General features: G+C 49.2%; 2 protein-coding genes and 1 long non-coding RNA gene across 5 annotated transcripts; 2 read left to right on the top strand and 1 right to left on the bottom strand.

Annotated features, from left to right (window-relative positions):
* The first annotated feature begins 27,984 nt into the window (after positions 1-27,984).
* BCL6 (BCL6 transcription repressor) lies at positions 27,985-47,782 on the top strand. 3 transcript variants are annotated; one of them, XM_079315240.1, is made up of 10 exons: positions 27,985-29,808; positions 38,407-38,445; positions 39,437-39,604; positions 40,637-40,858; positions 40,998-41,981; positions 42,584-42,765; positions 43,809-43,976; positions 45,070-45,200; positions 45,627-45,764; positions 46,523-47,782. In XM_079315240.1, the coding sequence occupies exons 3-10, from the start codon at positions 39,444-39,446 to the stop codon at positions 46,664-46,666; spliced, it is 2,130 nt and encodes a 709-aa protein (XP_079171366.1). In that variant the 5' UTR covers positions 27,985-29,808; positions 38,407-38,445; positions 39,437-39,443; the 3' UTR covers positions 46,667-47,782. The 3 variants fall into 3 exon arrangements, with proteins under 3 accessions (XP_079171366.1, XP_079171367.1, XP_079171368.1); XM_079315241.1 differs by having other exon boundaries at positions 39,433-39,604; XM_079315242.1 differs by lacking the exon at positions 27,985-29,808 and adding an exon at positions 38,264-38,287.
* LOC306806455 lies at positions 45,666-46,412 on the bottom strand. The gene is made up of 2 exons (XR_013775474.1): positions 46,291-46,412; positions 45,666-46,220 (listed from the first exon to the last, which is right to left on the bottom strand). It is a non-coding gene; the product is annotated as an uncharacterized lncRNA (long non-coding RNA).
* Positions 47,783-56,237: 8,455 nt separating the features above from the next.
* SST (somatostatin) lies at positions 56,238-57,843 on the top strand. Its single transcript, XM_079315307.1, has 2 exons — positions 56,238-56,481; positions 57,340-57,843. The coding sequence occupies exons 1-2, from the start codon at positions 56,344-56,346 to the stop codon at positions 57,550-57,552; spliced, it is 351 nt and encodes a 116-aa protein (XP_079171433.1). The 5' UTR covers positions 56,238-56,343; the 3' UTR covers positions 57,553-57,843.
* Positions 57,844-70,004: the final 12,161 nt, after the last annotated feature.

The following is a 70,004-nucleotide window of genomic DNA, read 5'->3' as shown; positions in this document are numbered from 1 at the left end:
ATCATCACATCTGAGCCATGGCCTTGCAATAGGACACACAGCAAACACACCATGTCCAGGAGAAGGGTCCCAGATGGCAATGCCTCTTCTATGTCTCAGTGGAACCATCTCCTTTATTGAAAAGAAAATGTCCTTGGGTGGAAAGACTTTTGAGAGGAAGTCACAGCATTTTAGAAATCAGTACCTGCCTAGGAAGGAGAAAGGTTTCAATGTGCCATCCCAGAACAAGCCCCCTGGCTGGTAGGTGTAAGACACACTGATGCACTTTCACATGTCTGCATTCTTTAAAACACAGATCCAGAGCCAGGACACACTGGGCTTGGGAGACTGTGCAGACAAACAGCCTCACTTATTTCTGGGGAGAGAACACTGTGCCTAGAGGTATTAATCTGTGAGTGGGAGGGAAGGCAAAAGCTGGGAAACCCAGGCCTGTATCTTTATCCATGTTTCCACATATGCATATATAAAAATATGTATACACACAGAGGGAAAACAAACCAAAACAGAACAGTCCATTGCACACAGTCCTCCCCCGGGGAGAGAGTGAGAGAGCAAACAAGTGGCAGATGTGAACCGTGTCACCGCCCTGGCGCCTGGGAATGTCACCTCCTGGGACACGGGGGGTGAGCAGCCACCAGAGCAGCAGGCAACAGGAGACCCCAGGGCAGGAGAAAACCACGAGGCAGAGAGGTCCTGGAGGAGCAGGCACACTCTCCTCCCTCGGCATCACCCCAAGGAGAGGAGCTGCCTGGTGCCAAGGTGGGTGCTGAGCCCCTCCATGAGGGAGGGAGGGGACAGGAGGGCTGCAGGGTGACTTTGTCACAGCTGCAGCAAAGGCCAGAGCCAACCTGCAGCCTTGAGCTTTGTGCCAATCCCAATGCCAGGAAGTAGGAGCTCCTGCACTGCCTGCAAAGAGCAGAAATGAGAGAAAGGGAGACATCTTCTAGTCAGTTTAATCAAAGATAATGAAGAGATCTGTTTCTCAGTTAGAAATAACTATTTCTATTTTCCAAAAGAGCATAAAGGGCCTTGGAGAAGAAACTGGAACATGGGCCCTCTGTCCCTGGCTTACCCTTTAGTGGTGTTCTTTGTCTCCTCGTCCATCCTGGGGCAGTGGTGCTGAATGCTGATAAGGCCAGACTTGGACCAGCCTCAGTCAGACATTTGGTACAATTTGACTTTAGATAATACTTAATGATTTGTTTTTAGCATCGCGTTGGGGCGAGTTGGGGTATTTGTTGTTGTTGTTGTTGATTTTGTTGTTATTGCTTCTCCCCCTCCTTCTTTTCCAACCAATTAGGTTCAATTTGTTTTGGCAGAGGACATGATTAGTGGGGCTGGGCTCCAGATGGTTGGGCGCTCAGCCGCTCACCATAAATAACGCAGGATGAGCAGTGCTCCTGCATGCAAAGCTGGACACGAGGGGCCCAGGTCACCAGAGCAGAGCATCCCATGGCTGCCTTGGTGGGACTGTACCTGAGCCCTTTGGAAAAGGCACTGACTGACTTTTCCTTAGGTATCTCCAAAAACAGGTTTGTTTCCACTCCCAGGCAGTCACTGGCAGGGCACCCTCACCCAGCTGCTCCCTCTGCTCTGAATTAACCTCCCATCTCTGGATCAGCCAGAGCTGCAGCTGAGCCTGGGCAAGCAGGGAGGAAATATCTCTCCCATTTCCCCTTGCAGCACCTTTTGGTCTGTCTGAAGACTATCTGATCTTGCTCCTGGTATGGACCCACAAGTGATGGAGAGCATTCTGTGGGGCTGATGTGCCCAGCTGCTCACCAGTGTGGAGTGGCACTGAGCTGCCATGTGTCCCAGTGCTCTATTGGCACTGTGCAGCCAGACCTTTGGACATCCCTCAAAATTCCAATGGGGCTCTTTGGGAAGGGGACAGTAGTGTATTGGGTAGAGGCAACCTTGGTAAGGAAGCAGACCCAGCAAAGAAACGTGGAGAACTTGTTAATTTTTTTCAAAATCTGACACTCTTCAATGTTTTTTGAACAAATAATATTTTTATCAAAGCAACACCCAACTCCATCTTGTTGTGAAACCTTAACAATTACCTTCTATAATATGCTGTAAGATCCTCAATAAGAGAAGAAAATAAAGCCCACATATTATTGTTATTGTTCTAACAGTATTTAAGAAATACTCAGTGAATTGCAAACTGAATAGCTATTCAACATTTTACATTATCTTAGGCAAGCAAGCATTTGTTGAGAATGTCTTATGCTTCAGGACAAAGGTGGTTGTTGATTTAGCAAGTAACAAATAGAAGGTTCCATTCTGTACAATAAGTTTACCATGGATATAATGTGACTATTGTATTAAAGCTGAGGAGCAGACAGTGCAGCAAGGAGGAAGTAGCTGTGAAGTGTTAAAATGTCTTTGAACTGAGCATTTCAAGCCTTTGAACCGAGCTCTTTTCCTCCCACCTCTCAGTGCCACAAGCTGCCCTTCCCTGGTGCATGTCAGGTTGCCCAGGGAGTCTCAGTCACTCAGAGAAGCACAGCACAGCACAGCAGACACACCTGAAATTGGCATCTGCACACGGGGAAATAAGTCCCAGCTCAGTGCTCGTCCATAGTCCAGCTCTGCAAGCTCACACCTCTGTGTTGCAGGGTTTGCAAGGACAAAACCCAGATCCCTGTCCCCCACTGAGCACTGTCCCCAAAAGACTCATGAGATGTGCATGCCTTGACCATTGAGCAATCTCAGGCTCTGCTCTCTGGACTGTTTGCATTGTAAATCCTCATATGCAAGCTCCACTCGGGTCTGGAAGATTTATGCAGTTCTTTCAGAGCTTCAGTCTTTTTGGGGCTATGATGTAAGCCAAGCTCTTGCTCCTGGAGAGATAGATGAGTGTTATGGCTGTGTCTGCAGGTAGACAACCCACAACTAGCCCTTTGTAAGCTGAAGATGTCTCTCACATGGCCCAGCTGCAATTCTGGGCTGCAGCTAAGCTCATGCCAGCCTTGTGCAGAGGAAGCCTGGTGCACAGGCAGCTGGGCATAGCTTTGCTCATAACAAGGGAGCTCACTATTCCATCTCTGATCTTCCTGGATAGTTTTTTTATTGACCAGTACCAGGGGGGACCAATGTCAGAAGAGATTCATCTCAGGGAGCTCTGGACAAAGCTGCTTTGCATATGCTTGCTCCATGCACGAGGCAACTGCTTAGCAGTGTTGCACAGGTGTGGAGTGTTTGTACAAGTGAATGGAGCTGGCTTCATTGCCACATGCAGATGGCTGGAGCTGCAGTGAGGTGCTGGTGCAAGTGCTGTAAATGCCAATACAACCAGTCATATGTGGCTTGTCTTGCCTGGAGCACAGGTGTAGCTGTGCCACTCCAGTGATGTCTCATAGGCAACAAAGATAAGATTGTATTCCAGTCACTGTGTTGTATCCCACTGGAGATTTTCTGGAGGGATGTTGTAGAAACAAACTTTAGGTCAAACACAAGCACTGGGAGTGGGTTGTAAATCCCATGGCCATGGTAGGTGTCACATGCAAAGAGGTGGAACAGATGTTCATGACTGATAAGACTTGTTCTGGTCTAGCTTAAAACCTTGAAAATTGGAGATGTGGCAAGGTCTCTGCATATAACACTGACCAGAACCACAGTTCACAGAACTGTTTTCAAATAGGTTGACGTTGAGCTCTGTTTGTCTCTGAACCCGTTTCAAATCCATGTGTACAGTCACACGTATTTTGCAAAATGCCTCAGAGAACCATGACAGAATCTAAAGAAGTTAGAGATGGAAGTGATCTATCAGATCCATTTGCAATCTCTCATGAGCCAGGTAGAATTTTTCCCTAGGCTATATTCATTGCTTTGCCTCGTCTTGTTTTTAATCACTCAAGCAAAGAGACTAGAACAGCCAAGCAAAGTTATGTCATACTGCTGCAGCAGAGGCACTGGGGAACCTTTGTATCTCTGATCAGAACTGAGTCCCACAGTTGTACAATGTATACTTATCAAGCATGTTTGATGTGGTTTAAAAAAATCCTATGCAGAAATGCATTTAATTTCTGTATTTGTCTTCCAAGAATTTTTAAGACCTTGCAATAAACATAGCCAAAGCCATCATTCAACAAACTGAAATCACATTTGTATTAATGTGGTTGTTATATTCATATTCAATTTAACCCTCATGACTTTATCTTGTAATCCTGTAAAGTGTGCAGGTCAACAGAAGTTGTTATCAGAGAGCTGAGTGAGCATTTCTTTTCCATCATCTCAATCACCACTTCCTTGACTTAAGGTACTTCATCCAGAGATCTTTCACTTTGGCAATTCCTAACACATCCCTTCTGGTCTCCACTGGTAATCTCTTCCATATATTAAGTGAATTCAGTGTTGTTTTCTAAGGTCTTATGGGTCTGCCCTTTGTTAATGGTGACTGCTTTCAGAAGAGTGATGTTCCACTTCATGCAAATGAAGAGAAACAAACAATCAGAAAAAAATTTTATTGTAGAAGTAATTTTTTATCATCTAGGGTCCTAGTTTTCTTCCCTTGAAAGCATAAAAGAGGAAGGCCCCCTCCCAGCAGCCTAAAGAGGTTGCAGCAGAGACAAGTTGCAATGTGCATGCCATGCTCTTATAGCTAGGCTCACACAAAGTATAAGGAATCAGTTTTTACAGCCAGAGACACAGGTCTCTGAGAATAAATACCCAGTGTGTTTGCTAGCTCAGATGCATCTAATCAACAGACATGTTTTTTTGTTAAAGCAACCCTGGAGATTTCTAGGGTCAACAGAGCTAAACAAAACAACCAGCAAAAACACTGTGGTCTAGGAAAGGGCAAGATTTTTTCAAAGCTCAGCTGCCCTTGGTGGTACTGCTCCTGTGCAGGGGGGTGAAAGTGTTTAAGTCATCAGAAAGAGCAGGCAGTGACCTGCAGTAAAATACATGGCCTGGTGAGATGTGTCTCACCCTGCTAATGACCTCCAGAGCTGGGCCAGCAGATGCCACTGTGGGGGACACCATCATCTGCAAGGCAGCAGACACTGCTCTGCTGTCTCAGCATGCTGCCATCCCCTCTGCAGCCTGGGCACTCCAGCCCCACTCAGGAGGCTCAGGAAGGCCAATCCAAATTTTTGGAAATAATACCTAGCAGTGGGGATTCTTCACAAACTTTTCAAGAGAATAGTCTCACCAGAACTCCAGTCTTTCCTATGAGCTGCAAATCCCTAAAACCAACAACCTCTCTTGGCTGCAGTCACTCCCTGAAACCAGCAACCTCTCTGAAACACAGTGAAATTGTATGGACTCCTCAAACTTGCAAAAAAATATTTGGGGATTTTGCTTAGTCAAATACTTGAGCTAGAAATTTCACGCCAATTGTAAATTTTAAGCCAGCAAGCTCATTCTATATTTTTCAGGCAAAGCTGGTATTTTTCTGCCCTTAGCACAGGGCTCTGCCTAATAAGGATACAGAGCAGGACAGCCCAGAGCCAGCCTGATGCCTGGCCCAGGAATCATCTTCTGGCATGGAGAAAACTGGCTGAGGATTGATGGGTTGGAAGCATGGTGCCAGACACATCCTGCTGCTCCAACTCATCTCAGATCTATCTGGATACCCTTCCTCCCTGCCCAGCTGGCACATTGTGTGGACTGCAACAGAGCAAACTGGGGCACAGGGCAGAGTTTGCTCTTTTGTGCAATACAGGAGCTAATCTCATTGCTGCAGAGTGAAATTTGGTTTCATGAAGGCATTTGAGCTTAGGCCCATGTGTCCCAAGCAAAAGACTGTTTCCAAGTGGCCCAGAGCCTTCTCCAGATCCTGTAACACTGGAGTGTTGGAGGTGTGAGACCCACATTGTCGGGTATAGCCAGGTCCTCAGGTCCTCCCAGGCTGGGACTTGGCATTGCTGCCATGTGCAGAGAAGCACTCTAGGTATTTCTCCCCCATTAGCATGTCCCTGCAGCACAAGTCTCATTTCAGCACAACACGTATTGCTAAATCTGCACACCTTGTAATCCTCACCCTCTCTGGAAAGAGAGAAAACCTGATGCACAGCAGAGACGTGCACACACAGCTCTCCCCACCAGCAGTCATCTCAGCTAGCGTGGCTGGGTGCATTCAGCACTTAAAGGGACCCTTTTCTCCCCAAAATAACAAACTTTTAAACTCTGGGCCCTAGATGAGGGGGTGGGGGAAGGTTGGAAATGGCCCCGTTGCTTCACGCTGCACATCAGCAACCGAGTTCACTTCACAAACACAAGGTGCGCTGTCAGAATAGCCCGGGGCAAAGTTTGTACTTTGCTTGAATTCTAACTTTTGTTTACCAAGGTAATAAACCGGTCTTCTCTTCCAGGTGTAAATGCTATTATGAAAAGCATATTTGTGTTTCATCTCACCTCAAATGTACAGTATGTGCTCACATCCCACACTGTGTGTACAGCCCACATTGCTACAGAGCCAGCAGAAGGAAAGACAAGGGGTAAAAATAAATAGCCCCACTCTGTCCTCAAAAAAAAACACAACAGTGTGTTCTGGAGAATTTAGGGGTTTAATTGGACCTTTTTGCCTTCACACCCTGTGTGCAGCCTTTGCTTTACTCTGTGAAGACTAAGCCAGTCCTTTCCTGTATCCCTGTGGTTTTCCCCATTAGTGCAGCTGGGCAGAACCAGTGCAGGGAGCCGATGGGGGTGAACTGTTCATTTTGTGCAGACAAGCTGATCTCTAAACAGTGAAGTTTAATTTCCACCAAACTAGTTGGGTTGCCAGTTTGGCTCCCTCCCCCTAAAACTGCCTGCATGTCCACCATGCCACGTGCATTGAGATGTATTGCATTTGGTGTAATCCTGCTGAAACTGATGGGAGAGGAGAAGGAGGTGGGGGGTGAAAAATAGAAAGAAAAAAGCCTGGCATTGTTTTTTTCTCGCACTTCACCTCCTGTTCCTGGTGTTGTGCCCACTTGGCAAGATTTAGAGATAGCAGATGAGCTCTGGATAAAAATGACCTAAATGTTTCCTCATCCCTTCAAACCTGTTTGGTGGCCTTCTGTCTCCACACCACTGGTAGCCTGGCCTGGCCACTGTGGCTGCCACCTGAATGCTACTGAAAGCCAGTGCCACGAGACCTGCAGCTATTGAAACAATCACAGCCCAGTCCACAGCCAGCACAGCACAGCATGGCACAGCATGTCTTAGTGGACATGGGCAAGAGCAATGCCTGCCAAACCAGTGCACCCACCCCTGGCATCACTTCGCTCCTCTCACACTGAGCCTGTAAAATTTCATGAGATGACACCTGTAAAAACTAAGTGTGAAATGCCAGGCTTGGATGGGGCCTTCCCAGAAGCTGCCCAGCTGCAGGTCAGCAGTTATTTCCTCCCTCACCTGTTGTAGCCTTCTATGAGCAAATTTAAGAAGAGAATAACCACACAATAATTTTTTTTTGCACAATTTATTCTGTTAAAAGCCTGTGCCCACAACTGCACCTGCATTACAGAAGAGCTGTTTCAGAGAGGCAGAGAAAGGGTCTGAAGAAGCCTGCAGTGTGAGCAGTGGTGCCCAGCGTGGGCGCTTTCTCTGAACGCCTCTGCTGCTGCACTCGGCAGCCCCACGGAGGGAGCCTGGCTGCCAGGGCTGCACAGGTCTGAGCCTGCCCCGGCCCAGACGCCTTCCCCACCCCGCTGTTTACACCAGAATGCTCCTCCAGCACAGGCTGAAACTGAGCCCTGGCTGCTGCACCCAGCAGGGACCCAGCACACTCTGCTCCCCTTGGGCAGTGACAGGATCTGGACCCCTTCGGTGTTACTCAACCCTCCATGGACCTTGCACTGTCCTTCTGGTGCCAGTGCTGGACTCAAGTGACCACAAGGCAAAGAGCTGTGGTGCAGGTGGGAGAATGGAGGTCTCCAGCTGCATGTGCTCGTGATCCTCTTTGCTTCTGGAGCCACAGAAGCTGGTTTATGGTTAGGGTATTTTTAATGTCCACAGAACTCTTTGAAGGTTGTTAGCAGCTTTTGCACTTTCTCTTATTTTTCCACCTCCAATATTCCTTCCAGAGTAGGGCTAGAGGGAACATTGCTCACAGAAATGCAATCATCCATCAAACCCAAGCACGACCAGCAGCTCTGCTATCCCTTCCCACAAAATTTCACACAACCACATGAGCTGAGGGAGAACATCCTCAGCAGCAGCGACTTTGAGCAGCCTCCTTGCAGCAGTGGAATGAAGAGCCCACATCTGACCCATCATAACCCAGGAGTGGAGAGCTCCTTTCTGTTCAGGAGGGGAAACTGGCACTACCCAGGGAACTGGTGTGTACTCAATTCCTCATAAGGACTGATTGTAAGCGAGCTGCTGCTGGAGGATGGGAGCATCACGGGTTTCCCTACATGGTTAATTCCTGCCATGGTGCCCTCTTGGATTCACCCACCCTCTTGAGCTGGGTGGGGCAGAGGAGGACACGTCTGGGTCCACCCATGCTCTCCCAAAGAAGGAGCGACGTGTCACCCCAGTTTGGGAACAGGTGTGTTCAGTGGCCAGATCAAGGCGCGTTAGGAGACCTAGAACTAGTTTGACACAGGCTATTATTTCATGGCATCTCAAGTATATTCCACATGTCCTTTAAGTGCTCCAGCAAAGGAATGGCCCAGGCCAGCCTTTCCAATCGTGCTCTTCTAACACGTCAGTTTGGTTCTTCCAGAACAGGGAGGGGGTGGCTTTTTGCCAGGTTATGTAAGGAGCAGAGGGATTGCGTAAGTTCAGTTGGTCGCAGAGGTGTAAAATAGGCTTTATTGGTAATTACTGCACCTGGAAACTTCTCCAGAGGCATATGGGCATATTTTACAAGGAACTTGCCCTTATCTAGACTTAGGGTCTTCTGGAATCCTCTTTCTTCTGGATACTTCTGTTCCCAGAAGTGCTTGTGCAAAGGTGAATGTTTGCTTTCGTATGAGAAATGATAGGAGGAGGTTGCATGTCCCTTCACTGAAGCTGCATAAAGGGCTTGAGTTGCTCCACTGACCTGTGATTTGTGCAGTCTGAGGCAAGTGCTTGTTTTAAACCAGTTCCCCGGAGCAAACCTGGGACACTTGGTGGACCCATCCTGTCCTCCTCAGAGTGAGAACGAGACCATATGACTGCAACTAAGAGGAATTGGTCTACTTGAGATCTTTCTAGAGAATTAAATAGCAAGTAACACCTGTTAAAAGCATAAGTTATTTGACAAATTTCGCAAGTAGGAAAGATCATTGCATTCCACATGTCCATGTGGGATAGGGCCTTGTGTATTTTATGAAAAGCGAAAAGTGAAATAGAACTTAAAAGTGGTCAGGATGTGACCCACTGTAACCCCAGCAATGCAAAGAGAAATGGCAAGCTTCACTTTGTTCCTCTATCTTCTATACGTTCAGCATTGAGTGTATGGAAAAGGCTTTACAAAACTGAGGCCTGATCAGTAGCTAATGCATTCCCAGGTTCAATAACAAGTACACTTTGTACATCAGAGGAATGGCAGACTGCCCAGAGCTTTTGGGCAGATGCTATTTCTAAAGAAATTAAATGCATGAATAGATAATAACCAAAGAAATCCCTGCTGGAATAGAGAAAGGACAACCTCCTTCTGATAAAATCAAGTTCTTGCTCAATCATTCCCCACTTGAACACGAAGACCAAATTGAGTCAGTCATGAAGGTCCTGGAGTCTACAAATAAATGGTTGGGCTTCTTTTCTCTTCATCACACTGTAAATTGTCCTAAGAACTGGTAAAACACAGCAAGAATGACTTCTCTGTCCCTTCCAACAAGAACAGCATTGCAAGAAGTCAGCTGGGTCTGCTAGGCTGAAGGATTTTCCCAGTTCTTCTTCAACTGGTTACCTCCAATCCTCTAAGGGCAGAAGGGAAGGAGGAAAGTGTGTTTAACCTATATCCTAATCATGCAAACAGAGGATTCAAGTGAGGAAGACCTGCGGGACAGCAAGGGCAGCAGTGGTGAAAAGATGAACATGAGATTGGCAGGGAGTGGGTGAGCTCTGACAAGGGAAGGAATGAGCTGAGGGTCAGGGTCAGAGGAATGGAGGGAGCTAACCTCAAACCAAACCACCTGGGTATTTCAATCCTTGATTCCAGTCAACACACATTCCTCAGCTGGCCTCCCCCGCTCCCAAATCTGCTCCCTGTGCTGCTGTCAAACCCATCATTGCCTGGCCACTGTTGGCTGGTCTCACTGGAAGTCCTGTGGGAGTCTGAAAAATACTTGGCCGTGTTGCATCAACTCCCTGGCAGGGAGAGTTTATTCATACAGGCTCAGAGAGTGGGTGGGTAAATGGGGACATGGGGAAGCAAGAACCAACACCTGAGTGTTGGGATGAAGCTGTTGATGTCGATGTTGATGTGACCACTGCCAGCTGCTGGCACAGGGAGCTGGGCAGAGGCACCTGTTCTGTGCCCTGGGACCAGGCTGCTGATACCACACATGAAGGGTCTGGGAAGCTCAGAAATGTTTGACCAAATCTTCTCTGGGAGACAGTGTCCAAATCTTGCTTCTCTGCCCTCTTGTTTGCCAGGGTCCATGGGGATGGTATAACTTCACAAAATCTCTTCCAAGGCCACAGGCCCTGAATGCAAAGGGCAGCCACTGTTCTGCCCATGGTCTGGCTCAGGAAAGCAAGGGACAGAGCTTAAGATACAGCTCAGGAGTGGGAACCTGGCAGACATCCATAGCTGAGAGGCAGGTGGACATGCCCTGAGCAAAAGGTGGGACACCTTTGGATGTCAAAGAAGTGAGACAGTTGCTCAGTAAGCCCACAGGCTCATCCTTTCCTTCCTGGTGAGGAAGGCCAGGGGACTGGCTGTAGAGTGATTGCCAAGGCAAAACCATGGTATAGGTGACAGCACAAGGCCAGAACACTTCACATACAGGCTTGGCACTCCATCCAGTGTTGTTCTTGACCATTGGGACCACTGGGGACACTGAGATGCTTCTGGAATGCCCCACAGGGAGAGGGAAATTCAGTGCAAGCAGTCATCGAGGATAGCTGCAATATCTAGTGTTCCTGGATCTCACTCAGTCTCTGAAATACATTTATGGTGTACATGACAGGTGGTTTATTTTCAATACCTAGAGCATAGAAGGCATGTGAGATGATGTGCTGTCATCTAGAACACTTTGCTCTTGTTTAGTGCCAACTATGTTACAATATCATTTTGATGTCACCATTTCCTCCCGCAGAAATAAAAAAAAACAAAACCAAACAAATAACAAAAAACATTGCTAGACAGCCTTTCCCAGCAGGGAGACTTCTGGATTTGTTTCCCATTATACCTGCCTTTTATTACTTCATTGGCTTGTTCAGAAGAGCAGGAGAAAGAAACTAGAAGAAAAATTTCTATATTTTTTAATCCCTTTAGTTATAAAAGATCTGAACAATCCTTTAAAAAATACCTGTCTTCGAAGTGTCAACACATAGCTGATGTCATAAAGTATTCATGGGGGCTGGGATTAATAGTGACATGTTTTATACTGATTAAATTTGAGAACCTGATGACTAGAGTTGGATTTTCATTATTCCCCTAATAAGAGCAGAAAGTTTCAGAACTTGAGAGTTTCTAAGTACCCAGAACATCTCTTTGGAGCCCAAACAAATGGCCTAGGGAAAACAATAACAGGTGGTCCCAAACTGTGGGTTTTTTTGCTGCATCTCTCAAGCACAGTTACTCTCATGCAACACTTTGATCCTGATTTATTTCACAGATCTGCCATGCCAGGCTCTGCAAGCAGCCATCAGCTCCTTCACTCCTTGGAGTCTCTCAGGGAGCAGCTGCAGATGCCAAAGCCTTTGCCAGCTGTGGAGGAAGAAAATGGTGCCTGGCAGGGCCAGCCAAACCATTGCCAGCTCCCAGCTCTGTGGCTGTAGGAGACACACACATTTCTGAGCTCCCTCTCTAACTATTTGTGCTGCTACAGCACTGCACATGGCACTGGGTGCAGGCTCCTGCCTGCAGAGCACCATGGCACAGGTGTGGTAAACCAGAGCCTCCAACCTTTGGGACATGCTGCTGCACAGAAACTCTTCCTCTTAAAGGAAGTTTTTCCATACAAAATATTCCTGCAGGAGCCTGACAACCCAGCACCAGCTCCAGGACTCTCTCAGGAGATCTGTCCTCAGGAGGAGTTTTGCTCCCAGAAGAGAGAGCTCTGCAGAGGATTGCTCTGCACAATAACCTGTCGTGAGGGTTGGTAAATAAGCTCTGCAAGAACCCAGCTCTCCTGGGCAACACTTCAGAGTGCCTGGGCTGAAAAAGGCCTGAACTCTGCAGGGAGCCCTGGGGAGACAGGTCAGAGGTTGTGTTTGACTGCTGAGCAGCTCCAGCTCCAAAATTCACGGGCAAGAAGAAGGGATGGAGCAAGGGAGCCTGGGCCCATCTCGGATTATGTTGCTCAGGACCTTCCTCGCTCAGTCAAATGGCTCCAGCACAACCTGGCAAGACAAGACTCAAACTCCAAGGCAGCAGGTGTTGAGCTGGGCCTCACATGGCAGCAACACGAGAGAAACTCCCCCAGCCTCCCCCCTGCCCTGCCCTCCTGCTGCTCCCCTCCGGCCTGCAGCCCACCCCTGCAATGGCGGCAGCAGCAGCGCCCTGGCTGAGGCCGGCAGGCCCCGCTGTGTCTGGCAGGGCCCGCGCACCGTCCGAACCCACCGCGCCTTCCCCGCCGCCTCTGCGCAGCCGGAGCCTGTTTGCTGCTGCAGCTCCATCGCCCTGCCCTGATAGGGCAGTTTTCCAGGCAGGGCAAAAACATTTCAACATCATCTCCTTCATGTTTCTTTTTCTTTCTCATTTCCCTTTTTTCCACCCCCATGTTTTTTTCCTTCGGTGTTGCCTAACCTCCACCTGGGTGCAGGCGGAGGGGTGAGCTCACTGTGCTGAGCACTGCCAGCCCCAGGGCCGTGCAGAGCCAGCCTCCTCCACCCTGCGGGCACTCTGGTGGGAGCCGTGGGGTCTGAGAGATCACACTGAGCCCCTCCACCCTCGCACAGCCCTCTGCTGCCTGCTGCACGTCCCATTGGGTGGAGGGAGCTTGGCTGCTCCCGTCAGCATCCCTGATGGGAAAGACATAGCTCACCAGAGAGCAGAGAAAAACATCAGCCCCACCACTCTGCTCCACTTGAGTGTGGGAAAGCAAACCTTGCACTTTCCTGGGGGTGTGGGAGGCACACGGGGCGAGTGCTGCCTTCTTGCACCTTCTCAGCCCAAACCTCCCAAGAGACACGGTGGGAGCTCTGGTGGCAGAGCTCACCAGGAAATGGTGCTTTCTGCAGGAAAAGCTTTTTTTTTTTCATTATTTTCTGTTTCTGCTCTTATTTTTTTTTTTTTTTTTTGAGGGGGGGAGGGGAATTGAGCTGGGGGATTTCTCTAAAAGTATATATTACAGGGGAAGAAATATCCATTTTCTGTCTAATCGCGAGAATTTTCTTGATGCAGACAAATATCACTTCCCAGAGGGGTGAATTGCTTCTGCTTCCAGTTGCTGAGAACTACACTTTGTTAGATGGGAGTTTGATGAAAACCTTAAGTGGTGGCAAAAATGGAAATTTTGCAGAGGTAGCTGCTGGAACCCTCTGAAAGGTCATGCTTTGGTGATGAAAAAGAGTTTAAAAACCTTTCTTTGCACCAGATCTTTCAGCAGGATGGCGTTGCAAGAGGAGAAACAGGTTAGGATACAGGATGACACTACTTTCTTAGGGACAGACAGAATGAGGAAAGGTGGGAAAGGGATGAAGGTGGCCCTGTGCTAAACATAGGCAGGATAGTGGGACTATCCACCTGGTACTGGTGGCTAAGAGCTTGGCTGGGGTTTTGCTTGGGGACTTTTAGTCTTCTAATTCTAGATTCAGTACCAGTAAGTTGCATTTTTCCCAAAAAATATTGGTAGAGTAATTCAGAGTGCTACAAAGGTGTTATGCAAATTTCTGGTGGGAAATACAGCTGTCTCAAAACATTGATAGCCTGTGGTTTCATTTATGTGGTGGATGTTAATGTGTCTAATGATTCTGAGGAGAGATGTCTGAAAAAATGAATTTGGAGTTGTTTTGTTTCATGAGCAGTTCTGAAAAGTCAGGAAGGAGAGAATTAGTTCAGATTGCAACTAGGACTATTAATTTAAATTACAGAAAATGTGAAAGGTAAGGAGAAAATGCTGTGCTTTGATTTGAAGCTATTTACAAGTAAAATGGAGGGGAATTTTAAACTGAAATAAACATTGCAAATGTATTTTCTTGGAATTTTTTTCTCAGGACAAACAATTTAGTACAACCAGCACTAATGCTCAAAACTATTTGTCACCAAATTTGCATTTTTCACACAAGGGAAGTTTCAGGTGAAATAATTGCACCCATCCCCAGCTCTGAGCCTGGGAATTGAGGATATCTCCCAGCCCTTTGCATTGTGTGAACTAACTCAACTGGACATTTGTACCAAACCTCTCACTGCTGAGTATGCATCTCCAGACCAGGCTTGCCATATTGTCTTTGGGCAGCTCTGTCCTTTTAACGTTTTGGCAAGGTTTCTCCCCAATATGGTGTCACACAGGAAGAGCTCAAGGGGCAGGTGAGATCTTCCAGATCTTGGCTGAGTTCATGGGGGTCACTCTCCCTCCCCCAATGGCAGAAGGCACGAGGCAAATCCCTAGGGAAGTTCAGGGAACCCCCCCAAGTCATGTTCCCACACTGGGACAACTTGTTCCAACCCCACAGCAGCCAGGTGATGGGTCCAGAGACAAAAATGTCACTCCCAAACACTCAACATGAGGTCCCCATCTCACATGCATGGCTGAAGAAAAACAACTCTTCAGGCTCTGCACCCAGGTGAAATTCCTTTTCCTGGTGGGGACACAGAGGCCACTTCCCTGCACCAGCACCCAGGGCTGGAGGGGATGAGCACCCTCCCAGGGGATGAAGGATGTGGTCACATATCCCAGCCTGGCTGCACCTTGGCCAATCCTTCTTTCTGAGATCCCAATGAAAATGGCAGTGGTCAATAAAAGAAGGTAGCCAAGGTTAAGAACAACATTTTTATAGGAGGTAAGTTAAATAATAAGAAACGGTTTTTCATCCAAAATGGACTGAAAATCTGGTTTGTAGCCATGAACACTAACTCTAGTGGCAGAAAGGTTTGGACACTCCTCTAATGATTTTTACAAACCCTTCAGAAGGGAGCAAGGCAGTTTGGGAAATGGTTCCTATTTTCTGAAATGTCTCAAAAACCATGTGAAGGTGCCTGGAATTTACTATATTCCAGAAGTTAGGCAAATGAACTTTAATATACCAGGCATTTTTAAATCCAACCTGCCATTTTTTTCCCATCACTTTAATCATGCCCTGTGACCTGTTGCCCAAACAATGAAGCAGTGTGCTGGGACCTGAGAATCATTCAATAATGTTTACAAGACACTGAGATAATAGGGGGAGAGAGGCATAGAGATAACATGTATGAATAAATGGTAGTAGCAATATGTTCAGTTTCTGAGATTACTCATGCTCTAAAATCTGAGCAAGTGCTTAAGTTTTTACAGGTTTGGGCCTTGGCTTGGTCCAAAAATACTTTTAGGTCAGGCTGTTAGCTCCATGAATGAAGCACTCCCTGGATCCACTTGGCTGCTGTGGGTACGAAGAGGAAAGCTGTTAGATATCAGGAATTTGGCAATATCACCATGCTACTTAAGTCATGCTAGTTAACTGGAGGAAGGTCATTCACTAAAATACTGGGTTGATAAACACCACAGAAGTGTGGAGCTGGGGAGGTCCAGAGGAACAAACATTGTTTAGGTTTTACAGTGCAAATTGCTCTAGGAACAGAAAATTGTCTTTCCATTTTTCCAGATCCCAGACATTCCTTGGAGCATAGGCCATGGCTGCTTTATTTTTAAAATCAACAAGTTCTTCTGAAGAAAAAGCATTTCTTGGTCTCGTGACTGCCACAGCAGCAAGCTCTGTCCCCTCGCAGTCAGGCGATGTGCTTCCTGCCAGCTGGACTCACTCACTGCCTAAACCCTGCCCCAGCAAGGCACAGGCTGCCTCTTATCTGCCAGCCTGGGATTGAGACATTTCAAGATATCATCTGGGAAAGCAAGATGAATCCAGGTGAGTTGATTTGTCAGTCTCTGTGAAGCACACAGCGCGTGGTCCCTGCAGCTCCGGCTGTGCTGAGCCCACCCAGCCCTGTGCAGCCCCCCCTGGGCACGAGGGGCTGCCCTGAAGGGTCAGGGGAGCCTTCAGCCTCACCAAGTCTCATCCTGCACACACACCACTGTGCCCAGGAAGCACCAAGGACACCCCACCTAACAGCATCATCACTGCATCCTATAAGCAATCCCAAGGGTCTTAAACCAACTGGATGTACCGTATCAAAGCAAGATTGTGCAAGAAAAGCAATTTATTTCCCCTCATCGTGAAGTTGGTTACAATGTGAAGAAAATACCAGCACTACACATTTTACAAGGGAAAGTGTTTCACTCCAGAAAAATGCAAAACTGATAATACTCTTTCCATTCTCTGGCTGAGTTCTTGCTGTCCCTTATCTCCATAACACATCAGAGCACGCTGTGCCTGGAGGCTGTGCCCCATCACCAGGCTGCACCACCACCTCGTAGTTTCAACTTTCTCAGTGTTTTCAGTCTAATTCTGTACTGGCTACTTTGTACCAGTTGAAACACCTTATCTCCTTTGCTGGATCAAGGTCTCCTCTGTGTGTGTGTTGCAGTTTAGCAGTCTGGCACGTAGAAAAGGCAAGTGTCAGCTATCACCAGCTGCTCTGTGTCTCTGCCCAAGACACACCGTGCTTCCCTCCAACAGGATTTCTTTACAGACTGGCTTAAACCTCACCTACCTGCAGCAGGGTATAAGCCCTTGCTTCCTGCTAAGGATGTGTTCAAGACGTTCAAGCCTTTGTCTTCCTGAATAAGCAACAAGTGGGGAAATTCAGCCTGAGACATAGGGCAGACAGACGAGATGCTCTGAAAGCCCAAAGAGGCAGGAATAGCCAGAAGAGCCCCAAGCAGGGGTTGTGCATGAACACCTGCAAGGCAGGTGCTCACACCTGAGATGGTGTGTAAATCCACATCTGGATGGTCTGTAAAGGTTCTTGCAGGGCACAAGCAGCCTGCCACGGACTGCTCCTTTACTTGCAGGGCTTCTTTGGAGCATCTCTTTTTCTGCACCTGTTACAAAAGCAGCAGAGCCATCCAGCCCCTGTGAAAATGCATGGTGTACCTGCCCAGGTGCACCAGGTTCACACTGCAGCCCAGTGGCAGGTCCAGAGGAGAAGCACCCCACACCATCCACCTGCCCCCCTCTTTGCAGCCACTCGTCCCCTCACCAACTCTCAGACAGGAGAAGCTTTCCAAGTCTCCAGACTGAAATTCTCAGTACTATCATTACTGTCACAGCTTCTAAAGAGGACCCAGACAAGCACAAAGGACTTGTTTTGCTGGATCCTACACATCTCATGTGTGTTTGAAGGAAGTTTTTCTGCCTGCGAACACACTCACCAAGTTCCTGGTCTTGCAAACTCTTACAGGCATTACCATAAAACCTCTGAGAAATTATGTGGAAAGGAAAATGACCAGCCCCTGCAGAAACTGCCTTTTCCTGTCCTCAAGTTTAATTAATCTGTCCATTGGCTTAAACTGCTCTGAAACACCTCGTGGAAGATGAAGGCAGGACAGGAAGAGTTCAGAAGGTGTCAGTGACCCATGGAGAGCACTAGTTAGCTGGCACAGGAGCTCTGCTTGATGCAGTCTTGTGGAGCACATGCTGCCCTGGCAGGCTGTCTTCACACTAGGTTTGTGTTTTCTGTGTATTTGATGGCTCTCAGTCAATGAACAAATCTGAATGTCTCTGCTAAGAGACTCCCTATCAAGGCTGGAGTTTCCTTGTTTTGCATTTCTGCTCATTTCACAAACGTATTTACTACTCTTGAGCATTGTTTTCCATGGAACTACACGCCTGTGTGCAACAGCTGCAGTGCTGCCCCCTCCAAAGCCACATCTGCAGCGGGGCTGGGGAGCCGGAGCTCTGCCTGCCTCCGGCAGCGCTGGGCTCTGCAGTGCCCTGTGAGTCACCACGGCAGCGGGGCTGTGCCAGCGCCTCCCTGCTCTGAGCATTCCCCAGCCAGCTCTCTCACTCTCTGAGCTAGACCTGATCTGTGCAACAGACCTGCTCCCTCCCGAGGGAAAGCTCTGCACTGTCTTTTTGCCTTACCCAGACAGACAGATCCATGCACCCCTGAGATACCGGGAATGCCGGCTACTAGCAAGGTTGGCCAGTGCCTGGGATGTCTGGGGGCTTCAGGCATCTTAGCTGAGCTCTTCCTGCTCAAGAGAAGGCTAATTAATCAGCTCTGCTGTTCTGGCATCACCCAAAAGTGAAAATACTTTCTGGCAGGGCAGCAGGCACAAAATTAGCTGCTGCATTAAACTGCCAAATCTCCTTTACTCCTTTATTAGTTGCATTTGGTGATGATGAGGAGTGAGGCATTAACCGGTCCCTGATGGATAAAGAAACTATTACTCTGCTTTCTCTTTGCAGCTGGGAAGAGGAAATAGGTTTTATTACCGAGATTTCCTTGAAGACATTCACTTGACTTTGTGGCATCAGAGATGGAAGAGAAATGAAGAACACAGGAATCTTGGCACAGCAGGAGAGATTGTGCACGGATAATAACAGAGAGAAGCACCAGGTCAATTGGGAGCTGAAATATACTTAGGTGATTGAATCCTTGTGTTGGGTTAAAGCTTTGATGATCTGCTGGGCTCAACTAATTTCAACATTGCAGCCAGAATCTCTGTGCTGGCACTGAGGGCCTAAACCAGGGAATTTGCTGGGAAGACACATTCATGATGGATTATAATAGAATAGAAGAAAAAAAATAGAATAGAAATGATAGATTATTAATTTTCTGTTGCTTGGTTTTGCTTTGTTTTTTTACCCAAGGTTAGATTTAGAACTTACCCACCCTTGTTTTGGCCTAGATCCTGGCTAACATGACATGACCCTATTAGAGAGAGGTACAGACTGGAAGAACCCATGTCAATCGCAATCAATGCCTTGAAATTTCAGAGGGTTCATTTTGGAAAGAGATAATGGGTTTCCTAAGTGATAATTCCAAATTCTTGAGTTTGGTTCCCATTTGTTATCAAGACAAACACAGCCTGGACACAGATGACTGAGAGATCTAGAGCAGACAGGAGCAAAAGGGCAGAGATGGTACAGAGCTGACCTGAGCATGGTGGGGGACCAATGATTTGTAGACCAGTATTGGGAGGAAACTGGAAGAAACACCCTAACCCAGTGGGGAAAGAGGTCTTGTGACAGGCAGGCAGATGCAAAAAGCCAACCTGGCCAAAGAGGATGTGGTAACCCAGGCCTGTGGAGAGCAGGCAACAAAGCCCAGCAGGTCCCTCCTGTTCTTGGTGACTGAGGGACTCTTCTCATCCCATGGGCACATGGAGCCTGGTCAGGAGGAGGGCTGGGAAGAGGAACCACGTGAAACCATCTTGTCCCTTCTGGCAATAAGGGGAGATGACATGGGCAGGTGGGGCAGGTGGCCAAGGGAGATCCTCCTGGACAGGGTGTATTTGAACCTCCTAAGAAGAAAAGTTCAAGCTACTGGCTCAGGAGCTGGCCCAAATATCAGCATGGCATGGTGAGATGAGCTTGTCTCTCAGGACAGGTAAACCAAGAGGCTGCCAGGGGCCTGAGCTTTATTTTTGCCAGCTCTTGCTGCCTGCAGCTCAGGGCACCGCCCCCAGCTCTGCTGTACCTCCAATCCTCTTGCCTCCCTCCACCTCACTTTCCACATCTACAAAGTGGAGCTAAAGTTAATTACAGCCCCTAGAATGGAGCTGCATCACTTGGCTTTACCAGTGTTTCAAAAGCACCCAGACATGAAAGGTGCTTGAGAAAGCAGAGTATTGTTATTACTAATAATTACAAAAATTAACCAAATATTTGTCTAGCAGCATCCATCCCCACTGCTGCTTCTTACATAAAACACACACATGCTCTGACTGCCAAGCCAAAGCCCCAGAATCACTACATCAGCCCTACGGTATCCAGAAGGGGGGCAAAGTGCCTTGGGTCTGAAAAGGGTTGTCTGTTCCAGCAATTAATTTAATCGTCCTAAATATAACCCAGGTATAGTACAGATCCAGATTGCTGGCTGACAACGAACCCAAACAGGGCCCAGAGGCTGCGAGGCTGCAGGTTAAACGCTGCCTCTGAAGCTGCTGGGCTGATCCTGGCACACGAGTGTATTTTCTCTTGGTATTCGCCGCCGCTTGCTGCTGAGGAGTTGAATTCTCGTAAAATGTTTATCAATGCCTGGGCATCTTCCAAACCAAGAAAGGGTGCGTGAGAAGTGTCCCCTTGCAGTCAGCAGAGATTGGATTTCATCACTTGTTTTAATTCCCGTCTTCATCATTTTATTGCTTTTTTTTTTTTCCTCCTGTTTTCTAATAAGCTCTTCTAACACCTAATGAAATCAGTCCTTTTTCCCTTCTACTTACCTCCCCCTGCTGCCATCGCGATTACCTAGACTAGAAAAATACAGAGCACGGGGTCCTGCAGGCTGAGGTTTTAGTGACTGATTTCAACTGACGTGAGCAGAATCAGCAATGAACTTCAATGTCATGGTATTTTGATTCCTCCCTCTTCCGTATTGCATGAAATATCTGAAGGGGACAAATGCCAAGGAGTTAGAAGAATTCTTTTGGGTCGTACAACCAAAAATGAAACTAAGAAAGGAGCCATTTCTAGAGGGGGAGATGCAGTCAGCTGTGCAATCGTTATCTGTAATAGATGGCATCTCTCACTGACGTGATTTCTATTATCCTCCTATCTCAGCATCTCACAGGCTTTAATGGATTCTTCCCTCTAGCATTTCTCCAAGACTGTGCCATTGTCCTACACACATTTTACTAACTGGGACCAGAAGCACCAAGAGGCCAAGACCCACCTTCCCTAAGCTATGCTGGCACTCAAGTTGCAGTTGGTCCCTGTCTAAAAAGCCATCTGTAATCCGGGCACTTTGTTATTTAACAGGAAATGTATTTAAGAAGGTAAAAAAAGTGCTCTGTGGCCACAGAGAGGCAAACAAATCTCATAAAATCCAAGTTTGTTATTTCCTGCTCTGCTTTCAAAACAAAACACAATAATTTTAGCAGACAATTAAACTCTCTGATTTCCAAGGGAGGCAGGCACACAAATACTTTTGAGGATCTGAGCCCACATGATTATGTAAGGAATTAGTAGGAGGGAATTAACCCAATCGCTGGAGCATCCTTGTGGAGAGGATGTTATCCACACTCGGGGTTGCCATTTGGGAACATTTCAGAGCAAAATGTAAAACTCAGAAACACTCAGAATCTAAATCTGCAAAGTGACAAAAAGTGTCACAGCAATGCTCCATGTCAGGGCAATATCCAGCACGACCCCTTTCTACCTCCTGCCTCCCCACCGTGCTGTCTGTACTCCAAAAAGCCAGGAGAAAAAAGCCCAGCATTGCACACACTCCTTCCAAGCACACGGGACCTCCATGCGGGACGGCTGCCCGTGGACTGGTTGTCTGTGCATTACCCTCTGTGCACAGGCTCTGTGTCAGGGCAAACAGCCCTGGGCACCCATGAGACAATTGGCAGGAGGACATGGGGTGCCCCACGCCGAGCAGATGCAGGGATGTGGGGACAAGGCAGCAGCAGGGAAAGATTTCCACCACCCGGCAAGGATCTCGCGTTTCTCCCTTCACCCTGGGGCTGCTCATTAAATATACTGTGATATCAAAACAAAGCTACTTTGAAAACATAAATATAAGTAGGAGTGAGCAGGATTTGGGGAAACAATGGGGAAGGCTGTGGGCCTGATCCTGCTGTTCCTCAGGACGTGGTAACGAGGAGCATTGGGTGAAGCAGCTCCGAAGCAGGCTCCTTGATTCCAGCCTGAATGGGACCTAAGGGAGATCTGGCTCCTTTCCCACATTTTAATGCTGTCACAGTAGAATTTATCATGCTGACACCGGTGGAGTTGTTTCAGGAGTGAGGACTGGGGCAGCAGCAGAGCTGGGAATGCAGGATGCGGACAGTGGGAGCCAAAGCTCCGTGCCTGGGATGGACGCAGCTCCCAGCACGGCTCTGACGATAAAAGCAAATCGTCCCGGGCAGGCGAGGGCTGCCTCGACTGTCACTTTAATTGAAACCTTCTGCAGCCTATACTTCACCTTAAGTTTAATGATTCACCTCTTAAGCAGCCCACTTGTACCTTTGTAATCTTTCTGAAGGTTAACTTGTTGATCCTCGAAACTTGTCTGGAGGGAGAGAAGCAGTTCGCAGGGAGGCTCGGATGGAAAAAAGTATCAAGCTTTCTGATGAAAAGTGTTTTTATTGAGGGAGAAGGACTGAGAAATAAACTGCAAAATTCAGAAGAGCCGATGAGAGTTGGGAAAGAGAAAAGAAAACAAGAAGAAAAAAAAAAAAGAAAAAAAATGTCAATAAAAAATAGGAGGGGTGGGGGGGAGCAGTTGGGTTTGGTTCCCAGCTCCTGGGAGATGGTTTATTTCTGCTTTATAGGAATCAAAAATATATTTGTCATTTACCAAATTAAATTTAAAAAATCCTAGCATTAAATTATTTTTAGGACATTAAGAGTTACGTTCTTATGGGTAATAATCTATTTGTAACACTGTAATGGAGTAATTGGCAATTTCATACAGCTTCAGGATCGATTTTTTCCTATTTGCCATGTACCTATGCAAATAAATATCCCATTTGATTCATGTCCATATCGTAGGATCTGCCTGCTTCTTTCTTACTCCTTTAATATTTAATTATTTAAAACAAGGAGAAATCTCATGGGAATTTTTGTCTCAAAAAATAGCTGACTTTTTCTTGTCATTCGAGAATAAGAGAAAAAAGATGTGAAAATCTAATTCTTTTTAAGTCCTAAAACTGAAACTCAAATAAGGACGAGGAGAAAAAAAATCTTAAACCCCAGAAACCAAACTTCCTCCCCTCCCTTTTTACATGAATATTCTCAGTTTTTACTGTAGCTATTCATAGTCATACCTAAATGTAGTCTATAAATCTACTAATATATTATTTAACACTCTAACTACTGGTATAAAAAATTATAAAATATTCTGTTGGCAATACATTTAATTGAATTCTTTTCAGAGACAGCTTGTTACTGCCAGACATGCTTTTAGAGATAGTACGGAGAAATAAAAGAATTCCAGAAGGCAGTAAAACAAATAATTACCATTTTCACCATTACTTGCAGATACCCTCCTATCCAGTCACTAAATCCTTTAAGTCTAAATCAAAGAGTTTCCGTGAACAAAATTGCACAGATCATTTCAAAGAATATAAAAATTACTTCGATGTTTTATTTGAAGAGAGAAATTGAAATTCACACAGCACTCTACTGGCTGAGACGTCCGGGGAGTTATTAGAGAAAAAACAGAAATAAAGCAGGCTAGTTTAGCCTGAACTTTAGAGGCCTGTTTCAAAACGATCAGGGTCAATGTAAATCCCTCTTTTAAATACAATATGCTTGTGCCTGTAAAAGTTTGAGACATTGTCCTGCTTCTTAGGCTCTCTGCTGATTTTTTATATCAGGTATCTGCAAGATTCTCTGAGGCGTAGCAGTAATAAATAATACCATAAACCATCCAAAGCAAGCACTGCCTTTTATTCTTTTTATTACTTTTTTCCCCAACAAAGCAACTTACACATTGGATTTGAACTACCTAAGCACAGCTCCTAATCAGAGAAGTATCTGCAGGGGTTAGTGAGGTTTTTGTGGTTGTAACATCTGAACGCTGACAGATTTGAAAATAAAAGAGGTCAGTAGTGCTGCTCAGCCACGGGACCAGCTGCCACTGGTCACACACTGCAGTTTGGTGGGTCTTTGGATGACAAGATTTGGGGACCAGCAAGGGATTGGGCTGGGGATGCTGGTCAGGTGAAGGGTCCCCCACCTTGTCCCCTGCCAGGAGGCTTCTTGCCCGGCACAGCCCCACTGAGGCACGGACAGGCTTTGGTCCATAACTGGTTCAAAATTTACTGGGTCCGGGGGGGTGGGAGGTAATTATCTGCAGCTTGAAAACTTTTGGATGAAGTTTCCTTTTTAAATCAAAGATGGGGCAGAACTGACAGTGGGTCTGTGAGTGCTCAGTGGAACAGGGACAGTCCTTACTCACTTTCCGAGAGCTGCTGTTTACGTTCAGCCAGTTTGGGAGATCAGGCAGAAGACAGGCTGATATGTTGCCCCTATGTGGCAAGAAAGTAATTTTTGACAGGCAAGTCTACATTGTCTCCTGGCAGCAAGCACCAAGCAGATATGCCAGTTATTTGGGCAATTTTGCCAGAATATTGTCCTGGAGGTGACGTGCAGACAGCATGGATGCACAGCCCTCCATCATCAGAGCAGCTCTTCTTGCAGAGTACTCATCCAAGTGCGGTTCATTACCCCAAACGGGACGTCAGGACGTGGCACAGGGGTTAAAATGCATTCTCAGGCCGTGTGGGGAGCCATGGCATGGCATGGAGGCACTGCAGCCAGCCAGCCACACACCCCTGCACAGCCCCTGGCTGTCCCTCCCTCCATCCATCTCCTCGTGCCGCTGGTTCTGTCCTCCGGGGCACCCTGCTTCCCTTCCAACACCCATCCAGATGCTGGCAGAGGCCAAGTGGTATCTGCAGCCCCCTAAAGGCTCTGCAGGAGATGTGAAAGGAGTGACACAGATTGGGCCAGGGGCTTGTGGCTGGTGGGCTCAGTGGGAGCCAGGCTGGGCAAGGGTGAGACACTGTCAGGTGTGCCCAGGGTGTGCTGGGACAGCCAGGTTTTACCACGACATTCAAGTTTTTCCACTTCCAGCCCTTTTCCTTGCAGTAAAGGCCGAGTTAGAACACAAACACTCTGATTTAAAACAAGAAAAAGTAAAAAGAAAGCAAGAGAAAGGAGCCCCGATGAGCATTGCAGCACCCCACTCCCTGTCATTCCTATATGCCCAGCTGCTGCTCCCTCTTCTCCTCCCAGCTGGAGCCCATGCCTCTTCTGATACCCAGGAAAACATTTTGTTCTGCGTTAAAGGCTAAAGCTAACACATGACCAGCGAGAGGCAGCAGTTTGTTTAGCTCTTGGAGTTTATTTTAATTGCGGCCTTGTTTTGTAATGAGGACGGCTGCGGCAGGGGGAGCCTGCTGGGATCCGGGGGGCTGTTCCAGAGGAGTTTCCTTATCAATAAAAAGAAGTCTCAACTGTTCAAATTAACAACTGCATGGCATGCATGCTCAGCTGCTTTGTTTTCTGGGAAGTTAAACTGTACACATTTGCTTATTAAGGATTTCAGTGGCTGGCTGGGATCACAAGTCCCCTCCAAGTGCCACCTTTGACATCTCCAACCTCCACCAAGGAGGAATGAAGATGAGAGAAACGGGCCCTGTGCTCATGCTGACAGACACAAAACAGCTTGGTAAACCCTAGCAGTTTGTTATGACGATGCATGAAAAAAAAAGAAGGAAAAAAAGTAAAATCATGTGATTTTTATGCAAATCAGAAAAATTGGACGGTTTAAGAAACCTTAAATGTCAGGTAGATAAGATCACATACACCTAGAGCAGTGTCATGATGTTCTCTGTACATTACATTCATACTGGAAACCAAAACGTGTTACAGAAATCAGACACCCACAAAAAGCTCTGAGATTGCACTGAGAACAGGTCCCTGCAAAGCACCAGTCTCTGACAAAAAAAAAAAAAAAAAAAGAAAAAAAACAGGCAAAAGAAAAAAAGTAGGTTAGATTAGAAAACAAGATAGTTGAATTCAGGCAGGGACTCGGCTGTCCCCGCACAGCCTGGCCTCGCTGCATTCACATTAATATGCACAAAACTCCTTTTAAGTAACGTTCATGCCACGGCACCCAGCTCTGAAATGGGCAGGCTGTTCCTGAAACCCATCCTCCAGGGCCACGGGGAACACAGAGATTCACAGGCTCTCTTCTGTCAGGCTAAACTTTTCTCTCTCAGAAACATTTTATTCCCCTTTAAAAGTCCTGGCAGTTATTTTTGTGTGAGGACGGGGAAGTCTTATGGCCTGAAGGAGTTAATTTCAAAAGAAAAAAATTATAGTGGGGTACTGTTTATTTAAGCAGTGTTTTGTAAAAGACACGGCACTTCTTTCCAGGGGTGTGGTTCACCTGGGAAAAATACGCACTGGCCTCGATATACCATAAAAACCTGCTCTGTGTCCCCTGGAGGGAAACGACCCAAGCCCAGGGACTCCCCTCACTGCCAGGCAGCACCTCCAGCTCTGAGGCCCTTCAACATCCAACCACAGCTCCCAGGGATGGCTGGATAATTTCACACTGCTCCTTGCCCTGTGTGCCAGCACACAGGCAGAGGGGTTGCTTTTCATCCCAGTTTTGCCAGGGCACGGCATGAAGAAGCTGGAGAGGGACAGTCCATAGGAGGGTGCGAGACCTGCGGTGATGCCCAGCACTGCTCCTGCTGCTTGAAGCTGCTCCAGCATGAGCAGAAATATCCCAGCCAACTCCAAGGGGGACCATTACCAGCAGCATCACCCCCATTCCAGCGCTGCCACCACTGTGAGGGGTGGCACTTGAGGGTTCAAACCCTTGACTGGGTGAGGAGCTCTCTGCAGCGTACAGGGTGTTTTTGAGAGAAGGATGTGTGGGGCTGACCCTCCCAGTGAGGCTGCCACAGCCTCCCACAGGCAGGGCCGAGCTGCTGCTCCTCCACGTGCCACACAGGCACCTCGTGGGTGTGCAGGAGCCACGCCGAGCCCGGGGCCACTGAGAAACATCCCACGGCTGACACGGGTGGGCTGGTGGCTCTGCACACTCCCACCAGCGGCTCTCCCCAACACGGGGACACTGTTATCCCCCAAAGAGAAGACACTCACTGTCGGCTTGAAGAGGCAGGAGAAGCTGTCCCACCGGGACACTGCTGCCCTGGCAGCCACCACCACTGCCAGCGCCTGCCGTGCTGGTCCCCAGAGCTGGGACAGGCAAAGGAAAAGGGTGGCAAGGCCTCACTCAGCAAGGATCCCTCTGGCCGATGGTAGGAGAGGAGTCCCAGAGAAATGACTCCATCCCCAGCCAGGCACCACAGGGACCACTGCAGCCTTGGGGGCAGCAGGAAGCATTGGAGAGTAGAGGCGGGTGGCAAGAGCCCGTGGGCAGCTGCAGCCGGGCCCTGAGTGAACGCGAGGGAGTAGGAGAAGGTATAAAACCAGAGCAGAAAGGCCAAAAAACCAGCAAAGGCGCCCAGGCCGCTCAGCTCCCACTCCGAAAGGGATGCTGCTGGCTGCTCCCTGTGTCCCCGCAACGAGGCGGGTTCCGATGGAAACTCTGATGCGCGCCCGGCTTGGCTGTGGCCAGGCAGAGTGAGAAATCTCCCCCGTAAGAGTGCTACTTGAACGGAAGCCGTGCTCGACCTCGGGTCTCCACCAAAAATCCCCCAAGCGGCCGCCCTCTCGGTGCTGCTCCCGAGCGTCCCGCGGGCGCTGGGCTCGCTGGGCTCCGGCTAAAGCGAAAGCGTCACACACTGCAGAGAAATGACAAACACAACAGACCTGTCGCCCCCCAACAACCCCCTTCCTTTGGGTTTCATTGCTGGGGGAAAAGGAAAAAATAAAGCAAATCAAAATCCCGGAACAGAGTTGCTACTCTCGGGTCCGTGCCTCTTGGGTCACTCGCAGAGCCGGGAGCCCGCTCCCTGCCCGGGATCGGAGTCGCACAAGTCACGCAGCTCCAGCTGCACTCACTCCCCGGGAATTCCATACTGCATTTTAACTACAGGGAATCCGTCTCTCCAGCTTATTTGTACCACCTCAAGTGTCTCGGGAGTACCATCCCTTCTTACCACCAGGCTATTTTTAATGACGAGTCTTATTAGCAGAAGGGCTTTCTTCCTAATTTATTACACCACCCCCCCCCCCCCCCCCCCCCCCACCCCCCAACCTCCTTGCTTTAAAATGTTTCGGTTCAGGAGCTCAAGTGAGAAATCAAACTAAAAGCAGCACCCGGGGACTTTGCGGCGAGGTGGCCGCTCCGTGGGCTCGCCAGTGCTGGAATCAGTAGCTCCGAGCAACTGCACCAGCGGACCGAGGGCACGGTGACCTGCGGTGGTTATTCTCGTAAACAAATTTCTATTAATCACCAGGGCCCGGGAATACCTTCAGAGCCCAGAGCGTGCCTTCCCCCGCTCCCCACCACCCCGACCGGCAGCTCGCAGCCCAAAATCCCGACCGGGAAAGCAAAAGGAGCGATCCGAACCACCCCCAAACCCAAGCCTTGCTGCAGGCCCCCAACAAATAACCACGCGAGGCTGGGGGACAAACACAAGAAATCTGCACATCCAGGGAGCTACATTTCCACTGAGGAGCGGGGAAGGTTGGGGTGACAGGTCCCCTCCTCTGCACCCCCCGTGAAACCCACCCGAGACACTGATTGCCAAGGCTTTGCGTTATTCCCCCCTCCCACCTCCCAGCAAAGGCCTCTGCTCAGCAAGAGGCAAAAAGTGCAGAAATAAAATCCCCTTCCAGAAAAGCCAAAGCGATTTTTCATCCCCAGCACAGTACAACAATTCCATACAAGCAGAATATTTATAGACTTACAGGTTATTTTGCAACAATAACAAAACAGCTACACAGAATTAACCCACCACTTGAATGTCCTGGAAAGGAAAAGAGAACACAGATTGGGAAAAAAAAAAAAAATCATCAAAATATTTTTTTGAGGTCTGGAGAATTCTGGCAAAGAAATAAAAAACAAGAAAAAATTAAAAATAAAACCCATATGGGGAGTTCATGGGGAACTGTCTTTAAGGAAGAAGCTTCTTTCCCCAAGAGTAAATCCCATTGGAGGCCCTGAGCCGAGCGTGGCTGTTTGCAAAAAAAAAAAATTATTTAAAAAAAAAAATCTGAATTAGTAAAAAAATAATTAAAGGAAAAAAGTGAAAATCCAGAACAATGCAGCTGGCTCCTGGCTTTGCTCGCTGGCTTGTTTGGTTGGTTTGGGGTATTTTTTAGGGGGGGAGGGTGTTTAAGAAACGCGAAAGTGACCCCGCGCCCCACAATAAATAAATAAAAAATTAAGATAAATTATAATTAAAAATGCATACATATATATATATATATAAATATATTAAAAATAAATAAAAGGCGCATTTTTTTTCCAAGATCTCTTCGCTCGTTCTCGGAGAGGTTTGGGAGAAAGAAAAAAAAAAGAAAAAAAAAAGAAAAAACAAAAAAAAACCCAGAAGCGAAGGCTGGTGGTGGTAGGGGGTGTGATGTGTGTTTGCACCGCCCGGAGCCGTGCCCGGGACCCCCCGGTTTCCTCTCCCTCTCCCGCCGCCGCCGCCGCCGCTGCTCGGTCCGCGCCGCGCGCGCTGCTCCGCGCCCGCGCGCCCCCACGTCACCGACAGCACCCGCCGCCACGTGACCCGCCGCCCGGGCGCGACCACTGCCGGAGGGGGGGAACGGGGAGGGGGATGAACGGGGGGCGACACGGTGCGACCCCCGCCGCCGCCGCAGCCCCACCGGGATACGCGCCCCCCCTCGCCGACCCCGTTGGCGGCCTCTCCGCGGGGGCGCGCACACCGGGAGGGGCGCGGCGCCGGGGAAGGCGCGGAGGGGGGAGGTCCGTGGCCCTCCCCATGCCGGGCGCGGTGGTAGAGTCCGCAGCTCAAATTCCGAGAATTGGGCTCTGTTGATTCTTAGAACTGGGGTTCTTAGAAGTGGTGATGCAAGGAGTTTCTAGGAAAGCCCGGAGACCAGGTGATTGCTGCTTCTATTGCCGCGGCCGATTTTACCCTTTAATTCTCTCGCTCGCTTTTTTTTTTTTTTTTTTTTTTCTCTCCATTTTTTTTCCCTCCTCTTTCCCTCCCTGCCCCGCTCCGACGCTTGGCGCGGAGCCGCCTCTATATATTTCTACCCATTTTTTTTCTCTCCCTCCTCTTTCCTCCCCCCCTTTCCCGCTGCAGGTGCCCTTTATTTTTTTTTTAATTACTATTATTGTTATCATCTCAATTTTATTTTTTTCCTTGCCTTATTTATTTATTTATTTATTTCACATACACCCCCCCCCCCCCCTCTTTTCCCTTGCCCGCTGTCAGGCGAGAAAAAATTAGGGAAATTGGGGTGCCTGCATGTCTTTAACGCTGGGAGCGTGTATAAGGGGAGGGGAGCGGGGTGGGTGGGAGTGTCTCCCCTCGCCGTCCTCTCCCGGGGATTATCGGTTATCTGGGATTATTGGCTTTCCCGCACGCGTGACGGCCGGGTGGGGACGGGGGGGACGGCGGCGGCTCCTCTCTGCACCTGCAGCCGCTCCGCGGGCGCAGGACGGCGGCGAGCGCCGGCGGCCGCCGGGCTTGTGGCGTGACTCGGGGTCCGCTCTCAATGGCTGGATCCTTTGGTCGGGGTGTGTTATTTTTCTTTGCCTTTTTTTTTTTCGCCTTTTTTATTTTTGAATTTTTTTTCTTTTTCTTTTTTTTTTTTTTTTCTTTTTTTTTTTTTTTTTTTTTTTTTTTTTTTGTTATTTTGGTGTGTGCGTGTTGTGTCGCTGTTGTCGTTTCGCCGCCGCACGACGCCGCCGCGGAGCGGGGCTGGCGGCAGCGCGGGGGCTCGGCGGCACCGGGCACCGGCCTTTCCGCGCCAGCCCCCATTTCCCTCCGTTTCTGTTATTAAAGCATTATTATTGTTATTCAGTCCCCGGCGCAACCGCGAAAGGGCTGGTGCGTTTTGCAACCTGTGGCGGGGCTGCGCCGTGATCTGTCAAGCCCCGGGCTAAGAGCGGGCGGTGATGGAGAAGACTTGCGGCATTTCCCTGCCCGGGGAAGGGGGGAGCCCGCGGGGAGGCTCGGCCGCTGCCGGCCCCGGAGCACCGCGGAGCGCCGGCCCGGGGCGGCGGGGACCGCGCTGGCCTCGACGGTGCGTGCGGGGCGGCCGCCGGCTGGGAACGCAACCGCGGTGCAAAACTCGGGAAGGGGCAAAAGTGTGTGAAGCGACTCTGCATATCACACGTAGGGCTGAAAATAACAATAATAATAATAATAACAACACCAGCACCACCACCCGCGGGGCGGAGCGGGCGTCCCCCGCCGGGGGGAAGGCGGCGGGCGGGGGAAGCGGAGCGCAGCCGTGCGAGGGATGCGAGGGACGGGGTCCGGGGCGCGCTGCGTGCGGAGCCCCCCGCTGCCCCCAGCGCAGCCCTTGCCCTGTGTTTACTACCGCGGCGGACTTGGCGCGGGGACAGGCGCTCGTAAATCTGCCGGCGGCAGCCGCGGGGCTGGCCCCTGGCCACACGCTATTCCTGGAGCGAGCGGAGCGGCCGCGGGGAGCCGCGCAAGCCCCGCAACGCTGCGCCCCGAAACCGCCGGGAGCGGACGGGGAACAGAGAGCGCTGTTTGTTTTGGCTTCTTGGCTTTTTAAAATCGTTTTATTAGGTGCGTGTTCTTGTGTGCGCATATGTTTTTTCCTTTTTTATTTTTTAAGGTCTCCCCCTCCCCCACTTTAAAAATAAAAGGCAAAACAAAACCGAAAAAGCCCAACTTTGTTATGAAAACTTTCGTGGTCGGACGGCAGCGACCTCTCCCGGCCGCCCCCCCCTCCCCGCCGTCCTCCCCCCGCCTGTAGTTTGCAAAGTCACAGCATGAAATGTTATGAAATCGCCTCTTGGGAAGGAGGGAAACAGAAAGCAAGGCGTTTGTTTAGAAAAATCCGCGGCAGCCTCTCAGATGTGCCTAAAAAGCTGCCTTTGACCCCCCTGTTGCATTTCCAGGGAAGAGGCAAATCTGGGCTTAAAATCATGAGTCAAAATCAACAAAAACAAACCCCTCCCCGGTTAGTTTTTTCCACTGACTTCAGTAGGCGCAGGATCAGTGTGATGGGAAGCTGGGGACAGACGGATGACATTCAGTGTGAAGCTACTACATTGGTCTGACATCTCTGTCTTGGGCCAAATTCCTGCTTGTGCCAGTGGAAGTGTCAGCAGGGCTGGGTTTGGGATCAGGCCCTTATTCGATCTGGGAATCTTATTGACTCCTCTCCCGAGCTTTTAAATGCTTTAAAAATGATTATTTGCCATGCTGTTTCAAGGATTTAAAGGATAAGAGCTTTAGGAGCAAATGCAGGCTCCTTCCTCCAGTCCTTGAGGGGGTTACAGTTCAAAAATAGCTCTAAAAATATTTTGGGGGAATCCTCTCTTTATATATGCATGGAGAGGCAAACCGGAGATTCTGTTATTTTCTCTTAAGGATAAGATTGCAGGTTTAAAAACCTGCATTATAAATTGCGAATATTTTGCCCTATGAAACATATCACCAAACCATTAAAATATTCAAAGGGTGTCTAGAAATTTTCCAGAAGAATGGATTATTACATTGTTTCAGTAAGAAAAGAGTTCATCTCTTGGTGTTCAGTTTTGATTGGCAAAACAGATCAAAGATCTCTCAAGATGCATTTCAATTTCCAATCCCCCTCAGTTCTGACTGTCTGAGTCAATATTGGGAGAGGAAGTGGAGGTTAACTGGTTAGTTGTTATTGTGAAGGAAGAAGTTGGAATGAGAAGTGATTCTTACAAATCCCACCCCAAAACCAAAACAATAAAAAAAAAAAATCCTGTCAGAAGTCTTTGTGACACTTTTTAGACATCCCTGTTTGCAGTGCGGGGAGGATTCAGCCGGCTGTTGGATGCTACAAAAATAAACCTAGCAGAAACATTAAGTTTTTCAAAACAAGGCTGGAAAAGCTCATAAAAATAATGTTGCTCAGACGCGTTTTAAGAGAAACAGAATTGCATCGACAAAATTATATGTTTTCCAGGTTTGGTTGGGGTGTTTTATTTTCCAAGGGGAAAAATCGCTCCCGCAGCAAAGCGAACTGGTGCCATCTAGTGTCACCTCCCGCCGCTCCGCGCGGGGCCGGCAGCCTCGGCAGAGTGGGAACATGTTTATTAACTGCTCGTTAAAAAAAGAAAAAAAAATGCTTGCCAGCTTGGAGGAAGGTGGCAGAGGAAACTCTGGATGCCACTGAACTTACTTAAGGAGCCTAATTGGAAACAACCGAGTGCTTATTAAAGTCACTGACATTTCCATATGGAGTTCTCTCTGGGTCTGGTCATGAAATCACATGTGAAAATCTTTCCGAGTTGTGGTGTTAATCTGCCCTTGAATTTTTGCCTAATTTAGGATGTATTGTAAAGCTATGCTTTTTTTTTTTTTTTTTTTCTTCCCCCCTAGAGTGGGAAAACTTTCAGCCACCAGCTGCAGCAGCCCATTATGAATTTGTAGGAATAGTATTTAGGTTTTGAGCACTTTTTTTTTTCCTTAGTAAACAGTAATTCTCAAAACCCCATACAAATACAGGTGGTAAAACTTTGTGGTAGGACTGTCCTCTCATTTAATTTGGATTTTCCATGAAGAAGAACACCTTTTTGCAAAGCCTATAGATAAATAAAATGAAGCTCTAATCAGTAAATGCATTTCTCAGTGTGCAACTTATGTACCTTCATATATTTATGGTGTAAAGGTTGAAGAACTTTCATGCCTGTTTGAGTCTGTATGCTGTAATACCAGGGCTGAGAACTTCACTCAAAAAGCTTTTACTGGTTCAGCTGGAGCCTGAAATGTTGTTTTCACTTTTCTGAGAACTTGGTAAAATCTAAATTTGGTGGAAAGTTGCTTGTGTGCTCATAACCTCTTGCTCCATTTTATAGTAGCAAGGGAGTCTATAAACGGGAGCCTTGTATGCCGAGTGCCTGTATTCTTCTCTAGATCTATTTTTAAACCATTCTTCTGTTTGGCAAAAAGTGACACTTGGTTTCCATGTTTACAGCAGGCATTGGCAAACCTCAGGAGTTCACAGTTTGCAGTTTGGTTAGATCACTATCCAAAAGTCAGCATCTGACCAGTAAGCTCCTTCAGACTGCAAATTTAGACTGCAAATGTAGTCCTCCTTTATTCTTTTTTTTTTCTTTTTTTTTTTCTTTTTAAAATCCAAGCTAGATCTTATGTGTCAGCTTCGCTGCAGGACACTGGCAGCCAAAAGACACACACCCCTAAAATGGAGCAAGTGTGCAGTCTTCAGGACCGCTTTAATAATCTCAGTGGAGCTTCCTATTTAAACCAGAGAAAGAACTAGGGGCACTTGGGAGAGGGGTAGGAAATTTTTTTGATCTATATTGCTTTCCTTCCCCTCTTTCTCCTGGTCGGTTGCTGCCTTTGGGCTGTGTGCTGGGTACCCGTAGGGATTGTGAGAGCCTGGGACAGGCACACTGCAGGACAGGGAATTCTGAATGGCTCCTGCAGAAGGTGTCCTGTAGGACTAGATACCCTTTGCAAATGCATCTCCTTAAATCTGTTTGGCTAAATATAGGGGCAAGGGGGTGTCTCTGCTGTAGCCAAGGCACCCCAAGCTGTGCATGTGTCTCATCCCATCCAGGAGGGATGCCAGAGCAGTTCCTTACTGCCAGAAGGAGCTGTGCCACCCTCAGCCCCAGGAGTACAGAGTCAGGGAGGGTCAGGTGCCAGCTGGTAATTTTCTGTCCCAGTGCAGGGTAGGGATGATCAGACACTGCCTTGGAGCCCAGAGGGGACAGGGACCCAGCTCAGCTGCTGGGGACACCCGGGTCCGGCTGCACCCTGCTCTCGGGCCGGCATCTCAGTGCAGGGCTCAGTGTTGGCAGGGCACGGAGCCTCTCTTCTGTTCTCTGGAGCAGCTCCCTAGATTTCAGCCAGGACACATGGTTCCTGCCTTCTCTTGAAAAATTAATGTGCCAGATTGCTTGGGGTCGTTTGAAATGCTAAGGAAGGCTCGACTCCTTGCTTCCCAAGGGCACGGGCTGCCTCTGCCTCACAGCCAGAGCTTGGCTCCGTAGAGGGCAGGGGAGTCCTCTTTAGTAGGAAAACATTGGAGGCAGTTTTAGCGTGCTTACCCCCTCCCTCCTCTGCATTTTCTTCTGCAAAGACCAAAACAATGTGGAGACTTGAGCTGGGCCAGCTTTCAAGGGCAATCCTTTAAACCCTCTTTTGAAGTATGAACTATAAAGTTCCCTGCGGCGCTCGAGAAAATATGCAGTTTTCCTGGTTCCAAATGCTGATAATAAACCCATCCAGATAATGTATTGCATTTCCTAGAAACATTTGTTTGCTGGCAGGAAATTGGATCAGATTGAGACCGCTCGATAGAGTGAGTGCAATCCGCTCACGGAAGGGTTCGGTGGAAAATACGACAGGGCTTGCACTGGTGATGCTGCTTTTGATCTGTGCTGACACTGTGGACTTCTCTCAGTCTCTTCCTGGGTTATTATTAACCCAGACACGTTTTGGCTTAGACACTAACCAGAAGCTACTAAACTAATAAAACTCTGCAGTGACAACTAAAGGACACTAATACTATGCAATCCAGGGGCACTCAGAAAGCTGAGCTGGGCACTCGCGCACCCACAGCCAAAAAAAAAGCTTCTTCACCGTGACATGTAGCACCCATGGCTGTGCTGGGGAGCTTCCCAGACCCCACCTCATTTTCTTGGTTGCCCCCTGATCCCTGTTCAGGAGAAACCAGGCATTCCTTGGCAGGGTGGAGAGGCAGCTGGCAGCACGCCCTGGCAGGCAGCAGGGATGTTCCCATGGGGCTGGGACCCTGTAGGGTGCAGGGACTGGGGAGGAGGAGGGCAGGATGGAGCTTCCTCTGGGCGGGCAGTTTCGGAGCCCTGTGTGGGATGAGGCTGTGGGGAAGGAAGACTTCGCCCAGCCACCCCTGTAAGGTGATGTGAGTCGGCGCTGCAGGCTCTGGAGGGGTAGGAGATTGGGGCCCAGGGAAGGGGGGTGTTTGATGCCCTCCTCCCTGCCTGTGATTGGGGGTGGGAGAAGGGTTGAGACCACAGGGTATCCCCTATACAAAGAAAGGTAGGGGAGCAAGGAGTTCCCCCTGTGCACAGAGTGGGAGGAGGATGAATAAAAAGGGATTCCCTCTAACTGGGAGAGTAGATCAATGGAGAGGCATGGCAGAAAAATGTATTGAAAGTCCCTGGTTCTCCCCTCTACCCCAGAGGAAGTGAGCAGGGAGGGTCTCCCCTTTGCTGGGGTTGAGCTTGAAAGAGGTTCCCCTACATGAAGGTGCACCCTTCCTGTGCTCAGGGAGATGCAGGGGAGGCAGAGCCAGCTCTGGGCTCCTTTCCAGGAATGGGTTTTCTCGGGGAGGTGCCGGCAGGGAAGGGCTGTTCCCTGAACCGCTGGGGCAGACCCATTGCCTTCCTGGAAGGCAGCAGCAGTGACTGTCCTGTGTGGCCACCCAAAATATGGGCCCTGTGCCTATTCCAGACCTTCCTCTATGGGCACAGCCAGCCCTGGCACACAGCCTCGAGCACTGCCGGAGAGCCCACACCTGCAAGGTACTGCACAGGGAAACTGGAATGGGGCTGTGGGATGATGCTCTGCCCCAGCTCAGCCTGGAGGAACCTCATGGGATTGGAGGGGGGCTTAGATGGCAAAGATTATATTCAGCTGCAGTGTTTTTTTTGCTCCCCATCACTGCTCTCTGGTCCTTGTTGCCGTGCCATTCTCTCTGGTCTGGGTATCCTCCTATGCTGGGTACAGAGCTAGTGCTGTATGGGGACTGGAAGGGGCAGGGTTAACCCAACTCAGCACAGTGAGGGGAAGGAAAGTCCCTTTCCCTTTTCATGCCCACATCCTGCAGCCAGGAGCTGCTTGGGATGCCCCTGCCCAGCTCTTGGGGCACAGCTTTTGGGGCTGTGGATGCTGTAGCAGCACTGTGCCGGGAGGGATAATTTGGAAGGGTGGGGAGGGGGCTGTGCTGGAGTCCAGCTCTGGGGAAGAAGCTGTGTGTCCTCCCTGGAAGTGCTGTGCCCTCATAGGGGATGAGAGGATTTGGTGACAGCAGCTTCTCACATGATGCTCACAGGTACAGAGTTTGTCTGGCTGTTTGTAACTTTGTTAGTTTACAAGTGGGTCACCTCCTCACCTCTGTGACACTGAGGTGACTCCCCAGAGCCTGGCAGGGTACATCTGCCACTGTGGCTGAGGTTGGGGTCCAGCCAGCTGCCCCAAGCCCAAGCTCGTGTGGGCACAGGGGTGTGCACTGGGCTCCTTGCAGAAGCCTGTGAGTCCCTTGGCTTGCAATTGATGGTAGTGAGTGGCTGGCAGGGAGCACGTACAGAAAGGTCAGAGCCCGCAGTATTTGGGAAATGAGTCACTTTTTGTATGTGCATAAAGTTTTAAACTGGCCAGGCTCAGAGCAGCTCTGAAGATTTGTGTTTGATGGCTGGAATAAAGCTGTAAGACAAAAGGGTTTTGCTTGTGATACTTTGCCTTAGATCTCATCTCTTCATCCCAGTGGCTCTGAGAATGGGAGAGGAGCCTGGGCTCCAGACCCACACATCTCCCACAAGGGAGAGGAAAGGCAGAACTTGACAATCCCTTGTCTCGCAGGGATTATTTGGCTTCCTGCAATTGCCTGGCAGTCTTCAAGTCTAGGGGTTGGTCCTCAAAATAGTGTGATGAAGGTCTTGTTGGCTCATTTATTTATTGTGCTTCTACCTGCTGAAGCAACTGCCTGAGGACTTTCTTCCTGCATTGGTGCCAAGTCAATTTGGTTTGATTTTAAGTACATTTTGGAGGATTAGTATGAGTTCTGGAAGGCAATTAATTCCTGGGTTTCCTTGCTGTTCTGTCCCAGCTACATTGCCGGGTGAAGGCAGTGCCTGGAGACACAGCTTGTGGTTTAAGGGAAGGCTTTGGCAGCAGCAAGGGGGGAAGGGACATTTGTTCCACATCCTCACTGTCTCCACCATTGGCTTCCTATGCAGTCCTGGCCAAGTCACTTTGGTACTTGATGCCTATATCCTCCCAAATCTGTTCAGCAATCCATCCCAGGGTGTTTTCACTAGTGGCTGGAGCATGTGGGTTTCTGAGCAGAGTGGCAGCAGATGTTTGTCATACCTGTTAACAAGGTGCTGGGAGAATGGCATGGGTCTTGAATGTGGCACCGGACAGGAATTCAGTCTTGGCAGGGGAAGAGTTATCTCTGAAAGAAGTGGTGAGAAAATTCTCGCTTGACTTCCCTTCCCCACCTGCCTTTAAGTTCCTGAGTCATGGAAATGAAAATCTCCTTGGCATACGCCCATGGTTTGGGCTAGAGGGTGTGGAAGAAGCTATGATTGGATTCTCAAAGCCTGTGATTGTGATAAGAACTTACTGTACCGGAAGAAACAAATGTTAAGCTTACTGGAGAGTAGAAGGTTTGTTATCTCTAGCTTTTATCCAACTGATACTTGAGCGAAATAGCAACCTTGTGACCTGCCACGGCCAATTCAGAGTTACCAGCTAATGAGGTTTTTCTCTTGTGATTTATTTGTAGGTTTGAAAGAAACTTTTGGACTGTGAATTGAGGCATTGGGTATGTAAATTTAAATTTTGTACTTTCCCTCTTAATCTCTCCCCCCCTTTCCTCAATGCACTGTTTCATTAGATCCAGCTGGAATTTGTTTTCAGGAGAGCAGCTGCTCTGTAGAAACTAGTGTAGATTCATATGCCACTGGGGAAGGAGGAGTCGGGATTATGGGAGAGGGTTAATAGTGGAAGAATTTGATGCTAAAGATGCACATTCCAGCCCAAACCCTGGGGAGACCTGGGTGCTGCTTGGGAGGACATCTCTGAGAAGGGTTTGCAGGTGTTGTGTTGGGGGAAGGCTTCATGTTCCTCGACTAACCCAAACCTTGCTCATGGGGAGGGGCTGGGCCACGGAGTGGCAGCCCTGCCGGTTAGATGAGTTCTACTCCCTCAGTTAATTGGGAAACTGTGGACAGGTCTTCTCCAGAGTGACCACCACTTGGGAGTAGGAAAGTAGTTTCCTGGGTGAGGGCTGGTATTCCACCGTGGGCTGGAGTTTGCAGATGTTGAAATCATTCAACTTCAGTTGGGACCTTAAGGCTTGTTTTGGTTGCTGTGGCTGGATTTACAGCCAGACATCACACAGGTGAGGAGGATGGCTCCTGAGGGAGGTTGGAAGGCTAGAAGCTATGTTGGAAGCATTGTGGAGACAAACCTGAGTGGGCGGAGTGGACTGGGGTGGGGCTGCCATGGGCGAGGCAGGGAGAGAGAGGAGATGGTTGGCTAATCCTCAGGAGGGTCTGATTGCCTTCACCCACCAGCTTGATGGGTGGGATGAGACGTGCCAGGTCTCGCTATCGGCCCAGGGAGCTCACCAGGCAGCCTGGCAAGAGCTGGTGTGGTGCAGGGCTGTTTGCCTGGGGAGCAAGGAGCTGCCCCTACCAGGAGCAATTGGCCGTGTGAGCATGTCCCAGAGCAGTAGCCGTCCCTTCCCTGGGTTAGGGTGCTTGCCTGGCTGTTCCCCATTCTCACCTTGCTCTGATGCGTGTCTCAGCCAGACTCGAGATGGCCTCTCCGGCAGACAGCTGCATCCAGTTCACCCGCCACGCCAGCGACGTGCTCCTCAACCTGAACCGCCTCCGCAGCCGCGATATCCTGACCGATGTCGTCATCATCGTCAACCGGGAGCAGTTCAGAGCCCACAAAACAGTCCTGATGGCCTGCAGGTGAGAGCAGGGGCCTTCCCTGGCTCCCTCCTTGCTCCCTGGGGCTTTGGCCTCCAGCAGCACTGCTGCAGTCCTGCAGGGCTTGTGGGATTCACGGGGAAACGGGCAGAGAAGCAGAGCTGAAAGGGGCTGCCAAGAAATTTGTACCTGTAATGGGATTAGAGCTGAGACTGCTTCCCTCCAGTGTGCTGCCCTCAGCTCTCTGCCTGTGTACCATGTCTGCCCACGCACTGCCCGTGGGGACCAACTCACCTGAGGGCAGAGCACAAATGTGCCACAGGGACAGGATAGGAGAGGGAGGGCTGGATAGGGTTGGGTGAGTCTTCTGTGACCGAGGTGTCCCCTGCCACTGCTATTTTTAGAGCTATTCCTCTCTGGCTCCCAGACTGCTGGCTGCACCCACCTAAGTTGATTAATTTTTTTTTCTCTTTTTTTTCCAAGCCTGATGTGGTCTGAAATCCCTTTCCAGCTCCTAAGATTGCTGGAATTGCTTCCCAATGAATGCTAATTAATATCTCACCATTGCCCAGCTGAATTACAGCAAATGCCTTCCAGATTCTCTTGCTGACATGGTGTAAAAATTTCAAAAAACTAAGCTTTGACTATTAAAACATCTGAAAAATGTTTTGCCAACATTTCTCCTTTTTTTATTTTTCTGGTTTAAGACTGTGTGGATGCCCTGAGAGGCTTCTGAAAGAAATGAGTCATAGTGGGAAGGGAATGGTGGTAAGAATAACAATGGAAAAACCCAAAAAAGCTGGGGAATTACTAAATGGAGGCATTGGGGAGTTGTTGAGCAGGTGAGATCTAAAAGCAGGCTGTTCCAATTGGGAAAAGTGCAGTGTAGAAGACGCTTACTAAGCTGAGAAACCAAGCTTGATAATAAGGGGGAAGCTCAGGGAATTCTGTAATTGCCTCTTTCTCCTCCCTTCCCATTCATGAACCCCTCTGTACTCAGGGATTTCATACAAATTCTCCTTTTGCCTTCGAATTGTCATAACATTTATCCTCTCTACTGTCTCCCCTCTGCAGTGGCCTCTTCTACAGCATCTTCACTGACCAGCTCAAGTGCAACTTGAATGTCATCAACCTGGATCCTGAAATTAACCCTGAGGGGTTTTGCATCCTCTTGGACTTCATGTACACCTCCCGCCTGAACTTGAGGGAGAACAATATCATGGCTGTGATGGCCACAGCACTCTACCTGCAGATGGAGCACGTGGTTGACACCTGCCGAAGGTTCGTCAAGTCCAGGTGAGTGCAGTTGGTGAACTTTGAAGAGCCGGGGACTGTGTGTGTGGGTGGGCAGGGGAAGAGCTGACAAAGTATCTGCAAATGTATCTTTATGGGCTGAAAATTACTTGATTGTCTCTCCTGTTTTCCCCGATTGCAGCGAAGCAGAGATGGTGTCTGCTGTGAAGACCCCAAGGGAAGAGTTTTTGGCGGGACGGATGCTGGGCCACCCAGAGGTGATGGCTTATCGGAGCAGGGATGTCTCAGAGGGTGGCATGCCCCTTCAAAACGGGTCCCTCTGCAACGGGAGGGCCTTTGCACCTGGCTTGATCAACAGTTTGTCTGGATCCCCTATTTCCTACCACGGATACAGCCCTCTCCCTCTAAACAGCTTCCTAGTGGATGATGAGCTGCGGGAGATGAGGATGCCTCTCTCTGAACTCTCAAGGGCAGGTGCCTTCCCCAAGGAGAGGATCCTGCCATGCGACAGCTCCAGGACAATCCCCACCGAGTACGTGAGAACCATTACCGACATCTCTGCCAACATGTGCCACGCCACCATCTATGCTCCTAAAGAAGGTGCTGCTGAGGAAGCCAGGAGTGACATGCACTACAGCGTGGCCTCCGGGCCCAAACCTGTCATCCCTTCAGTCCGGAACAACCCCTACTTCCCTTGCGATAAAGTGGCCAAAGAGGAGGAGCGGACCTCTTCAGAGGACGAGATCAGCCAGCACTTTGAGCCCACCACCACCCCCCTGGACCGCAAGGGACTCATCAGCCCCCAGAGCCCGCAGAAGTCAGACTGCCAGCCCAACTCACCAACCGAGTCCAGCAGCAGCAAGAATGCCCGTATCGGTCAGAACTCCAGCTCCCTCTTCACCAAGAGCCCCACAGACCCCAAAGCCTGCAACTGGAAGAAGTACAAGTTCATTGTCCTCAACTCTCTCAACCAGAACACCAAGCAAGACAGCGCTGACCAGAACGAGATGGGAACCCTCTCTCCCCGCACCTACGTGCCCATGTCCACTTGCCAGCAGTCCATGGAGCCAGAGCATCTCAATGTGCAATCCCCCACCAAGATAAGCGTGAATGGTGAAGACTCTACTATCCCACAGGCGAGCAGACTCAACAATATTGTTAACAGGTGAGAAGACTTCTACCCCCGTGCCTCTCCCCCCAAGAAGCAGCACTTTCTGAGGTGTTGCTGAGGGTTTGGAAGTGTGGAATATCTGTAGCACTAGGCAGGAAGTCCAGTCATGAGGAGATGGAAGCCCCTGCATTTGGTGGAGGGCTGCCAGTGACACTGAGTGCCCACTCTCCCACTGTAGCAGTGCCAGAGTGGACTGGCAAAGGAGCTGGGAATGCTGGGTTGTGGATCCCTGGGTAACTCTGGCAGTATGATTTCTGGAGCCTGGATTTGCCTAGCCTGTGTTTCCACCAAACTCCCTATGCCTCAATCTTTCTGTTGGCTGTAAGCATTGGAATGGCCAAAGTATCAGAGAACAATGTGCTATTCTCTGGACCTGTATGTTCCTAAAGACATTCAAGGTCATTTGGTGATGCACATCTGAAGGTTTGAGGCTTAAGGACCTGTTATTGGTCAGGGCTATGCTGTGCAGCTCACCACAAAGACATCCCCATAAAATGTATGTGTCCCTTGTGTCAGGAGGGGTGCAAACAAGGGTCTGGTACCTCGAGCACAGCAGGAGCCTTCTCACAGCTGTGTCCATTGCTCTCCTTCCACAGGTCCCGGGATGGGTCCCCTCGGAGCAGTGAAGGGCAGTCCCCACTGTACATGCATTCATCCAAGTGCAGCTCCTGTGGCTGCCAGTCCCCACAACATACTGAGATGTGCCTTCATACCCCTGGCTCAAACTTTGGAGAAGAGATTGGGGAAACCCAGTCTGAATACTCTGACTCCAGCTGTGGTGAGTCTTGCATTCTTGGTCACTTTTTTCAACCAGCAGTTGGGGATTTGTGCAGTGTAGGCACCGATCACTGAGTGCCCTGTGATCAAACACACAGCCCCCTCTTAACTGTCTGCCCAGCTATGTGCATGCATATGAGAGACATATGCACATGGGAATTGCTGCCTTCCTCCCCTTCCCCAGCACCATCCAGATATCTTGTGCAGGGAGTTAGTCACCTGCTGCAAATCTGGCAGGTAAGGACAGGAAACAAGTGCACCCCACCCCACCAGAACCACAGGAGAACAAGCCTGACAGATGTAATGACCCGTAATGGGGATTGGGCAAGCTGGCATGTCTCATGCATCCGTCATGATATCTTTATTATCAGGGAGCCCAGTGTGCACATCTGGAGAAATGCAGATAATGAGGTTTGCAATCTTGTTGCAAAACCCCACAAGCCCAAAGACAGGTATCTGTGCACTCATCTGCCTGTAGCTCAGGAAGGGGGAATGCAGCATTGCCACCTGTAGTGTGGGCAGAAATCCAAGGAGGGAACCTCACTGTGGTAACACAACACAACATTTAAGAGTTGGGCATCCTCTTACTGGGGGAACCTGCCTTGTTATTTGGGTGATGATAATCTTCCCAAGCTCAAGGCAGACCTCTGCACCTCTAGAGGCTGAAGACCTCTAAAGGTTCAGGAATTGCACCAGAGCTGAGCATCCTTCAGAGGATGCCTGATATGTTGAGAGCTTTCATGGACCTGTCTGAAAGATATCCAGGTGACATGGTGGCTTCTTGGAAGCAGCCTGTGTGTCACTAAGGGAGAGACAAAGCTCTAAACCAGAGCTCTTGATGATTTTGGTATCAAACCATGAATGTTGTAGCTGTGTGTACAAGGCACAGTGCAAGCACAGCTCAACATGAACACCTGCACTTGGCTGCTTGTTCCAACACTTGCTCTGGCTGCCCCTCTCCTCCATCCCAAATCCATCCCATAGCCTATCAAGAAGGTGATCCGTGCACTGCCCATCTGATTGCTCCTCTGTCTGCCCTCCCAGAGAACGGAGCCTTCTTCTGCAACGAGTGTGACTGCCGGTTCTCCGAGGAGGCCTCTCTCAAGAGACATTCTCTGCAAGTCCACAGTGACAAGCCCTACAAGTGTGACCGCTGCCAGGCCTCCTTCCGCTACAAGGGGAACCTCGCCAGCCACAAAACCGTCCACACAGGTACAGTGCTGGCCTTGGGGACAGCTCTGGGGAGGCTGTGGGGTGCTGAGCACGTGGCTGCTGCTGGTGGGTTTGTGCCTGGTGCAGCATCCTCTGCTCTGTGTCACAAGCTGTCCCTGATGAGAGGAGCAAGGTGCTTTGCTAGGCACTGCCAGGGAGCCTTTGGACAGAGCACCAAACGTGGGAATGGGGGAGATACTCGTCCTTGCAGCAGGGGTGGAACTCAACCTCCTTTGCTGTAAAGCACTGGCCACCACTCTTTTTAAAGGTGTCGTGCAAAATTCATAACTGGGAGCAAATGCATGGCCTCCAGGTAAATTTGTGGTAGACTTAAGCAAAAAAAAAAAAAAAAAAAAAAAAGAGATTAAAAATAATCAAAAGTACATTTAAGGAGAAGTCTGAGATTATTTTTGCATCCTAGAAATCCAGGTCACATCTATCTTGGCATAAACTCTGCTGATGGGAAAATCTCTGAATGGATGGACTCTGTGAATCAGCACAATGAAAGCTGAGAAAGGAAGAGGATATTAAGGGTTTAGTCATTTGCTGACAAACTTATTTTATTTCATGCTTTTAATGCTTAACATGTCAACAGCCAGTTCACAAGCTGAGGAAGGGAAGTCTTGGCTGATGACTCTGTGCTGCTGCACTGAATTAGACCCAAATTCCCACAGTTCAACTGAGCTCCAGGAGAGCTGTGCAGGGGACTGAGACAACACAAGTACCAGGGCAGTGTTCAAGGGTTCTTGCTGACAGCTGTATGGAGATGTAGGTGCCAGCTGCTGTCACAGGGTCAGGAGGAACATTGCTGTTAATCCTTGCTGGCAGAGCTGCCTGACTTCCTCTCTTGCCCTGAAGACTGCATCTCCCAATCCAAAAGAGAAAAGCTGCCTCCTGAGCTCACCCTGCTCTGTAGACACCCTGTCCAATGCTGCTTGTCCACAGTCATCTCCAAAAGGGACAGGAGTCAGGGCTAGTGCTTCTTGCCATGGGGTCTGGCACCTGAAGGGACTTAACCCTGGGGAACAGAATGGGTGCTGGGTGCTGAGCACACCTGTAGCTAACCCCTGACCCTTTCTTTTGGGCTCTGCAGGAGAGAAGCCCTACCGCTGCAACATCTGCGGGGCACAGTTCAACCGACCAGCCAACCTGAAAACCCACACACGCATCCACTCTGGGGAGAAACCCTACAAGTGTGAGACTTGTGGCGCCAGGTTTGTCCAGGTACGTGCAGCCTCTGGGATCTGCAGTGCCTGGGGAGGTGGGACGTGGTCAGATCTTCTGCCCAAGACTGGCAGATCTTCACCATCAACCTGGTGAAGCCTCATGGCAGGAGGAGGCTGATGATGGCCCAGCTTGCTACCTTGGGCAGCTCTTCCCAGGGTGTTGTGGGATAAATACAGACACCTTATGGTCCAAGGGGAAAGTCTGGCTTAGTTAGGAAGCCTGACTGCTGGTTGTAGCTATTCTGCTCCATTTTGTCTTAAGGACTGGAGATACCAAAGCTCAGACAAGTGGCTCTGACTCCCAGCTATAATCCAATAGACCAAAAAAGGCTGGGCAGAAAACCCCTTTCCCACAGGGACACCCTTGCTCCCAGCGGGATGCTGTGCTCCCTGGGGCTGTCCTGACCCAGAGCTCTCTCTGCAGGTGGCCCACCTCCGTGCTCATGTGCTCATTCACACCGGGGAGAAGCCGTACCCCTGTGAGATCTGCGGCACACGCTTCCGGCACCTGCAGACCCTCAAAAGTCACCTTCGAATCCACACAGGAGAGAAACCCTATCATGTGAGTAGCCCTGCTTTGTTTGCTGGCTGGGAATCTCAGCTTGGGCTGGGGGACAATGCTACCAAGCCTGGGGGGCTGGGAAGACACCAGGACATTCACACAGGCTGCTTGCAGCACCCTAATGTTCCTTGCCAGCCCTGCACCAAGGTCACATCCATGCTTCTCGTGCCCCATTTCCCTCCCAGGCATGAGCTGATGCTGATGTGGTATTTTTTCAGGTGTGGCTGTGTTGGAAACACTGACATTCAGCCCAAGCTGGGTACATCTTAGTTGCTCTTTTCTTCCACCCCATCTGGAAGGTCACTCTTCTTCAAATAGCTATGGCTTAAATTACAGCTGCCTGTGGTGTGTGAGGATGGAGGAAAGGAGCAAATAGCCTGGCCTGAGCTCCCCCCCGATGGTGATAATCACACCCAGCAAGCAGTCTGCACAGCCTTGCTTGCAGGGCCCCCAGCTCTTTGCTGGGGCTTTCCTGGCTTTCACCATCAGCTAGAAAGGGAATCCAAGCAGGGCTTGACATCCAAACATCCTGAAGCCATCCAGCTCAGCAGAGCTCAAAAGCAGCTCCAGAAATAGCCCTGTAGCTGGTTTGATCACCTAGATACGGAGCTCGGTGCTAAATCTATCAGAGTCAGAGTCATCTCCTGAGGGACTTTTGTGCGTCCCACAAACAGTGTATGCTGTGAAAGCCTGGGATGGGGTGCCCCAGGCGCTGCTCCTCGCCGTTTCACAGCCCGTGTCTCTGCCTCTCCCCGCAGTGTGAGAAGTGCAACCTGCATTTCCGCCACAAGAGCCAGCTGCGGCTGCACCTGCGGCAGAAGCACGGCGCCATCACCAACACCAAGGTGCAGTACCGAGTCTCGGGCAGCGAGGCGCCCCCCGAGCTCCCCAAAGCCTGCTGAGGGCAGCTGGGCTGGGCAGCGTCCAAAGGAAACCCGCAACACTTCAACGGAGGAGAAGAGAGAGACGGAAAAATATTCATCATGATGGAGTGCCTCTAAACCCATAGTACAGATAGGTGGAGAAACATTAGAAATTTAAAAAAAAATTACAAATACACGGGTTTTATTTTTCCCAGTTATGTGAAACAAAAAAAAAAAATTATTCAGATCTTACTGTATATAAAACTTAAAAAAAAAATTTAAAATAGTCATTTTAAATGTCTGTGCAGTGGAGTGTTGATAAACTCTGGAGTCTAACCTTCACAGCCTTTGCCGTTTGAAGATGAGGAATGTAATGTTGATTTATGGGAACAGATTTTTTTCTTTTGTATGCAAAATGTGTGTTCTTTTAAAGAGAAAGTATGCTATTAAAGAGAGGGCTTTAACTTTTTTAACCAAAGGTGAAGGAATCTATGGCAGAGTTGTAAATATATATAGATATAAATATATAAATATATATATAAAATAAATATATATAGACCTTTAAAAAAGCTATATTAAAAATATATAAAATGCATTAAAGGCTCAGTTGGACTCTGCAGGCAGAAGCCACTCTGAGAATCTTTATTATGATAGAGCACTTAAGGAGATATTTTAAAGTATTGCATCTGTACAAGTAAGAAAATATTTTGTCTAAATGCATCAGTGTATTTGTATTTTTTTGCAAGTGAAGGTTTACAATTTACAAAAAAGTGTGTATTAAACCAACAAAGCTGCAGAAGGAATTTAAAATAATAATAAAGTGTAATTTTTTTTGTTCTAGTTCTCAGTCTGTATATATGTAAAATGTGGTTTCGCACGGTGCCTTTCTTTTCAATGGAAGTTTTCAGTGTATGGACTATATTGAGCTCAGTTTCTTCAAGGTACAGCCTGATGTTGCAAAAGGAGTTTTGATGGAACTCTCTAGTGGGGGAATGTTCTATTTTTTTTGTTTTGGATTATTTTTTTTTGTTCTTATTTTACATGCTTGTGTTATAAACAATCTCGGGAGACAGGGTTTGGGCTGTGTCTAAACTGCATTAATGCATTCTGTAAAATATAGCTGTACAAATAAAAGAATAAAATGAAGAAAAGTGATGTATGATGGAGTGAGAGGTCTATTCTTGCCTGTCCTTCCCCTTGAGGTGCCTGGGGCAGGGGCTGAGCATGCTGAGCCCTGGTGTGAGCTCTTGGTGTGACTCTGCCCTTCATTCGTTCAGCCTTGAGTGAAGGTGGTGTCTGGTGGGAGGTTTGAACAAGACTAGTTTCCTCTGGATCCTGGTGGGGACTGTGCCACCCCCTTGTTCCTTTCTGCATTGGCACTGGGTAGCCAGCAGGAACAGGGCAGAGCCTGGGAGAGATCTTTGCTGACCAGCCCAGGGCCAGTTCCAGATGGCTGAGTAGTTATTTATATTTCCTGGAATCCGGTGCACTTGCCAGAATTGCTCAGGGAAGATGACTGCCTGCTGCTCCTCTGTTTTCAGAGCCTGGGATGGGGGGGCTGCTGTTCTGCCTGCCTCGTGGGATGGGTGAGTCAGGGGAGCAGGGTCTGTAACCCCATCCAGGACCTCCCTGTCCAAGAGCATCTCTGTTTCCATCACTGCACGCTGGCCTTGGGCCAGAGCTGGGACAGCCCAGCCTGAGGCAGTCCCTGGGCTCGCCCTGGAGGGGACAGGAGCTGTTTTGCTCTGGTTTGGGTGGCTGTGCTGTGCTGGGAGCAGCTCTGAGTGCCTGGGCCTGAGCTCTGTGCTGCTCTGCTGGTTTCAGAAAACCAAAGAGCCTCACACAGAAAGTTTCTCTGAGTTACACAGACAGGACTGGCTGGAACCAGCGCTGGTGTGGAGCCCGGCCACAGCTCAGCACGGCCCGGGGTGGGGTCTGAGTTTCATTTTGAGTTTAGTTAATTCATGGATAACTTTGTCTTGGGGCTTGCCAGATGATTCACAGTGGGGGCACTTGGAAGCCCCAGCAGGAAGGGGAGGGCCTGGCTGTTTGCAGGGTTGGGATGGGCTGCACTCAGGAGGAGCTGGAGATGAAGAGAAGGATGTGGATGGGAGACAACCAAAGCAGCCTTGCACAGGAGGGAAATGCCAAGAGGAGGGGGAGCCAAATTGCTGGTTTACAGCAACCTTGCTGCTCTGACTCGGCTTTCTGATGGCCACAGCAGGCTGAGACAATTATTGCTGACATTATCTGAATGTTTTTAGGACCAGGAGCTATGAAGATGCTTTTGGGCCCTATAAGTGGGATCATGATGACCAATAACAGCAATGCTATTCTTACAGAAGTTTCTCCTGAGGAATTGTCTTGCTTAGCATAGCTCTGGATCTGGATAGGCTGCTGACCTGGATAGAGGGGCTGGTCCTCATCTTCATGAGCTTGCAGCTTTTTGGTTTGCTTTCTTCCTTACCACATCATGGAGCTCTTTCTGCACTCATCTAAAGGAAGTGCAGTTGCCTTTTCCTGTTTGCCTCTAAACAAACACATTGTTTCAGGCTGAAAGTGAAACTTTTTAACTTCTGCTCTGGTCCTGCATGACCCCTACATGGAGTGCTGTGTCCAGCTCTGTCCCCAGTGCAAGAAGACCTGTTGGAATGAGTCCAGAGGAGAGCCACTCAGCTGGCTGCAGGGTGGGAGCAATGCTTCAGTGAGGGCAGGCTGAGCAAATTGGGGCTGTTCAGCTTAGAGCAGCTTACAGTACCTAAAGGGAGCCCACAAGAGTGCTGGAGAAGGACTTTTCACCAGCACATGTAGTGATAGCACAAGGGGGAATGGCCTTCAGCTGAAGGAAGGTAGATTCAGATTAGCTATTAGGAAAATATTCTTGCTCAGTGGTGGTGAGGCACTGGAACAGGTTGCCTAGAGAAGCTGTGGATATCAAATCCATGGAAGTGTTCAAGGCTAGGCTGGATGAGGCCTTGAGTAACTTTAATTACTGTGTAAAAGTAATTGTAATTGCTGAGTAACTATAATTACTGTAAAAACTGTGGAAGGTCTCTCTGCCCATGACAGGGGGTTGTAACAAGACAATCTCTAACATCCTGAGCACACAAGCCATTATATGATTTTCTGAACCCCAGCTCCTCTGGCTTGTCCCCCAGCAGAGCAGATCTGCTGGCACAGGAACAAACCCCAGAAAAGGGGAAGGGCTGAGCAATGAGCTGGAGCCAGCCTCTCTGTGCCCCTGTGTGGTTTGGCTGGGCAGCACGGCTGCCTGGCAGCCTGCAGCAAGTGCCTGCCTGCTGTGGGGCAGGCATTTCATCAGCTGAGGGCTCCCCAAGCTTCCTGCTGGGCAAGAGCCTGTTTTTCACCCTGAAGGCTGAGGCCAGCATGAGCCTCATGTGCCTCATGTTAGACACAGGGTGGCAGAAAAATGACCACAAATGGAGGATTGTCTGAGGGTTGGCAATAGCAAAATCTTGCTTTCTGACCTTATTCCCTCACTTGCTTTCCCTTTCTACCTTTCTCTGGTGGGTTTTTAATGTTTAGCAAAGCTGGCTGTCCTCACAACAGGGTTTTGACACACATACTGCTCCCATTTGACACACATACTTAGGTTTCTCCCCTCCCTGTCAGGACCTGCTTGCCTTTGAGCTCGCTGCCTCTCTGGTTACTGCAGTTGTCACTTTTGGAAGTGGCTGGGCTGGGCTGACAGCTCCACTTGCCCCAGACCAGCAGCTGCATAGCCACGACCTCTATTTCCCATTGACTTGCCCAGCTGCACTTGCAAAATAAATACTGTATTTTCCCGGAGCATGGTTTCCTCCTCCTGACGGATTTTATTTTTTTAAGCAGTGATGTCATGGCTTTTCCAGGCAGTTGGGGTGAAGTGATAGCAACCCGTGGTCAAAGGCCTGCAGGATCTGGCACGGATGGTGTTTGGAGAGGCGAGGGAGCTGTCACACACAGAGCTGCCCCACACCTGCTTTATCCCCACAAACACCAAACTGCTCAGCCCTGCCCACACTGGTACCCCTGGGCTGCTCGCCCTTGGAAAAGCCAGCTTCAGAGACGGGCTGGCATTCAGAGGGAAGGTCACCTGGTTCCTGGAAGGCCCAGCATGGAATGGGGGCTCAGACTCCAGGGGAATCATCAGTGCTATGGGAGGGGATGTTTTATCTCTCCTGGCAGCGCTGATGGACCGGCCCGGGCCGGGCCGCTGCATTCTGCCGAGGCTCCACAAGAGAGCAGTGCAAGACGGAGTTAAAGCACCCAGCCCTGAAAGTACGGAATCGTTTGGGCTGGAAGGGATTTTAAAGATTATCCAATTCCAGCCGTGGACAGGGATACTTTCCACAAGATCAGGTTGCTCAAAGTCTCATCCAGCCTGCTCTTCCAGGTGTGGAGCATCCACAGCTTCTCTACGTTGCTCATGCCTCACCACCCAGGCAGTAAAGAATTACTTTCTTTATCTAACCTGAATTGGCCCTATTTCAGTTTAAGGCCATTCCCCTTTGTCCTGTCCCTGCGTATCCTTGTAAAAAAAGTCCATCGCTGACTTTCTATAATCCCATTTAAGTACTGGAAGGTGCTGAAAGGTCTCCCCCGAGCCTTTCTCAGGCTGAACAGAGATGGTGTTAATAGAGGAGAGTTATGCACAGAGATAAAGTCCTGAATTTGTGAGCTCATCCATCTGTACCCATCATCTCTTTCCATATGTTAATAATTCCTCACAGCTCAGGCCAGCATCTCTCTGTTTGGTCCAAAACACAGCCCTGGCTCCTGGCAGCCACTGCAGTAGTACAGGTAAATATCCTGGTATTTAACTCTCATATTATACCTGGTACATGACTCTTAGCTCAGCCTGTTTAATTTTGTTTCTGCACATGTTTGTGCTGATCTTTTCCTTGTCTTTTCTCTGTCTCTCCTTCTCCTTTCTCTCCCTTCTCCCTTTCCCTTTTCCTTTCAAGGCAGCTGCTATCAGCCCCATGGATGCCATGGAGGTATCCCAGGTGGCTGAGACTGGGAATAAATCTCAGGTAGCAGCATCAGAAATCCTAAACACAGCTCAGGCTCTTAGACAGAGACAATTCAACAATTAGGTACTAGAATTCCCTCTCTGTGAATCTCCACTGCCTGGCTGCCTTCTGTCTTTGCTACCGGAGCAGAAATCCCAGAGGCTTGTAATTAATGGAGAGGCAAATTCTTTTGGATCTGTGCCCAAGTTTTACTATAAAAACAGAAGCCTCTCAGGGCTGTTGTAACTCCATATGCAACCCACACATTGCTGCTGTCTCTGTGCCCCCTTCCAGGGATACATGGTACCATTCAGCCAGAGACTCTCTCCATTATTGAGCTCTTGTTTTTCACTAACATTCAGTCATGACTGACTCCTCTTTCTCCACTCATCTGGATGTCCCGGGGCAGGAACCTGCTCTATTAGATTTCCAACAAGCTGCTGGAGCTGTGGGGTCAGATCCCAGATCCCCGCCCAGCCCTACCACCCTGAGTGCCGGAATACAAAGAAAAGCGGCATTCCCTGCCGGCAAGGCAAAACTGTCCTGCTGGTGAAAGAAGAGCTGGGAGTGTGGAGAGTGTTTGGTAGGTGACAGCGAGGGAGATAAGGCAGGTGGGAGCCGGGCTGCAGGACAGCAGAGGGCACGCTTGGCTGCCGAGCACAGCGCAGCCTGAGCAGCCAGCCCGGGATTGCCGGGCTGCTCCGGGCCGGGCAGCAGGCTGGAAACGCGGGGGGAAGGAAGCAGCCACAGAATTCAGTGCCATTCAATCGTCTGCAAAGCCACATGCCCTGCAGCGCTGCGGCACAAAGAAAGGAACAGAATTGCCTTTGCCACAGCCGAGCGGATGATGGATTTATCTGGCTGGAGAACGAGTGCAAAAAAATTCAGAGCACACTGATCCCACAGAGGAGCTGGGGGAAATGGTAAATCAGTCTGCAGCTCAGTCGCTGCTCCATGCCTGCACTGAGTCATGAGGATGTCTGGAGGTCTGTCCTTACCCCTTCCCCAGGACTCCTCTGTGGGAGACAGTCCAGGCTTGTATGGAGCAGATGGACTCCCTTTCTCCACTGCTCATTGCTGGTTCCTTCAGTTCAGCACAGGTGCTTTTCTGAATCTAAGCACTTGGTATTTTCCTTTAAATTTTCTTTGAAAAGAAACGCAATTTTTCTCAGAAGGATAACATCGGAGGGATTCTCACAAACATTACCTGAGAACTTTGGTGCATTCAACATTGTATCATTGAGTCAACAAGGCTCAGACCCGATGGGAGTTCAGTTTCTCTCCTTTAAATAGGCTGAGATATTTCTAGGGGAGCAGTCCTATCAAAACCCTGTCTCTGGTCCTGCCTCACTAGCCTCATCACCTCAGCTCAAACCTAGTAAGGTAAAAAGAGCCAAGGTGGATGTCAGAGCCTTTCTGAGGCTGCTCTGGCTCAGGAATCATCTCCTGATGGAGGGTGTGACCATAGAGAAGAAACCAACCACACTTTCCTCAGGTGAGCCTCTGGAATTCAGTGAGACAAATCCAAGACAGTTCCATGTGGTCATAGTTCTCCTGGTGCTGGGGGACACTGATGTAATTCCTCAGGCAGAGGGGAGAACAGAAGGAACAGCCACCCAGCTCCACTGCTGCACAGTCAGAGCCAACCTGGTCTTCCAAGCATTGTCCCCTTGTGCCTGGAACTGCCATAGCAGCCAGTGAACATCATAGCCAGGAATTCCCAGTGTGACTGGGAGTCTGTGCTTGCCTGGAACTGGACTGTGGGGAGCACATCAACTTCAACAACATTGCTACTAACCCAAAGTCCCACTGGGCATTATTGCTCTGTGGCTGGATGCTCTGCACTGCCAGGTGGCCAGAGAGGGTTGGCAGGTCAGGGTTGGGCTGGGTAGATGCAAAAATGAAAAATAAAGTGTGGGTGAAGACAGGGGCTAGGAAGGAACAATTCTGGTCTGAACATCTTTAACAGAGCTGGGCTCATGCACACAGAGATGCTGTCTGTATCTGGGGTAGAACAAGGTGCTGAGCAGTCTGGGTTTGAGCAGGACAACAAGAATGGCCTGTAAAAGCCACTTAGAAATAAAGTCTGGTATCTTCCCCCATTTTATGACAGCAGGACGATACCAACTTCCTAAAACAATCCCTGCCAGCCCACCTGGAACCCATCCATCTCTGACTGTGCTATGCAACTCTGCAAAATCCCATTAGGTGTGTCTGAGTCCTGCTGGCCCCACAGGAAGTTGTCAGGAAAGGAGAATAGGGATGGAACATCAAGGCTGCACTGTGCCAGCTCCTGCAGCTCTCATCTCCTCTTTAGTGTGCAGGGTCCAAAGGCTGATAAATGTAGCACAGCTCTCCATTCTACCCAGCAGCCCAAGGCTGCACCCCAGCCCATCGCCACTCTCCAAGAAATACAGGTGCTGAGCTGATTCCTCTGGCACTTCGGGGCAGATCCATCGCTGTGGAAGCCAAAGGAGGATGGTGGCTCTGGAGTGAGGGGCCTTCCCAGTGTCCCCATTCCCGTGGGGCGACATGCTGAATGACAGCAGGAGAGTTGCCTGTTGTGCTGTGGCAGGGGACATTAGGTAACAGCTTCCAATAAGGCACAGAAGAGTCTGAAATAACCCAGTCTCTCTTTTCCATCTCTGCTCCTCTCCAATGTGGAACCCACGCAGGCTGCACTGCCCTGGGCTGTGGGATGAGCTGGTGGGGAGTGGGAGCCTTCTGCAAAGCTGGCCCTGCAGTGTGGCACAGCTGGGCTGGGCTGTGCCAGGCAGGAGAGCCTGGGGGCTGCAGAACAGCCTATTCTCAGTGCAAGTAGAAGGGGAGAGCCCAGCTTGCTGCTACTGGCACATCTAGAAGAGTGGCAAAATTATTGTTGCTGAGAGAATCCTTTCCCAGGAAACTTCTCCTGAAGGCAGGCAAGAGGGCCAGGACAGGTTTGATGCCCTGGCATCTGGTGCCTTGGCCATTTGCCATGCCAGGGACTGGCTCTGCTTCTCTGCCCACAGGAGGAGAGAGTTGCTATTCCAGCTGCTAACACACGGTCTTGTTGGACAGAAAAGCTCTGACAGTCACAGCCCTTATGGATTATCTGCTCTTTTGGCTCCAATCACTTCCCTTGGCCTTGGTGGGAGGCTGTATCTGTGCCCAAAGCAAGGGAATCTGTCTATACCAGAGCAGGAGCCAATTCTTCTCTGCCAGTTTCCCCAGAGCAAGATCAGTGCTAGAAGACAGACAGGGTCCCAAGAGCACAGAGCTCTTGGCCTTGTTCACATCAGGCAGATGGGGAAAAAAATGACTATAAATGCAGCACAAGTAAACCCAAACCTCAGGGTCTCATGGGCTACAAATGAAGGCTTATTCTCTCATTATTTTCATTAATTTTGCTGCACAGTTTGGGAAATATTAAGAGGATGAAAGCCATGTGAGGCTGCAGAGCCATGCTGCACAAGGGAAGGGAGGCACCATCCAGGAAGGGCAGTCACAGTGCAGCCCAAAATCCTACCTGGTCTGGGACCAGGAACCAGCACCAATTCATCATGTTAGACTGTGAAACAGAGCAGGAACACTTTGTTTCATGCTTCATATTCCCAGGTCAGCCTCAGCAAACCCAGCCAGCAGAATCAGGGTTGAAAGCGGGATGGTGATGCACATTAATTCATCATTAAATAAAATGTCGTTTTGAAGGTTTCTGGAAATCTTTTTGCAGTAGTTGAATTCTTGTCCCCTCAAGTCTCTGACTTTGCTCAGCTGGAAATTGAGATAGGAGAGATCCTGACACCCCTTTTTTAACAGCAGAGGCCCTTTCCAGCACATCCTGCTCTTCTCCTGACAGCTGGGAGACAGCTGAGGCTGATCCTTCGTGGAGTTTGGAGCAGCTTTTCCCATTGCACCAGGCAGCTCTCAGGGAGAGGCTGGAGGTGTGGGGGAGAGTGGCCATCCCCGTGGGATACATGCTTCCCACGGGATCAGCACGTCCAGCGACCCTGAGATGGACCCAAGGGCTCAGCCAGGGCTCAGCTCAGCCCGCCCGGACCCAGGCACGGATTTGTGACCGCTCCCCCGGGCTGCAGAGGCTCCCGCTGCCCCCAGCGCTGCCGTGGGAGGGGGTCTGGGAATGAACTGGTGCTGCAGAGACCCACGGGGGGGAGACAAAAGGACCCCCAGGAGCACCCCAGCACCCCCATCCCTGCAGGAGCCGGAGGCAATCCCCCCTAAGGGGACTCCTTGCATCTCCCGGGATTCTGGAGCCGTTCCTCACCCGACGGGGCGGCTCCAGAGCGAGAGGCTCTGGCAGAGCGGCTGCTGGGGGGTTTCGCCCTCCGGGCTGAGACCTGGGGGTGGGCGATGACAGCCGGACCCCCACCGCCGCTCCGGGAGGAGACAGCGGACGGGCAGGGTCGGGAGCTCGGGAAGGGCGGTGATTTGGGGACGGGGGCGGCTGGAGGGGAGGGGAGCTCAGGGGGAGCCGCGGAGGCTCGGCCGGCACCGGGCAGAGCGGAGCATCCCCGGTCCCGTCCCCCCCCGTGCCAGGACCCTCCCCCGGCGGCGTGGGGCGAGGGGGGCGCCCCCGCCTGACGTCAGGAGAAGGGTTTATAAAGGCACGGGCGGCCAGGAGATCCCCAACGCCGGAGCCGAGCCGCAGCGGAGCCGCCAGCGCCTCCCGCCGCCGCCTCCCGCGCCCGACCCGCCGGCGAGATGCTGTCGTGCCGCCTGCAGTGCGCCCTGGCCCTGCTCTCCATCGCCCTGGCCCTCGGCACCGTCTCGGCCGCCCCCTCGGACCCGCGGCTCCGGCAGTTCCTGCAGAAGTCGCTGGCCGCCGCCGCCGGGAAGCAGGTGAGAGCCCCGGCACCGCGGGTACCCCTCGGGCACCGCGGGTACCCCTCGGGCACTGCGGGGACCCCTCGGGCACTGCGGGGACCCCTCGGGCACTGCGGGGACCCCTCGGGCTGCCCGACGGCCGCGCCGCAGCTCCCGCTGCTGCAGAGACCCCGCTTCCCCTGCCAGAGCCCTCGGCACCCCTGCTGAGACCCCCAGCTCCTCGCCAGACTTCCCCGATGTCCCTCGCTGCAGACCCCGGTTCCCCCACAGATCCCCTGGTTCCCCGCCGGGCTGAGCCATCCGCAGGCTGGGCAGTGGGTGCTGGGAGGTGAGACAGTCCAGGGAGGAGCAGGCGCTGCTTGGTGAAGCTCCCAAGGGTTTCTCCGAGTCACAGAATGAAGGCAGCTTCACCAGAGCACAGAATAATGGCCCTGTCCGTGCTGGATGACAGCCGACGCTTGGAGGGACTAGAAGAAAAATAAGTCCCAGTGAGATGGTGACCAATTCAACCTCCCCTGCCAGCTCCCCCAAAGACCTTTCCAGTGTCACTTTAGCAGCAGGCTCGTGGCATCCATACTGAGTATGGCACTGAGGGCTGGAGTCGTGGGAAGAGAAGGTAAAAATGAGTTAATTCCCTGTTACAGCCAGGACAGAGGTCTGTTCCCAACACCAGGTAGATGCCATAGACACAGCTGCTGCATAGCAGCTCTCAGGCTCTTCGAAAAGCCAGGGCTCCTCTTCTCCTCCCGCATCCTGAACGTCTCTATCTGGCCATGGAGGAGTCTTAGAGGAGCAGAGTGGTGAGCTCCCAAAAACCAAGGAGTAATTGTGGTCTCTCTATCTCTTTCTCCCTTTCTGTCTCTTGTCCCCAAGGAACTGGCCAAGTACTTTTTGGCAGAACTGCTTTCAGAGCCAAGTCAGACAGAAAATGAAGCCCTGGAGTCTGAGGACTTGTCCCGAGGGGCTGAGCAGGATGAAGTGAGACTGGAGCTGGAGCGCTCGGCTAACTCAAACCCCGCTCTGGCACCCCGGGAACGCAAAGCAGGCTGCAAGAACTTCTTCTGGAAAACTTTCACATCCTGTTAGCTTTTGAAACCCACTTCTCCTCCCCATCCATCCCTGCCCTGCCCTGAGCAGAACCTTCACCACAAAAGGCGAAGACTGTAAATATACAATCCACAGTTATGGTGAAATTAAACAAACAAGGAAAATTTGAGTTTGATTTCCACTTGTTTTAATAAAACTTTCTGTTCCAATTGTACATGATTTGCTTGAGTTGTGATTTCTGACTAGTTCTTTGATGACATGCACTCTGCAACTCTTTCAAATGTACTATTTTTAATTCTCTGTTGCAATAAAATTTATGTTTCAAACGGTGATGCTGAGGCTCGGTGGTCAATGAGAAAGCTGAAGTTGCCTCTCAGGCTGCTCATCTTCGGAGCACTGCCTGTCTCAGGGTGGCAAACACTATCCACATCCACACATAGGCACACACATGGATAGTGTATCATAATGTGATTTCTTCTTTTTTGTGGTCTTAGTAAAGAACTAGAGCCACAATGATATTTTAGATATCAAATACCTGCAGTTGTGGCTGAATCAAATTCACAGTGCTTGGCGTTTCAAGTCTGTCTGGAGGATTTACACCCATCAGCAAAGGGATCAGTAAAAATCTCAGCTGTGTATTCTAAGTGATGGAGATGACAAAAGTAGTTCATGGTACAAGTTTACACCACATATCTCATTCCCTCCTCAGCCACAGGCACTAAAAGCTTTTCTTACCTGGCATATTTTACTCCTTTCAGCATTCCCAACAAACACTGTTTCTGGGATTCCTTCAGAAAGTTTTCCTTTGTTCTGCTGGGCATCCCTGTAAGACTGAGATGTTAATCCCATGGCACTAGCCCCTCTTCACCTAATGAACTGGTCACAGCTGTTTTTCTACTCACCTCATCATCTTAAAAGGCAATATCGAAGGGTTCAGCAGGGTAGGAAATAGCATTGTGAGAAAAACATTATTTTCTCAGTGAAAGACAATTTTTTCACGCTTTTGCGGAGTCTTGGCTTTCTGTGCCGAGTCTCAGCTGTGCTGGTTTGTGCCACACACTCACAGGTGAATTGGAGCCATGGAGCAAACATCCTGCATGGGGGACAGGTGGCCCTTCATGAGAAATTCATCATTCAGGATTAAAAATAGCAAATATTTTGTAGCAATCCTATGTGAAATGAGGATGGAAAACTGGGGATTTTAGAGATGTTAATGGGCAGAGGGCTCAGCATGACTCCAGTGGAGGTGATTCCCCAGCTGGAATTGTTAAGTTGCCTCTGGTCTGTGCTGAATGTTGCTCTCTGTGGGGCATCATTCTGGATGGCTCACTGACCATTGCTTTCATTCTTGTCTCACCTCCTTTCCCTGTAGGCAGGGGGCTGCTGGATACGAGCTGAGGGGAAGGTGAATCCCTTGTCTTTGGGAATGGCAGCAGGGATGTCCCCAGGGAGGGGAGCTGCTGGCATCAGCCCCTCTGAGGGGGCAGAGACAGGGCTGGATTCTGCCCTCCCTCCCTGGAGCAGGGCAGCTGTGGCTCAGCCTGTGCTGCAGGCAGGGCTAAGGACTGCTGCTGGGCCAGCTGGATCCTGCACCTGCTGCAGAAGCCTTGCTGTGACATGACCCTGTGTCTCCCCAGCCCCTGGGAGCTTCCTCTCCTCCTTCCTTGGAAGTGGGATAGCTATTGTGGTGTGGCCTGGGGAAGTGCTTGCTCCACATGCAGTGCCCTGGGGCTAGGGGCTCTTCTGTCTTTGCATAGCTGGGTGCAGTGCAGGGCTGGGCAGGGCACACTGGAACTCACAGTTTGTGGGGATAGGGGCAGAGCTTTACCCTTTTTGAGCTGTGGATTTCTGGCTGCTGCAGCGGTGGAGGGAGCAGGATTAACCCACTGTTGGGGGATGGACAGGGCTGCACTGCAGGGAAAAGCCTCCGAAAAGATACTTGAGAAGTGCAGGTAATATAGATCAATAATCACCCTCATAAAGCAGGCAGGGTAAGAATAGGACACTGTTTGAAAATGTGGAGACAGACTCTGTGAGGAGACAGTAATTGTCCCAGCTCACATCTGATTCCTTCACTGCATTATAGCATCAACAGAGCAGATTTTAGGGGATTCAGTAAAGCAGAAACATCCCCACTCTTGTGTTTGACTGAGGTTCCTCTTAGCTTTCAAAAAGAAGCTGATATTTCAATGCTGAGACAGCCTCAAGAGAGCAGCTAGAGGAACAGGAGGAGTTTGAATATTCTTATGTGCAGAGTCCATCTTTCATGGGCTATAAATAGACCACTACTCACCTGAGGCTTTCCCCTTGTTCACAATGCTCAGCCCATGCTTCTGAAGGGAGTTTGATCCTGCCAATTGCTGGAGTGAAAGTCATCCCAAACAGGGATGAGAATGATCTTCAGCCACAAGCAGGAATTAAAGACAGTGATTCACAGGCTACACCAGCCTGTTTCAATACAGCTGAAGGCACGTCATGGCAGCTTCTGGCAAGCTTAATGAAGATGTACTGGTGAAGGCATGCCCTCATTCAGAGACAGAAAGACAAACTGCTCCTTGTGTCAGCTCAGGAGCTCCTGGAGTTTGGGGAGCTGGTTTGCAAGGCACTAAATGCAGTATCACCACATGTAATTGCACTGTGGCAGTGCCAGCAATCCCAGCTGCTGGCTGTACAAATATGATGCAGGAGATGGTCTTGCCATGCCAAGATAAAAAGACTAGAAAGAAAAAGACACATTCCTTTTTTCCCTTTGATATGTGGGAGTTATGGGCTAAAGAGACTAAATAACTGCATTCAACCCCTAGACACAGAGGCATGGAACAGTGTTCCAGGCTGGGAACACTCCTGCTGGGCAAGGCTGAGTGTGGATGAGCACACAGGTACAGCACACAGGCCAGAGCTGCCCAAGGGCACAGCAGCTTCTGGGAGAGGCTCTCAAGCCACTCTCTGCAGGTCAGAGAGGAGGCTCTGTGGAGGGACAGCCTCAGCATGGGTCTGGGGGAGGGTGGGGGCTCTGATGATCCACACTCAGATGATTCATCTCCCCTCTTGCACTTGGTGCCCTGGGCAGACTCAGAGGGTAATGCCCCTCCAGCAGGTACCTTCATCAGCAGGTGATTCATCTGAGGCAATGTGGGAAAATGTCCATAAGGAATAACATAAAAGGGCTTGAAACTGAAGAGAAAACCAGAAAAAGCTGTAAAAGGCCTGGAAACACACATCCCCTGTGGGAAGTCAGTGAGGAGCTTCTCAGCCATCCCCAAAGGCAAAGTCTCCAATGATGCTGGGGGGTGTCTCTTGATCTAGCAAGCAGGCCAAAAATATTTTTATGGGCAGGTTTTTGGTAAAAAAGGGAAGTCTTACTTGGTCCAGAAGGCTTGTTGGAGACAAATATCTTGAAGTGATGCTGGCTGTGCTGCAGAGGAAGTACCTGTGGGATCCAGATTTCATATCCTGAGTCCACTCTGGCACCATCAAACCCCTTTTGGCTCTGCAGAAAAGACCAAGAGCCTGGACCCATGGGCACAAGTTTCCTCCACCCACAAGAGCCCATAAGATGCTCTGTGGTGCCTTTACCTTTGCTCTGCCTCTGGGGCTCCTTGCAAGTATTGCACCAGCAGCCACCAGGAGCATCTCTGATTCTCAGACCCCTGCTTGCCCCACATGAAAGTTCCCTTTCACCTCACCCAACTCCCAGCATCTCTGGGGGGCCACATCTGCTCCTAGTCCTGCATTGGTGAGCACCAGGTGCTTAGAGAGAAGCACTCACTGCTGCAACAGAGTCCTAATTCTCAGCAAGCAGAGCAGCAGGATGTTTATTGAGCAGGACAAGAGAAGATATACCTAGGCAATAAAAGTTATTGTGATAAAGGAACAGACTGTACTCTTTGCTCACTGAACATCTTCTGACTCTTTGTCAGCTTATCACCAGAATAATGCAATAAAAAATACTTTTATTTCTTTTTTCTTCACCTTTGTCTTTATTTTATTAGGGAATTATTTGTTATTTTTTTTCCCAACACCCAATTCCCTGTCTGAGAATAGCTGTTTGGCTGGATACTCTAGGTATCTCAGAAAACTTTTTGTATTCCAGTCTTAGGAAACACCCCATAAACAACGTGTAGAACACAAGAAAAAAAAAAACAACAAAAAAACAAAAAAACAAAAAACAAAAAAACAAGTTTAGTTTTCTTTATACGTGTAGTAAAAATGCCAGTTTGTGCCATGAACTATTACATCCAACATCATCTGATAAAGAAACACTCCTGGTCATTCAATTAACAAAATCAATTTAATGAAGGTCCCTAGTATTTTCTACAAATATATCCCCTGATAAAATATAAAATAATGCAAATCCAGGCTTTGTTTAACACCTAGACTGCATGCTGGACAAGAGAGTGACTTAGTCCCACATACAGCAGCACAGAATCCCTCCTGACCTCTCCACTGCTTGCAGCTGGCTCTCGCAGACAGCAGCCTGCTGTGCTCTGTGGTGCAGAAGGATGAAGCTCTTCTGGGCTCCAGCCCTGGAAAAGCATTCCCAGGAGGTGAGCTGAGAGATGCTCCAGGCCCTCCATGCTCATCCCACAACCCCTGTTAGGAGGTGTCCCAGGCACAGAGCCAAAGGCAGAGATCCCCTCCCAGCCTGCAATAAGCCCAGTGCTGCTCTGCCCCAAGGTGGATCGTTTGCTCCCTTACACAGAGCTCTGTGCTCTGCCTTCAAGGAAAATCTCTCCTTTTCCTCATGACTGAGCTTTAGGAAGAAAAAGGGATCCCTCTGGAAATCGTCTGTCACGTTTGCAAAGCTCTTTGGTAAATCCTTTCTGGCAGCTCTTTTCTCCTGCTTTCCTTCCCGTGCCTCTCAGGGTTCAGATTCTTCCCAGAGGCTCAAACACAATGCTCCTCATGCTGTGTGTGTGCCCCCACAGCAGTGTGCTCCCCAGAGGTGCCAGGTGTGGGGAGCACTGGTCCAGCACTGGGGTGCTCTGCAGCCAGCAGAGAGAGCCAAAGAGCAGAGAGCCCTGCTCAGGCCCCTGTGCACCCCAGCAGGGGCTGAATGAGAGTCCTCTGAGCCAGGAGCTGCTCCACCTCTGCCTACAGCCTCACCACAGAGGGATGGGCTGCAGTCAGAGGCCCTGCACAGAGGGGTTTCCATGGAGCAGCACTTCTGGGGCCAGAGCTGTGTCAGGATACAGGCAGTGCTGTTGCATTGACAAGGGTTTTTTTCCCCCAAACTGAGTGCTGCTTCTCATTTCTAAAGGGTGTTTATCATGCCACAGTTGCCAGTTTTTAACATGTCAGAATTAAGTTAAATAATGTAATAATAAGTTAAGTGTTCTATCTAGGGTGAAATGCAGTGGGTTTTGTCCTAACAGTAACTTTCAAGAAACTGCTTCCCTTGGCATTTTTTGTTTTTCATCCTCTCTTTATTCACTCACATCTTCTGAAACTTCACAGTCTAAGCAGCAGTGGCAGGGGCAGAAGAAGGAATTGGCCTCTTCAAGTCAGTTGGGAATCTTCCTGAAGAGAATTTGAGGATGCTGGGTCATATTGCAAAATAGGAACCTGGCAGGTCAAGAGTTTCTTCAGCAATGTGTTTCAATGAGAATCCTCAGCATGGTTCAAACACAAGCTGTGAAGTCTCTTGTCAGCATGCAGACATGCCCCCCTTGGAGCCAGAGCCCACCTGCTCTCAAGGAGGAAATTTCAGTCATGGCTATGGCTCCCCAGATACTGCCTCCACATGCAAGTGAGCAAGTGAGCAGGCTGGTCTGCAGAAAACACAATCTCTTTAGGCTGAAAGGTATAATCCAGTTAGATATGAAGTCTGAATTCCAAACGCTGCTTATCTCCTCAGACAGTGATGACACATGTCATAACGTCACCTCCACCACCTATTCCCTTATTTGTCACACTAGCAGTGGTGATACTGACACCAGCAACAAGGCAAAGAAAGAAATTCAGGAGATCCTAAGACAGAGGAACAAAGTAGAAGCCATGTCTGGGCACATTAATGAGTTCCTTGTAGCCAGCTTTCAATCAATCAAGTTTATCAACCAGTGGCAGGAAGAAGATAAGAAATGAGGGAAGGAACAAATCATTCTGTGATGTAATTCTGTCATCCTGTAATTCTGTCTTCAAGGAGAAGAAACTGGCTCAGAAGGCCTTAGTGGAAATGCTTAAGGATGAACAACCTCTTTACCTAGAACTCCTGAATGGACATAGAGGAAAATCAGAAACTAACAGAGTCATTAGTGTCCTCATGAAGAGGGTGTTGAAAAAATCTGACCACATGCTGATTTTTTGTGCTGCAAGTCAGGCTCCAGCCTGGCAGCTGAGGGCAAGCCAGATAAGTTTTCCCTTGGCTTCTGGCAGGAACCACCAGCAGCAGCCTGGGTCCGTGGAGGGGATGGAGTTAATGCAAACAGCCCACAACAGATTCCCTGCCAGTCAGGTCCCCTCAAAGGTTGCCAATATCATGTTTCATCCCATGGTAATGTCCCTGGGGGCAGGAAGAATCACCAGCAGATAAAGCACTGGGACCTCAGAATTATCCAGGTCTCCTCCACACACACATCAGCAGGCAGATGGTGAGAACCACAAACCAATAAAGAATAAACTGTAGCATGAATAACCATGTGGCTTACCTTTTTTTTGCCCTTAAAAAAAAAAAAAAAAAAAAAAAAAAAAAGAAAGAAAGATGGGTAACACCAATACCTTGGGTCAAAACTGAGCACAGGGCACACAAATCTGGCCAGGGCAGAAAAGCAGCTGTGTGCTGACCTTTCCTGGACAGCCTTCACAGGAGTCCTGCCATGGGATTTGTCAGCATTCCAACATTCATAGTTAGCAAAGTATCAGACCAACTGTGCCCTTGTTCCCAGCTGAGAGAGAAATCAGGGCATCCAAACAGCATCTCCACCTTCCTGAACGTTGACCATCAGTTGCCCAGGGAGCCTGCCAAAGACAAAAGTTGCAAGAGGAAATTCATAGGAGAAAGAGATTTGTGAAAGTTGCGGGTTTCTCTTAGGTAAAATCAATATATAGACTTTCAAACCCACTTTCCCTTGTCAAACTGAAAGAGTTTGAGAGAGCAGAGTTGCTATGGATGACTGCAGAATGCCAATGCCTCACCCTGGCCCATCCATTTTCCACTTTTCCAAGTACGCTGCTATTCTCATGTAAAATTGCTCTAATTTGTCTTTAACACCCCTCTTGTCTCTAAGTCCTGAAGGTGGGAGTCCTCAGCTTTGTGTCAGGTATAACAGTAAGCACTTCAATGATGCTCACTAAATTACAAGGCTTTTTTGCTAATAGACAATTCAGTCAGTTACAAAATGCTATTAAGCATTTGTGCTCAGGCAGAGTGAGCTAGGTGCCTGGTGAACATGGCAAACCAATATTTTTAATTAAAATAAGAAGAAAGGAATACACAGGCTGATTACCAGCCAACAAGAAAATTACCTCTCAGAGATCTCAAAGTGTAATTACCCTTTCTGAATGACCAAAATAACTGGTTTGCTGTAGACTATAATTCTCTCTAATGCTGCTACAAAACCATGGCCACCCTCTCACCTATCCCATTCATCCAGTGCTGTATCTGCCCAGGGGCTGCTCAAGTACTCATGAAATCATGCTTTGGTGCTCATATGTGGTTTCTGCCTAATTTTCTGGCTGTGTAACTGGAGGATTCACAATGAGAATATGGCTGATGCCTGCAGAGGTTCTGTTCTTCTATTCCTTCCTGCTCTGCCCTTGTGACACCCTCTAGTTTTGTGCTAAAGGACATACCTGGAGTGGAGCTGTGCCACCTACATGCAGCATAATTGGCTGCCCTGTATGTGGCCTTCTAAGAGCAAATTCATATCCATGTTGAGCTCTGAGGTCAGGCAACTGGATGTGCTGTTCCAGGAGACTTCCTTCAGTGCTGTGCTCACTTTTTCCTAGTAGCAAATGCCCCATGAGCGGCCATTCCTGGAAATGCTCTCTACAGATGCCCAAAAACCATTCCAGTACAGTCACCTGATAAATTTGTCCATTCACTGCCTTGTCTCCCAGTCCACACTGAAATTTGCCCAGCAAGAGTGTTCCCCTTGCAAAAGCCTCCCTGGTCATGGGCTCTCACCAGGCTTCCTTCTGCTCCACACAGCAGTTGCAGTGCTGCATCTGGCTCACTGCTAGAGGAAAAACCATTTAAAAGCTGACAGAGCACACTATATTGTATCCTGGGACATATGCAGACTCCTTTTCTATTATGCTGAAGGCCTGATCCGTTCCTTAAGGGTTCCAGAGACTGTAGAAAAGTCAAGTGTTTGAAAGTTTTGCAGTATTTGGCTGGCAAGAAAACTATGCATCCATGCTATCAGAGTGCCTCAGAGCCCTTGCCAGCCATCAGAAGCCTCCTGTAGTGGGTGCAGAATAAAGTCAGAGCAAGTGACAGTCTATGTCCTGCAGGAATTGCATGTGATAGATGATAAATGCATCAGCAGAGATGCCCTGGAGTCCTACAGGAGCAAGCAGCCTCTCGAATATTCTCAGCATTTGTGCCAGGTACCCCCCAGCACAGCCCCAGAGCAGCACTCAGGAGTGCCCTGAGCACCCAGATCATGATCTCTAAAAGTCATTCATGCTTGCAGCTCCTTGACCCTGCAGACAACAACATGCAATGGGGTATCAGGGGTCTAAGTGCTTATTCTGGATCTTGCACCAGAGGAGCAGGCTCCTGCCTGTGAAGCAATGGTTAAGGAATGAGTTCTAACACACGGGATGAGGCTCTTGCCAGCTCCACAGGCTGAGCTTTAGCAGATAACAATTCAATTTTCCTCTCTCCTGCCTCCCAGCCAGACAGTCCTCCAGGCTGTTCATCTTCCCTCACAGCCCTGGGAAAGAAAAAAGAGCAGAAGAGCACCTGGGTCATGAGAGAAAGAAGGAGAGCTGCAAAGATCTCATAAGGGAAAGCTGACCTGGTACCTTTTGCTCTTTCCTGGTTCAGTCCTCTTCCATTTGCTGGAATCACAATCAAACTGTGTTCTCAGGAGGTAGCAGGGTCAGGGAGATCAAGGAATTATACATAAATACAGTATAAACAAATCAATCAGAGGTATAAAAACATTCGACAGAGACACACTAATTAAAAATATAATAATCCAGATAGTGGACATTTATTTAAAATGGTGCAATTACAGCTTTTAATCATCCAGGTTTAAATTAACAGCAGCAGTGAAGTGGCTGCACAAATGTGTTCTCTGTAATGAACTGATATTAGAAAGCCAGCCTGGTGATCTCTCCCTCTCTCAGGCTAATTCTCTCTCCTCTCATTGTAAAATAACCTTTTGGTGTCATTTTCTTGTAGAGTCTTGAAGATGAAGACACAATATTGGAGCTAAATTAAATCCCCTTCACATATTTCTCTTCTTTCAAGCTGTAAAAATTGCTGGTATCAGTCATTCAATCTCTAGTGCTGACGCAACCACACTTGAGGAGAACATCTGGGGGCCCCAAGAGTCATTATAGGGAAAATAAAATCCTATATTACAATCAGTCAGCAATTAAAAGGCAGGATGCAGGAGGGCAAATCCTGAAAGATGCTGAGCAGGCTTGATGGGGAAATCAAATGTTAGACCTGTGATGCTCTGGGGCTCTTTTCTTCTCAACCGAGTCTTTAGGTTAGAGGAGGTTAGAAAATTTCTACATCTGCTCCTGCCCAGCACAAACAGTCTTGGAAATAGCTTGTGTTAATCTGAGTCAGTAGTGATCCAGGGGCCACAGGTTTCCTATCAACTGGCCCCATCTGCAGGGCTGTGGGACCAATCTTGCCTTGGCCTGGCCGGTGCCAGCCAGGCTCGGGATTCAAACAGCCATGGTGTGAGAAGGCAGCACTCAGCTTGCCATGTGAAGCCCATGTGGTTACAGTGGGCTCAATTCAGGCACAGGCAAGCCAGAGACAGGAAAGCTCTCTGGCCCTGTTGTGGTTCTGACTTAGGAACACGATGGGTCTGATCTGCTTGGGCAGCTGTCACAGCCTTTCTCCCACACGTGGATCCTGCCAATGCATCTCTCCTACAGAGAGCCCCGTGTCTGCCAGACAAGATGATCAGGAGCTCACTGCAGTGGAGGAAGTGAGCAGATTTACGGACTAGTGGCAAATAAAACTGTTGGAAGAAAATCCTTTCAGACTGTCCTGTGGTGGGTTCAAACTCGCAGGCAAGGAGAGACAATTCTCCAGTGTCTGCTAAGGCTCTGCTGGGCTGCAACCCCTGCTGCTGAAGCCAGCAAGTGCAGCTCTGCCCTGACCATGCCTTAGCTCTGTCCCTGTGTCATCCTCTGCTCAGGGAGAGTCACAGCAAGCCAGAAACTGACCCCAAAATTTCCTGAAGCCAAGACTCAGCTTCTAGAAATATCCCACAACTCGTGTTGGTGAGAGCACAGTGCTGATCCTGCTCACAGTGTCAGGATGCTTCACACCTCAGCTGGATTTGTTTCAAGACTGCAAGAAAAGGGACAAGAATTAAAAAACTACATGAAAAAAATTTTGGAAGTATGGAAAGATTTCTGTGTGGGAAATGACTACCATACAGGAGAGTAGATGTGTAAGTCTGTGTGTGTGGATGACACCCCTGGTGTGTAAGTCAGAGCTGAGTGACCCACTCCTGGACTCTGGCCATGCTCACCAAACACCATCACCTACCTGCACCCCCAGTCCTGAGCATATGAATAAAATAGGAGCCCTTTGGAAAGAGAATTTCATCTCATTAGCACCAAAGCTTCCTCTCCTTCCTGTTTACCCGAAGGGTGTGCAAACACACAGTGAGAGAGCAAAAGTCACACAGCCCTCACTGCTGTGGTGGGCACTGCAATTACCAGGCAGGCACATTAAGAGTAATAAACATTAACTTTACTTATGTTTATACTGTCCACCTAAAATGGAAACAACATGCTTTGCTACTTAATCAAATTAGAGTTATAAAACTCTTTCCCTTTTAAAAGGTTCATTTCTGTTTGGTTGGCAATTAATGTTGATGATTTGAGTCCCATCTTTAAAGCATTTTGAAATACAGAAAAATGGCAGAAGTGCAACAGGGCTTTAATGGAGTCATAGCACACATCAGGTAATAAAGCATAACAGACTGTTTACTTTGAGTGCTCTAATTATTTGAGAGCTTTTTTAAAAACAGAAAATCAATATGTGAAAACTGTAATTTCACTCGAACTAATTTTTTAAAAGAAGCTGGAAAAAAACCCAAACAAATAAAAAAACCCAAAACCTGTTTTTTTAAATGTTTCTTTCCAATTCCCTGCAGTCAGGCTGAGTCCCAGGCTGACACTGATGAGAAAATTTTCCCCTTTGTTTTTCTCTAGCTTCTCTCTTCAGGGTGTGCAGGACAGGGATGACCCTGGATCCTCATACAAGCACTCCTGCACCATCACTGAAAACATCTCAAGGAATCAGTGCATCTTCTTGTAGGAGAAGGTGCATTGTCCCACCCCTGTCTGAGCTGCAGGGGACAAAGTCACTGCCATTGTCTCATCTAAGAGACACAAAAACCCCTTCAGGATGTTTAGCACAACCAACAAAGTGTTTATCAGCTGTACCTTAGTCTGGGACAGCTCTCTGGTGAGGCAGAGTGCATCTGCCACAGCTTCCTTCCTTCCTTGCAGAACGAGCAAGATTTAATTCCTCTTCTTTTCAGGCCAGCACCAAAACAGCAGCACAACTGAGGCAGGGTGGGACATCTGGAGGGCTCTGGTCCTCCTCCCTGCACAAAGGGTCCACCTTTGAAGGTAGATTGTGCTGCTCTGGTCTCGTCATGCTGAGTTTTTAATACCTCCAAAGACAGAGATTCTCACAGTCACCATTTGACTTCAACCACAGAGAAGACAAAATTACACAGAAGACATGGAAAGGCTGATTCCAGCAAGAAGAAGCAAGATCCCACAAAGAAGAGGGAGGTGCAGATTCTGGCCCCAGATCTGGTGGCCTGGTTTCCAGCACAGCTCTTTCCCCATTGCAGTACATGGGTTGCTTCACAACTAAATCTATTTGCAAGGCAGTACAAGCCAAGACAAATTTGCCCCCAAAGTAATAACTTTTCAATTACCTTCGTTATGCCTTGCTCAACACAACAGCACAGCACCTCTTGAGGGAGCAGCTGAGTATTTCTCTCCAGGGTGCACATTTATTATTTTAAGAATCATTTAATTTTCCATCTGAACAAAAGGGGCAAATGTAGGTCCTGAATGACTCCAGGGCCCTGTTCAATACGTTGCTGTGTTATCCATCACAGCAATTACACGTGGTAATTCATCTCTGAGAAACTTCAGTGCACAGATCTGAGAGCATTTGACATATCTGGCATGGCTCAAAAGTCTGGGAGCCCATGGAAAAAAAGGATCATGACTGGGAAATGTGCCATTATGCCCAAGAAACTCAGGCAAAAGTTTCCATACTGGAACTTTTGGCACACCAACAGCCTGCAGCCTGGCTTCCAGCA

Source organism: Erithacus rubecula (genome assembly GCF_903797595.1).
Source record: "Erithacus rubecula genome assembly, chromosome: 11".
Taxonomy (NCBI): domain Eukaryota; kingdom Metazoa; phylum Chordata; class Aves; order Passeriformes; family Muscicapidae; genus Erithacus; species Erithacus rubecula.
Note: the sequence above shows the minus strand (reverse complement) of the source record. Positions and strands in the feature narration are given on the sequence as shown.

Bases quoted from the DNA above. Each gene is read 5' to 3' on its own strand.
- BCL6 (XM_079315240.1), top strand. From the start codon at position 39,444: ATGGCCTCTCCGGCAGACAGCTGCATCCAGTTCACCCGCCACGCCAGC. The intron at 43,977-45,069 runs GTACAGTGCTGG...TGGGCTCTGCAG, and splicing joins CCACAAAACCGTCCACACAG to GAGAGAAGCCCTACCGCTGC. The intron at 45,765-46,522 runs GTGAGTAGCCCT...CTCTCCCCGCAG, and splicing joins CAGGAGAGAAACCCTATCAT to TGTGAGAAGTGCAACCTGCA.
- SST (XM_079315307.1), top strand. From the start codon at position 56,344: ATGCTGTCGTGCCGCCTGCAGTGCGCCCTGGCCCTGCTCTCCATCGCC. The intron at 56,482-57,339 runs GTGAGAGCCCCG...CTTGTCCCCAAG, and splicing joins CCGCCGCCGCCGGGAAGCAG to GAACTGGCCAAGTACTTTTT.